The 72,089-nt window shown below is 48.4% G+C and overlaps 2 protein-coding genes and 1 long non-coding RNA gene across 3 annotated transcripts; 1 reads left to right on the forward strand and 2 right to left on the reverse strand.

The window, feature by feature from the left end:
* The first annotated feature begins 1,002 nt into the window (after positions 1-1,002).
* Positions 1,003-18,567, forward strand: LOC130386653 (chloride intracellular channel protein 4). The gene is made up of 6 exons (XM_056595675.1): positions 1,003-1,398; positions 7,781-7,890; positions 8,275-8,400; positions 16,230-16,336; positions 16,593-16,774; positions 18,355-18,567. Exons 1-6 carry the CDS (start codon positions 1,336-1,338, stop codon positions 18,514-18,516), a joined length of 750 nt encoding a protein of 249 aa, XP_056451650.1. The 5' UTR covers positions 1,003-1,335; the 3' UTR covers positions 18,517-18,567.
* Positions 18,568-27,965: 9,398 nt separating this feature from the next.
* On the reverse strand, positions 27,966-35,157 carry LOC130386333 (polymeric immunoglobulin receptor-like). The gene is made up of 7 exons (XM_056595186.1): positions 35,094-35,157; positions 34,369-34,513; positions 33,931-34,076; positions 32,706-32,812; positions 31,869-31,945; positions 30,557-30,685; positions 27,966-28,709 (listed from the first exon to the last, which is right to left on the reverse strand). The coding sequence occupies exons 1-7, from the start codon at positions 35,151-35,153 to the stop codon at positions 28,591-28,593; spliced, it is 783 nt and encodes a 260-aa protein (XP_056451161.1). The 5' UTR covers positions 35,154-35,157; the 3' UTR covers positions 27,966-28,590.
* Positions 35,158-35,230: 73 nt separating this feature from the next.
* LOC130385154 (uncharacterized) lies at positions 35,231-36,111 on the reverse strand. The gene is made up of 3 exons (XR_008895971.1): positions 35,937-36,111; positions 35,654-35,763; positions 35,231-35,317 (listed from the first exon to the last, which is right to left on the reverse strand). It is a non-coding gene; the product is annotated as an uncharacterized LOC130385154 (long non-coding RNA).
* Between the last annotated feature and the right edge of the window lie 35,978 nt (positions 36,112-72,089).

Here is a 72,089-nt window from a genome sequence, read left to right on the forward strand (position 1 = left end):
GGTATTCACAACACTTCTGTAGGCCGACATATACGGGAGGCAAAATGCCAAATGAGGTATAGGAAATTAGGACTCTCTCTATAGAGAAAGACAGACGGGGGGGGGGGAGAGAGAGAGAGAGAGAGAGAGAGAGAGAGAGAGAGAGAGAGAGAGAGAGAGAGAGAGAGAGAGAGCGAGAGCGAGAGAGAAGTACTATACCTAGGTACGACATACATAAGTGCTTACATTAAGTGCTAGGACGTACAACATACAGTAAGTAGGAGGGGTGGTTAAACAACTCGATGTCAATATGCACAGCAATTCAATTCCACTAAAGCAGCCCTCACTTTAAGCGGTCAATGCCTGGAATTGAACGGAAAATCTCCTTGAAGTCAACTCCCAGTAGGCGGGGGAATCAAAGGGACTTAATCCTGCAGATTTTGACATTTTTGTTAGGTTTACACACACACACACACACACACACACACAAAAACACACACGTATGACATACACAAGCCCACACCATCACCATCAAACACACATACACATGCGAGCATACATTCGCACACACGCATGCACATAGGAATACACAAACTCACACACCATCACCCACAAACGCATACACAAATGTGAGCATACCCACAACCACTCACACATCCTTTCACCCTTTCAAAAATAACAGTAAGGAATTCTCTTCTGTGGGGGAGAGAAACCATCTCTGCGTCCTTGTCTCTACAGTACAGTGTCATTGTGTCCCACGTTTTAGTGTGTGTTTGCAAGTGTCTGCATGTGTGTTCGTGTGTGTTTGCATGTGTATGTGTGTGTGTGTGCGTGCGAGTGTGTGAGTGTGTTTGTGTTTGTGTGTGTGTGCGTAGGCTGACCCATTCCTCTGTTGCCCACACGTCTCAGACCAGCTGTGATTCAGTCCCTCACTGTCCTCATCCTCACACTCCACTTGTAACAAAAGGGGATTCATTTCAATAAACTCTCTCTCGCTCTCTCTCTCTATCTCTCTCTCTCTCTCTCTCTCTCTCTCTCTCTCTCTCTCTCTCTCTCTCTCTCTCTCTCTCTCTCTCTCCCCCTCTCTCTCTCTCTCTCTCCCTCTCCCTCTCTCTCTGTCTCTCTCTCTCTCATTTTGAAAGTCAAGTACTTTAGAGGAGAATTACCGATTACAACAATTCAGAATTTTTTCGAACTTCATTTACAGATGCACGCAAACCCACTAACACACATAAACACACACACACACACACACACACACACACAGACACAGACACAGACACACACACACACACACACACACACACACACACACACACACACACACACACACACACACACACACACACACACACCATGTCCTGGTTTGAGATTGCCACGAAAAAGTTGGGTTTTCCTGCTATTGTACTGTATGTTAAGGTAAGTTTTAGATTTAGATTTCAATTGTATTTTGTGAGTGTGTGTGTGTGTGCTTTGATGTGTTAGTACGTTAAATATACAGTATGTGTGTGTGTGTGTGTCTGAATGTTTAATAACTGAGTTTGTGAGTTTAATATGTGTGTGTGCAGGTGTGTGCATGTGTATGTGTGAAAGTTTAATATCAGTTGCTGTTTAATCTGTTTGTGCATGCATGTGTGTGTTTCTGTGTTTGAATGTGTGTGTGTATATGTGGACGTATATGTGCATGTGTGTGTGTTCTTGTGTGAATTTCTTTGCATCTGTATAACGTGTGTGTGTGTTTGTTTGACGTGTGTGTTTACCATGTGTGTGTGTTTACTCTATGTTTGTGTATGTATGTACCATGTGTGTTTATGTTTACCCTGTGTGCAGGGCTCTCAAGTTTTGAACTGAATTTAGAGTGAGATTTTGTCTGCGGGGGGGGAGGGGGATATGAACATGTGACTGCATACAAATGTGTCCAGAGACATGGTGACTAATGTATGATAGAAAGCATTATTGGCCCTTAACACATATTCAGAAACAACACTGCCTCAAAAGGCTATTGGCCTAAGCAACACCAGTAGAGGCATATACTTTTCCCTGAAATTTTAAACGTTGCAAACGTGCAAAAATATATATTTATGTGCCATTCGGTCCAATGCTTAAAATATATCTGTGGCATTCAGTAGGCCAACGCTGTGGTAAAGTGTGTAAAGTATGACCAAGTGTTTCTTTCTGTTCAATATATAGAACTTTATCAATCCCCTGTAGGAGAAATTTGTTGATGTTTGTCCCTATAAAACAATAATGGTAAAAAAAGGAAATACAAAACATGACGGTAACTCTAAAGTCAAACCGTCCAATCTGAAGGCTCTACTAAGCCTCTCCCCCTACCAGTGGCGTAGCTTAGTTGTGATAGGCCTCGGGGCAAGATCGCGCTGGGCCCCAACCCCCCCCCCACACACACACAAACACAAACACACACACACAAACGCGAATGCATCCACTCCCCTCTAGGGCCTAAGCCAACAGCGGCCACAACGAGAGAACGCAAAATCATCATCAGAACCATCGACAGAGACTTAGCATCCCTAGATCACACGTCAAAATCACGGAAACATTATTAGGACCACGTACACTGTATTTGCAACACACTGCCTACTATTAAAAACAAAACATAAATACTCCATTCAGCTGACCACACAACAACATTTCCCAAACAGCACAACTATGGCCTAATCAAAATGGCCAATGGTAACATACTCCTACATGGCACAGCGGCCATAACCAATAATAAAATAACAACTGCTCTTACCCGTTCAGAAGTTAACTCTGCGTGCCTTCTGTTCAGCGAACTTGTTGATAAAAGAGGTGAAATCCAATTTCCTTGCTCTTTCATTCTCGATGGAGAGTATGGCCAATACACTCAATCGCTACTGTGCAATGGCGCTCCTTAGGGAAGTCTTTATCAATTTGAGCTTGGAAAATTACCGCTCTGCCGTGGCTACTGTCACTGGTATGGTGAGGTACAGGAAAAACGCTGTGCAAACATTTCGAATTGCGCGCCAGGTCTTTCTTCTCTTTACGTTTTTTAGTACCACTTTTTAGCTTGCAAAACATTGCAATGGTATGGCTTAGCTTTTAACAATACTCACTCACTATTCCCCATATAGTGTTCATGATATAGTGCACTATATAGGGAACGAACAAACGAGCATTCGGACACTATGCTGAACATTTTTAAACGTCATGTGCGTCAGTAAATACGCCGGGTATTTGTGTGACGCAGACAGATGCGCCCACATCATGTAAACAATCCGGGTACTCACGAGGAAAGCTGGAGGTTGGACTGATGTTGAATGTTACATTTCCCTGTTCAAGTTTTTTTTAATTAATTTTGAATGTTACATTTTCTTTGTTAGATTCCAAATAAATTTCATTTCTAAACGAAGACAGAGACTCCATCATTAAATGTATTCGTTTTCGCAGTTAATCAGCTTCTTCTTCTCCTTCGGAAAAACACGGCCGCATTGCATTGTGGTATACGGGAGTATCATGTAGGGTACGTCGTATGTACCATAGACGGTATGTACACTCAAAACATCACAGTGATTGGTCGAACAGATTTCCCAGCAGGCCCTATTCTTTTGTAAATGTTGAAAATAAAAGAAAATAAATGAAATTGCCTAAGTGCGATTGTATATACTTTTTTATTCCTGGCCAAAATATCACTACTGTAACCAAATTACATACATTAAGGCAGAGGAAGATAATTATATAAGCCACCCTGACTGTGATGTTATGAGAGAAGAGAGTCTATATAATGCGGTCAGTTCCTTTTTACAATCACATGAAGACATCTTATGCTGCTTTCACATCGCCAGCACGGCGACCGTCAGGCGGCCGCTCGGGGGCCCGACAGGGGCTAGGCGGGGCCCATGCGGCCGGGCCCCCCTGGACCCCCAGGGCCCCGGGGCCCCGCCCCGGAAGCCCCGGCCCAAGCTACGCCCCTGCCCCCTACTCACTTCCAATAATACAATGCGAACAGAACTGAGTAGGGGAGGGTGTAGCCTAACTAGTTTGTGAACGACCCAGAGAAACGCAATGCAAATTCAATGTGAACATGTATGAGGCTTTGTAATAAAATCCAGGACGATTTTGAAATTCCGCCCGGAGACATTGTTTTTAAAGTGTCTCAAAAAGAGGGCATGTCCGAGCAAAAGAGGACGTACGGGGCACCCATTTGTTTCTTACTTGCTCCACTGTTAAATAGCGGCGCAAATTGGTGGGCGCTATACTGGTAATTTCTCTGCGTAAGAAATAGGAAGTGTGGCGTGTGAGTGTGTGCATGGGTTGAATTGCGTGCGTCTCACGCCGAATGCGTGAGACTTGAGAGCCATGCTGTGTGTGTGTGTTTGCCCTGTTTGTGTGTATGTGTGTGTTCACTGTGTGTGTGTGTGTTTACCCTGTGTTTGACTTTGTGCATATGTGTGTGTTTAACATGTTTGCGGGTGTGTTTAACATGTGTGTGTGTTTAACATCTGTGTGTGTGTATGCGTGTGTGTGTGTAACATGTGTGCGTTTACCATATTGTGGCGACCCTGCGCAAGGGATGTCTCCGTTGCTACCGTGAGCCACGGTAGAGTCCAGGTGATTGTCTCTCTGGCCGGGCCAGTCTTGTCCCTAGAGTGGAAGGTCGCTCCCATTGGGAGCGCTGTTCCAGCGGTGCGTTCCGCGTGGGTGTACGTCGTCGGGGTTCCCTTGGGACCGCTGGGGATAGGTCCGCTAGATCCACTCGTCTTCATGTCCGTATCGGGTCCTGGAAGGTTCCCTGCTCCGCTCGGGCTCCCAGTTCTCCCCCTAAGAGAACATGTCACAGCCTTTTGAAGGGGTACCGGGTCTTGCTTGTCCTCCGCAGCAGGTGTTCTCCATTGCGCCGATTAGGGTGACGCAATGGACGCTCTCTGGCTTTGACTGGTGGATATCGGCTGTACATGCCATCCACCACCTCTTCCCTGGGCCGCCTGGCCCGAGGTGTTGGGGCCGGGTTGCCACACCCCACCACCGCTGGTTGAAGCCTCGGGTTGTCTCTGACTGACCAGAGACAGGCATCTCGGCGGGACAGAGCGTTGGCGTTGGCATGTTCCCTGCCCGGCCTGTGGTCTACCTGGAACCTGAAATCCTGGAGGGCCAGGAACCAACTCGTCACCCGCGCGTTCGACTCCTTCGCGCTGGCCATCCACTTGAGTGGCGCGTGGTCGGTGACGAGCATGAATACCCGGCCCAGGAGATAGTACCTCAGCTTGACAAGGGCCCACTTGACCATGTTAACCGGTCTGGCAGGGCCTTCCGGGTCAGGTTATTTAGGGGACTGGCCAGAGTGGCGAAGCTGGGGATAAACCTCTAGTAGTACCCTACCAGACTAAGAAATTATTTCACCAGTTTTTTGGAGGTAGGGCGGGGCATTCTTGCAACCTCCTCCCGGATCGCGTTCCTACGGGCTTCCTGGACCCGGTAGAGGGGGACGGGCACGGTGACGCCTGGCGCCATCTTAATGTCGTGTTGGGCGACCGTGGTCCTCCCGGGCACTTCTGAGAAGACATCCTGGTGCTGTAGGATGACTTCCTCGAGGACTTGCTTCTGGGTCGGGCTGAGGTCTTCTCCCACGGGAACCACTGGTATTTCGCGTCGGGCGGCCAGAACCAGGGTTGCCGGTGCCGATGGGTTAGCTCCAGTCCACCACTGCTTCAGCAGGTTGCCGTGGTGAGTTGGGTGGGTTTGCGTCTCCCGGGCTGCCGTACTCTGTAGTTCACCTCCCCCACCCTGTCGACTACTTGTAGGGCCCCTGCCACTTGGCCAAGAACTTGCACTCTGCCGTAGGTATGAGGACCAGGACCAGGTCGCCGGGCTGAAATATGCGCAGCTGGGCTCCCCGGTTGTTGACCCAGGCTTGAGCTTGCTGGGCCTGTCGGAGATGGTCCGGGCGATGGGCCAGAAGTGTGCCATGCGGTCCCTTCAACTGCTCCACGTGGTCCACCATAGTGCGATGAGGGGATGGCCGACTCTCCCGAAGGTCTTCTCCCGTACAGCAGCTCGCAGGGGGAGAAACCCGTGGAGGCTTGGGGCACTTCACGGACTGCGCACAGGACGTGGGGCAAGAGCTGGTCCCAATTTTTCCCGTCGGTGTCCATGAACTTCTTGAGCATTTGTTTAAGTGTCTTGTTAAAACGTTCCACGAGCCCGTCTGTCTGGGGGTGGTACACAGATGTCCGGAGCTACTTTACCTGGAGGAGGCTAAGCAGTTCTTTGATCACCCGTGACATAAAACAGGATCCCTGGTCTGGGAGTACCTCCCTGGCTATCCATGCTCGAATGAACAGGAGCATCAGCTCCATAGCGACCACCTTGGCAGTGGCGGCGCGGAGTAGTAGGGCATACCTATGTCCCCGGCTGGTCTTCGGGAGAGGCCCGACAATGTCCAGAGCTAACCGGTCGAACGGTACTTCAATTATGGGCATGGGGATCAAAGGGTTCCGAATCGAGGGTCTCGGGGCAGTATGCTGGCAGAAGGGGCAGGTCTGACAGTATTGGACAACGTCTCTTATCACCCCGGCAATGGATTCGGTCCTCGTCGGTCCCGGTGTGTCTCACTGGGCCGCGATGGGTTCCGGACACTAAGACTCAGCTTTTGAGCCACCTGCCAGTTCTCCAATTGCCGGACCAGCTCGTCTACCGTGTCGGGGTGGTTGGTGGCGAGGGTTCTCCGGGTGTCTGGCGGGAGCTGATGGACGGTATTGTATATTAACACCCTGTCCAGGAGGCTGGGTCCTTCGCCGTCTGCGAGCCATCTCCGGATCAGCCTCCCGTACTGGGAGATTTGAGTCTGCACGGCGCCTCGGATGTCAAATCACCATTCGTGGAAGCGCTGGGCCCTGGCGGCGAGGCTATGTCCATAGTATGCCAATATTGCCTGTATCAACGCCGGGTACTGACTGGCGCGCTCCGGCGCCAGGTCCTGGCTTGCCTGCTGTGCGGGTCCGGTGAGGAAGGGGGACAGGATGTGGGCCCACTGGTCCTCGGGCCAGCTCTCCCGACTTGCTGTCCTCTGGAAGACCTCCAAGTAGGCCTCCACGTCGTCTTCCGGACCGAGTTTGGTGAGGCGGCTGGTCGGCGCGGAGGTCGGGATTCACAAACTGCCTGTTGAGTGAGGCATAGCACCACCTCCCGGAGAAGGACGAGGCTCTCGGCGGTGTCCCTCTGGGTGGCGGCGGCCAGGGCTTGGTCCTGTTACTGGCGCTGGGCGGCGGCGGCTCCATCCGGGTTCTGCATTGGCGGGTGGGTTGGTAAACCTGAGTAGTCCGTAGCGTGGTCAGGTTGCCTGCATTCTCCACCATATGTGGCGACCCTGCCCCAGGAATGTCTCAGTTGCTCAGGAATCACCAAACGCCCAGGTCCGTTCAAAGCCAAAACAAGGCATTTATTCGAGGAATAACAGAAACCGCGTGGGTTGGTGCCCAAAGTGAGATAAACGAAAAATAATACTAATGACTCCATGAGCCACGGTAGAGTCCAGGTGATTGTCTCGTCCCTGTACATGCCATCCACCACCTCTCCCCTGGGCCGCCTGTTGGGGACGGGTTGCCACACTATGTAAAACGTGTGTGTGTGTGTTTACCATGGGTGTGTGTTGGAAAGCGTGTGTGTGCGTGTGTGTGAGTGTTTACCATGTGCGTGTGTGTGTGTTTTTAAAATTTGTGTGTGTTTACCATTTGTGTGTGTGTTTATTGTGTGTGTGTATGTGTTTACCATGTCTGAGTGTTTAACCTGTGTCTGTGTGTTTCCCATGTGTGTGTATCCCCAGGCGGGCAGCGACGGAGAGAGCCTGGGTAACTGCCCCTTCTCCCAGCGGCTCTTCATGATCCTGTGGCTGAAGGGGGTGGTCTTCAACGTGACCACCGTGGACCTGAAGAGGTAGAGAGAGGGGGGCGAGAGAGAGGGGGGCGAGAGAGAGAGGGGAGAGAAGAGAGAGGGAGAGAGGGGGGCGAGAGAGAGGGGAGCGAGAGAGAGAGGGGAGAGAAGAGAGGGGAGAGAGGGGGGAGAGAGAGAGGGGAGAGAAGAGAGAGGGAGAGAGGGGGGAGAGAGAGACAGAGACACAGAGACACAGACAGAGACAGAGAGATATAGAGGGAGAGAGAGAGAGAGAGAGAGAGAGAGAGAGAGAGCGAGAGACCACCGTGGACCTGAAACGGTTGGGGAGGGGGGGAAAGAGACTCATGCTTGGCCCTGCCCTGTGTGTGCTCGGTGTATGTGTGTGTGTGTGATGGTCACGCCTCTCTCTGATTGGCTGTTACCTAGGAAACCGGCCGACCTGCAGGCCCTGGCGCCGGGCACCAACCCGCCGTTCGTGACCTTCAACGGGGAGCTGAAGGTCGACGTCAACCTCATCGAGGAGTTCCTGGAGGAGAAGCTCACCCCCCCACGGTGACACACACACACCCTACACACACACACACACACACACACACACACACACACACACACAACACACACACACACACACACACACACACACACACACACAAGTACACACACACTAATACAAACACATACACACACACAGACACTAATACAAACACAGAGATGCACACACACACGCACACACACTAATACACACACACACACAGGATGGAGAAGTTCCTGGAGGAGAAGCTCACCCCGCCACGGGGGGATGGAGTGCACACACACAAATGAAGCACACACACACATGCATGCAGCTCACACACACACACACACACACACACACACACACACACACACACACACACACACACACACACACACACACACACACACACACACACACCACACACACACACACAAACATACACACACACACACACACACATATGCAGCTCATACACGCACATGAAGTGCACACACACACACACACACACACGCATGCAGCGCACACATATACTGTATACACACATATACTCATATACTACACACACTCATAAACACACACAACAGAGAGAAACGCTGACGTTTCACTCAGCGGACCCCTTTTAAATTTTTTGTAATGCCAGTAAAACGGCATCGAATACCGTGTTGACTATGGTATAAAACTAATGACCACTCTTAAAGATGTTCAAAACGGCTTCTAACGGCTAATTACGCACACACCAGAGAGGTATTCCATCAAAGTCGTTAACGAAAGCGGCGCTTAGTTGATTAAGCCTGGTTAGAACTAACGCTAACTTCCACTTGAGGCTAAAGCCATTCCATCAACCCATTCAACCTTACCTTGCTCAGGTTAGTTCAAGCCAGGCTTATGTTATCGTGGATTAAGCGTTCTCACAAGAACCAGCCCAGATCTGTTAATGTCGAATCATGGATCAATGTCCGAAAAGGCCCGCGCGGGATCTTTTCCTGTGGCGAACAGAAGCTGCTTGTGGAGGTCTATGAGGAGTACAAGCATATAATAACTCAAAAAGGGAACACTGTAAACATAAATAAATACAGGGAGGCTATCTGGAAAAAGAAATCGCCAATCTGTTGAATGCATAAGTAGTATTAAGCGTAACATAACGTAACGTATCGTAGATATAGAGAATCTTTGTTTTGTTTTTTTGCTATGTGCTTTGGTCAACTGTTGTTGAAACTCACCTGAATGGAATTTATTTGGCAGCAATTTCCCATGCAGCAGTTTCTTTGTCATTGTGACAAAGGCTTCACTATCAGTAATATTAATATTAACATTAACTTTACCATGGGTTTTTGCAAGTTATATTTGGGTTCTATGGATATTGTAAGACATATTTATTATATAAAAGTCAATGGGTCTTCAACACTCTGCTGCTGTGAAGCTCCGATCAGAACGGCTAGCGGAATCATAATCAGCGTTATGAGTGACAACTGGGTCTGTCCAATGATGTTAACAGGCTTGTTAAGGCCAGGGCTAAATGGACCAGGAACTATCGCCATTTGGTTGGCACTTTGCACTACTTTTGTGTTTATTTAAGTCTCAGACTCACACACAAACTCAGCCAGACATACACATACACACAGACACACGCAATAACACTGACACACGGACCTACAGAGACATACAAACACACTCATATGCATGCAAACACACACACACACACACACACAGACACACATGCACACACACACACACCAACTCACTTGCAACACACGATAACAAACACACATACTGTGACAACCAGCTCCCCACCAGGGGGATCCGGGGGCTAGTCGTGGAGGGCGTGTACCGCCGCCATCCACTAGCCGGCGGCAGAGAGCTCCACATTCCTCACCCTCATCAGCCAGATGGGGAACACCTGGCCGGAGGGAGGAAACGAGCGGGCGGACATCTTAAAAGGCAGCCGAGGACTCATTCCGGGTTCGAGGAAGAAAGACCAACCAGGAGGAGACAATAGACTCACCACAGACTACGAGGCTCACGGAGACCCTAGTTCAGTATTGTATCTCTTGTTCAGTCACTTTATTTGTGAATAAACGCAGACTGCGGCTTAAACCATGTCCAGTGCGTGGTACTTGCCGTGAGAACAGACACTTTTCCGAACCGGGTTGCCACAATACACACACACACACAAACACACACAAAAACACATGCACAAACAAACTCACATACACACATACGCACACACAGACACACACACATACAGATAGACACACACGCACAGACACGCTCACACACCTGCACATACAGACAAGCACTTTCCTACTCAGACACACACACACACACACACACACACACACACACTGGTATTGTGGCATTCCCCCGGTGCCACGCCCCCTGTTCGGGAGAGTCGAGGCCGGGATATACCGGTGGCCAACAGCCGGCGACAAATCCCAACCTCCCGAGAGCCGCAATCGGGGAAACGAGGAGCACCTGGGCAGGAGGCACCCAGGTGTTAAAAGGAGGCCACCAAACGACAGATCGAGGAGAGTCGAGTGGAAGAGAGGACGACGCAGAGGATCGGGACAATGCATAGTGAGCCGCACGGCGGACACGTGGACGACGACTCGAGCAACCCCCGTCTTTGAAGTGCAGCGTGCGCTTGTGTGTTTATTGGAAACGTTTGTAATAAACCGCCGCTTGAGGCTTTGGACCCTCACACCCTGCCTGGTCCTTACTTGAGCCCCTCTACCGAACCGAGTTGCCACATATGGTGGAGAATGCAGGCAACTCGGTCCACGTACGGCTCCCGGTAAGGACCCCCCCCCCCGCGTTTTGGCAGTGGCTCTTCGTTTTTGGATTTTTTTTTGTTTTTTCCGGTGCGGTTCCTCCGTTCGCGGAGGTGAATACCCGCGGACGTAGATGCAGAACCCCGGGACAGCCGCGGGACCAGCCGGCCCGAGAGGATCGGACCCCAGCCTGGCCCTGCTGACGGAGGCGGTGCTCCGCCTGACCCAGCAGGCCGCCCGCGACCAGCCGACCACCGCCCGACGAGTCGGCTCACAAAGCTAGGAACCGACGACGATGTCGAGGCCTACCTAGAGACATTTGAGCAGGTGGCAACCCGGGAGGGGTGGCCAGAGGCCCAGTGGGCCTATATAGTGGCCCCGTTTTTAACCGGGCCCGCCCAGCAGGCGAGTCAGGACCTCAACCCCGGGGACGCGGGCCGGTACACCGCACTCAAGGCGGCCGTCTTGGCCTACTATGGACATAGCCTTGCTGCGAAGGCCCTCAATTTCCACGAGTGGACGTTCGACGTCCGAGGACCCGTACGGACCCAGGTGGCCCACCAATGTCGGCTAGCCCGGAGGTGGCTGGTAGACGGTGCGGGACCCAGCCCCGTGGATCGGGTCGTGGTGGACAACACCGTGCGACAGCTGCCCCCCGACGCCCGGAGGGTGCTGGCCCACCACCACCCTGAGACCGTGGACGACCTCGTGCGCCAGCTGGAGAACTGGCAGGTGGCCCAGCGGCTGGCGGCGGGCCCGAGACCCAACCCCCGGGCATCCCGGAGAGAGACTCCAACACCGCCGTCGAGGACCCGGCCGTCCACCCCGCCCCGAGAACGAGGGGAACCCGAGACCCGGCGCTGCTACCACTGCGGACAACGGGGACACCTGGTCCGGGACTGTCCCGACCGACAGGACGTCCCCATGCCCTCCGCGTGCACCGCCCCGAGAGACCGCCCCACCTGTATGCTGGCGACCTGCTGGACACAGGGCGACAAGGACTCCCCCACCGTCCCCATCAAGGTGATGCAACAGGACACCCATGCCCTGCTGGACACGGGGAGTGCCGTGACCCTGGTGAGGGCCGACCTAGCCGGGGGCAGACCGGGAACCCCGATGCAGGTCCCCTGCGTACACGGCGACACCCGGACGTACGAAACCTGCCACGTGGTAGTACGCACACCACAGGGGGTCTTCGTCGCCCGGGCCGGGATAGTACCGACCCTTCCGGTGCCGTTCCTGATCGGCCGGGACTGCCCCATCTTCACCCGCTTTTGGAGCCCCATGAGGGGGAACCGAGGGGGACGGGAGCTGCACCGTCCGGCCGGCCGAAGCGGACGCCCGGCCCAGCGAGGGGCAAGGCGCCCGCCGACGCGAGAGTCCGGGTCGGAGTCCGGACCCGCCCCGACGACCGCCGCCGACCCCGGACCAGCACTGGGAGCGACCCGCCGACCGACCGCCGCGCGGACCGAGACGGACGACGAGCCGGGTTCCGGAGGAGAGGGTCTGTCGGCGCCGGGAAGCCCGCCCCGATCTACCGGGAGCCAGGCACGCCCGGGACCGGGAGACGGAGCAGGGCCCAGCTCCGACACCGTTACCGCCCTCCGAGAGGGGAACACCCCCGGGGAGCCCGAGAGCTCCCCCCTAACTGAGCTGTCGGACTTCGCCCAGGGCCGGGGGGGAGAACTCGGCCCGACCGGGACAGTTCGCTACGGCCCAGCATCGGGACGATGCCCTGCGGCACGCGTGGGGACACGTGGTCGCCCACGACGGTCAGGTGAGGGACTCAGTGAGCCACCTGACCCACCCCCACTTCTGCACTCAGCGGGGGTTGCTGTACAGGGTCGACGTACGCGAGGGGGAGGTAGTACAACAACTAGTGGTACCGCGGCCGTACGTGTCTAAGGTTTTGTTCATGGCCCACACACATTTGCTCGGCGCACATCTGGGCATGGACAAAACGCGAGAGCGGGTGGTGGCGCGGTTCTATTGGCCCGGGGTACGTAGAGACGTAGCGCGTTACTGCCAGGAGTGTCCCGACTGCCAGCGCGTAGCCCCGCGGGCAGTGGAGCGGAGTCCGCTCATACCGATGCCCATTATTGAGACCCCCTTCGAGAGAATAGCGCTGGACATTGTAGGACCCCTCCCCAGGACGAGCCGGGGTCATCGATATCTCCTCGTCATATTAGATTATGCGACCCGATACCCCGAGGCCCTCCCGCTGCGTGCGGCGACTAGCAAGGCGGTAGCCCGAGAGCTAGTGCTACTCTTTAGCCGGGTGGGGCTCCCAAAGGAGATCCTCACCGATCAAGGCTTGTGTTTCATGTCCCGCGTGGTCAAGGAGCTACTAAAACTGTTACAGGTCTCCCAGCTCCGGACCTCGGTGTATCACCCGCAGACGGACGGGCTAGTCGAGCGGTTCAACCAGACCATCAAACGGATGCTCAAGAAGAGCATCGAGGCGGACGGGAAGAACTGGGACCAGTTACTCCCCCACGTCCTCTTCGCCATTCGTGAGGTGCCCCAGGCTTCCACGGGGTTCTCGCCCTTCGAACTCCTTTATGGGAGGAGGCCCCGTGGAATACTGGACCTGGCGAAGGAGGCGTGGGAGAGTCATCCCTCTACACACAGGACCACCGTCGAACATGTGGAGCTCGTCAGGGACCGAATGGCCAAGGTCTGGCCCATAGTCCGAGACCACCTCGCCCGTGCTCAACAGGCCCAAGCGCGCGTGTATAACAGGGGGGCGCGCGTGCGGAACTTCCGACCGGGAGACCGGGTCTTAGTGCTGGTTCCAACCAGCGAGTGCAAGTTTCTCGCGAAATGGCAGGGCCCGTACGAGGTGGTAGAGGCCGTGGGGCCCGTCAACTATAAGGTGAGGCAACCCGGGAGACGCAAGCCCACCCAGGTTTATCATGTGAATCTGTTAAAACAGTGGCGGGGTGAGGACGACCCTCCCCTACGGGCCCCCATGGCCTTGATGGCTCGGCCCGCGATCCCTGACGTCCCGATGGGGACCGACCTCAGCCCCGCCCAGAGGACAAGAACTAGGGGAGCTGGTGCTGCAGAACCGGGACGTGTTCTCGGACGTACCGGGGCGGACCTCGGTGATCTCCCATGAGATCCGGACCGCTCCGGGGGTGACAGTCCGGATCCCGCCCTACCGGGTGCCCGAGTCCCGGCGCAACGCCATCCGAGCCGAGGTAGAGCGGATCCTGAAACTGGGGGTGATTGAGGAATCCCGTAGCGCCTGGGCTAGCCCTATCGTGCTGGTGCCCAAATCGGACGGGACCCACAGGTTCTGTAATGACTTTCGCCGGCTAAATGAAGTATCTGACTTTGACTCCTACCCCATGCCTAGAGTGGACGCACTGGCAGGTCCACGCTGGACCTAACCAAGGGGTACTGGCAGGTCCCCCTGGCACCGTCGTCCCGGGAGAAGACGGCCTTCGCGACGCCAGGGGGCCTGTTCCAGTACACCGTCCTGCCCTTTGGTGTCCACGGGGCCCCCGCTACGTTCCAGCGGATGATGGACCAGGTCCTAAGGCCGCACAGCAGTTACGCAGCAGCATATATCGATGATATAATCATCCACAGCGCCAGTTGGGACGAACACGTCAAGCACGTGCGGGCCGTGCTCAACGGCCTACGGGCGGCCGGGCTGACCGCCAACCCTGCAAAGTGCCGGTTGGGGCGGGAGGAGACGGCCTATTTGGGGTACCGGGTGGGGAGGGGGAACGTGCGACCCCAGGAGGACAAGGTGGCGGCTATCCGGGAGTGGCCCCAACCCCAGACCAAGAAGCAGGTGAGATCGTTCCTGGGGCTGGTGGGGTATTACCAGCGTTTTATCCCGGGGTATGCCTAGCCTGCCCCCTGAACGACCTCACCCGGAAGGCCCTCCCGGATAGGGTCCACTGGACTGAGGCAGCGTCGAGGGCCTTCGAGGACCTACGGGGGGCCTTATGTAAGGAGCCGTTACTGGTCACCCCTGACTTTAACCTCCCTTTCACCCTACAAACAGACGCGTCCGAGGTGGGACTAGGTGGGGTCCTGTCCCAGGTCCGGAACGGAGAGGAGCATCCGGTGACCTATCTCAGCCGGAAGCTCCTCCCCCACGAGCGGAACTACATTACAGTAGAGAAGGAGGCGTTGGCCATTAAGTGGGCCGTCACCAAACTAACCTACTATCTTTTAGGACACCAGTTCGTCCTGGTGACGGACCACGCCCCACTGAAGTGGATGGCCACCGCCAAGGACACGAATGCTCGGGTAACAAGGTGGTTCCTGTCCCTCCAGCCCTTCTCCTTCACCGTGGAGCATAGGCCGGGGCGGGAACACACCAACGCTGACGCTCTTTCCCGCCGAGATGCGTGCGGGGGCTGGGCCCCACGCACGGAGGGGCATAAGCAAAGGGGGGGAGTGTGTGGCATTCCCCCGGTGCCACGCCCCCTGTTCGGGAGAGTCGAGGCCGGGATATACCGCCGGTGGCCAACAGCCGGCGACAAATCCCAACCTCCCGAGAGCCGCAATCGGGGAAACGAGGAGCACCTGGGCAGGAGGCACCCAGGTGTTAAAAGGAGGCCACCAAACGACAGATCGAGGAGAGTCGAGTGGAAGAGAGGACGACGCAGAGGATCGGGACAACGCATAGTGAGCCGCACGGCGGACACGTGGACGACGACTCGAGCAACCCCCCGTCTTTGAAGTGCAGCGTGCGCTTGTGTGTTTATTGGAAACGTTTGTAATAAACCGCCGCTTGAGGCTTTGGACCCTCACACCCTGCCTGGTCCTTACTTTGAGCCCTCTACCGAACCGAGTTGCCACAGTATACATATTCACAAACACACATGTACACGCAAAAACACAAACACACACACACACACACACACACACACACACACACACACACACACACACACACACACACACACACACACACATAAATACACACACACAGTGAAGTGCCGGGACGTACAACATACAGTAAGTAGGAGGGGTGGGAGGGGGGGGCTATTAAGAGTCCAAGTGAACAGAGGTGAGTCTTGAGTCTATTGCAAACAACATGTGTGTGAGCATGCGTGTGTGTGTGCGTGTAGGTACCCCCGGCTGGCCCCCCGCCACAAGGAGTCTCACACCGCCGGCATCGACGTCTTCGCCAAGTTTTCTGCCTACATCAAGAACCCCCGCAAGGACACCAATGAAGGTGTGTGTGCGTGTGTCTGTGTGTGTGCGTCTGTGTGTGTCTATCTGTGTGTGTGAGCGAGTGAGTCTGTTGGTGTGTGTGTGTGTGAGTGAGTGTTTGTTGGGGTTACAGTAAAGTACAATACAGACAGATGAGTCAGATCTCTCTCTTGCTCTCTCTCCCTCCCTCCCTCTCTCCCTCCCTCTCCCTTCCCCCTCCCCTCTCCCCATCCTCCCTCCCTCCCTCCCTCCTCCCCCTCCCCCTCTCCCTCCCCCAGCTTTGGAGAAGGCCCTCCTCCGTTCCTTGCGGCGTCTCGATGACTTCCTGCGAACGCCGCTGTCGGAGGAGATTGACGCCGACGCTGCCGGCGACCTCCCCGAGTCCCGCCGCCGCTTCCTGGACGGCCCCGAGCTGACCCTGGCCGACTGCAACCTGCTGCCCAAGCTGCACATCCTCAAGGTGAGGGACTAGCCTAGCCTAGCCTAGCTTAGTCTTAGAGCCTTAGCATGCACAACCTGAGATGCGCTCCTAGCCAAGCATAGCTAACCTAGTCCTAGACACTGAGCGCGTTACACGCGTTACAGGCGTAGAAAATCTGCATTTTTGAATAGGGAACCATTGGTTTAGGCGCGTAGATGCGTTACACGCGCTAAAGCAGCGCATTAGGAGCATTAGACGCGTTTTACGCATCTATATAACACGCCCAACACACCTACGTAGAGTTAAAAAAAAAGGTACATTTTTAAGCTCCTACGCGTGACGCTTAGCCGCGATAGCCAATCAGCGTTGAGCTTGACCCGTCGTCACTGGCAGAGAGACGGAGGACAGGCGCTCCGCAGTGCTCCACAGCTGATATGGAGCGCCTGTAGTTGGTGTCCTGATGGGAGATCCTGGAACCAACCCGGGCTAGCAGGACATCGAACATGGCCCCAGTCAACCGAAAATACCGCTGGAACTGGCCGTCATCCAGGCGGAGTTCCTGTAGGAGGTGGTGAAACTCACCCGGCTGTGAGCGCCTACGGAGGATGTCATGCACCAAACACGACGGCGTTTGGGTTTCCTACTCTCCTCGAACTCCCACAACAAATACAGCGCAGCGATGGTGGTGATCTCAGCCGTGTTTGAGGAGCAAAAGAAAAGTAGCGGGGGAAAATAAGTTTTGGGCAGGCTCATCTAGCTGCGTAGGAGCGTAAGGCGCGTTAGGCGCGTTGAACCATTTTTTATGACATACAATGATCAAGCGGCAGGTTAGGCGCGTTACGTGCGTAATCCTACTCGCGTAACGCGTTCAGTGTGGCCGTACCTTAAAGCCCAGTTCAGACCAAAGATTCACCTTGCAACGAGACGGTTTTAGAACGTCGCAGGGGCGGTGTGAACGGGTCGTTGCAAGGAGTTGCAAGGAGTCGCCAGAGATTGAACATGTCAAATCGCAAGGTCCAGTTTTAGAACGCGGCGATTTAACTATTTCTCTTCAGCCAATCACAGCACAGAACAACTTGTACGTCGCGGTCTTACTCCGTCCCGGTACCGTACTGTCCACTCCAGCATAAAAATATCCGATGGAAACATCCGATATCCGGAGAATGACAAAACACAGTAACTCTAGCCTACTCTCAAGCAAAATAAAAATAAAACTAATTGCAAACCTAACTAATCGCAAACCTAACTAATCTAACCTAACCTATGCAAATAATGCTGTTGCGGCTCTCAGCTGTGCCAGAGCATTCACAGTTGCTAGGGAAACCTACTAGCGTCGCAGCCCGTTGCAGCGCGTTGCAGCCAGTGTGAACGGGCCAGTTTTAGAACGTCGCAGCCCGTCTCGTCGCAAGGAGTTGCGAGTTGCAAGCCGTTGCAAGGTGAATCTTTGGTCTGAACTGGGCTTTAGCCTGCATATCCTGAGATGTGCTCCTAGCCTAGCCTAACCTTAGCCTAGAAATTTTTTTCAAAGTTACAGGGGGCATGCTAAAGCAAACGTGCTAAAGCAGATTTATATCCGAAAATAACATGGCTGTCTTTACCTCTACCCCCCGGACCTGCAGGTGGTGGCCCGGAAGTACCGCTCGCTGGAGATCCCCGCCGACATGACGGGCGTGTGGCGTTACCTTGACAACGCCTCCCAGCGCACAGAGTTCACCTCCACCTGCCCCGCAGAGAGGGAGGTGGAGATCGCTTACCTGGACGTAGCGAAGCGCATCCAATAGAGGGAGGGAGGGGGGAGAGAGAGAGGGAGAGAGGGGGGAGAGAGAGAGGGAGAGGGAGAGAGGGAGGTGGAGATCGCATACCTGGACGTAGCCAAACACATCAACTAGAGGGGGGAGAGAGGGGGAGAGAGAGGGAGGGAGAGAGAGAAGGAGGGGAAGAGGAGGGAGAGATGGAGAGAGGGGGGGGGAGGAGGGGGAGATGGAGAGAAAGAGAGGGAAAGGGAGAGAGAGAGGGAGGGAAGGAGAGGGGAGCGAGAGGGAGGAGGGGGGAGAAAGAGAGTGGGGGGTTTTGTGTATATATACACATCTATGTATCTATAAATAGCTATATCTATATCTATATATAGATTATACATATATATATGTCCATCTATATATATATATATATATATATATATATATATATATATACATATATATGTCTATATCTATATATATTCATATGGTTTGCTACACTTAGTGTTCACGATAAGTGTTTATTTTTCTTCTGGCCTTAATGTCGTCTCTGAGAAGGATTCTTTAATTAAAACTGATTTCAAAACATAAATCAATGACCTTTTGTTTCTGTGTGTGAACTGCTTCATACTGTGTGTGTGTGTGTTCGATAAGCATCGGTACGTAGCATCATTAGCACACACACACACGCACACGCCCACACAGACACAGACAAACACACACCACAAACACATACATACAACAAACACACACACACACTTACAGACCACACACACACACACACCACACAACACATCCACACACACACACACACAACACACAAGCATAATACACACAGATACTGAGACACACACATGCACACGCAAACGCACACACACACACACACACACACTAACAAGCGCACACACAACGCACCCACATACAACAAATGCACACACACCACACACATACACCACACACAACACACACACACATCAAAAAACACAAAGTCTTAAGGATGTGCAAACACAACGCCACACACACACAATAGATGGCCAGCGTTTGACAGCGACCCCCCGTCTCCCCCCTCTCCCCTCCCTCCCACTCTCCCCAACCCTCATCTAGAGTTTACAACATCAGACTGAACGGAACCAAAGAGCAAACACTGTGACAGAGCCGGTCGCCACGGTAACGCCCGGAGAGAGGAATTTCCCGCTCACTAGTTGAAGATTAATAACGGTCATTAAAAACAAACGTTTCTATTGGTCGTAATTACATAATGGTTGTGTTCGAGAAAGACACACACAGACACAGGGAGACACAGAGACGCACACTTCGACATATTTCAACAATTTCGACCTCTGGGTTGATTTATAACTGTTATAATCTGTTGTTTTTTTGTTTGTTTTTACGTTGATTTATCTATTGTCGAGCTGTTACATTTTGATGTTGAGAACGCCCACAGACACACAGACACACAAAGACGAACAATTTCACGTATTTCACTGATTCGACAGCTGGGTGATTTCTAACTTTTTTTTGTTTATTTTAAGTTATGTGTTCTTTAGTTGGGTTGTTGACTTGAGGTCGAGAATGCACACAGGCACACAGACACACAGACGCACAAATATATCGACAGTTCCACATATTTCACAGACTCGACAGCGGGGTGATTTATAACAGTTTTTTTTAACTTTTATTTATGGGTTAGGGTGATTTCTAACTTTTTTTTGTTTGTTTTAAGTTATTTGTCTTTTAGTTGGGTTGTTAAAGTCAAAGTCGAGAACGCACACGGACACACAGACACACTGACACACAAATATATAGACAGTTCCACATATTTCACAGACTCGACAGTGGGGTGATTTACAACTGGATTGTTTTTTTGATTTACGCCGATTTATTTATTGTCAGGTTGTTGAAGTCGAGAATGTTTTCTCAGATTGAAAGCTGGGGGGATTAAGAAAAATTTTTTGGGGGGGTTTTACGTTGATTAATTTATTTTCGGGTTGAAGTTGAGTGTCTAACGTCTTTCGCAAGACAGGCCGCATTGTAATTTACATTTGTTTTTGATTCATGGGTAAAAGGCTGGAAAAAGAAGCAACCATTTTTTATCTGTTATGCATCAGTTGAAACATATTTAATATATTTAATTGCCTAATTGCCATATATTCAGAAGGAACATTCGAAGTGAGTCGTCGTAGAAAAATACAATCAAATCTTTATTGATCAGTAAAAGTTTCTGTTCATGCCAATGCTAGGCTACATCTTTATTGTTCAATGTATATAATATATTATATAATTCTTCAAATCAGGCAGGTGCCTTCGTAGAGCGAGGGGGGAGGAGAGGAGGAGGGGGGGACAGGGGAAGGGGGAGAGAGAGGGAGGGAGGAGAGGGAAGGGGGAGAGGGAGAGAGAGAGGGAGAGAGAGAGAAGGAGGGAGAAGGGAGGGGGAGAGAGAGAGAGAGAGGGACGGAGCGAGAGGGGGAGAGGGAGGAGGGGAAGAAGGAGGGAGGGAGGGAGGGGAGAGAGAGGGAGGGGGAGAGGGCGGACAGGGGGGAGGGAGGGGGGAGAGGGATGATGGGGAGGAGAGGGGTGAGCAGAGAATGGGGGGTGAATGTGGTATTCATGCATTCATCCTGTGTGCACATCGTTGTCAAAGGGGGAGGATGGGGGCGGGTCAAGGCAATGGTCTCCATAGCAACACAAGTTCAGGGACAGTGTTCAGTGTGTGTGGAGGTCAGGTCAGTTCTGGGAGCAGTACTTCCAGAAGCAGACTGCAGAGAGAAGGAGAAAAAGATACAAATCAGCTGATGGGTTGATACCTAAAATTAAATACATTTGTATGACTTCTGCAATTTTTACATCTCACCTCTTTTGTTTGACTTTTTGGGGGGCGGGTTGGATTTCTTTGAGCTTCGACCCGTCATGCTGGGGATGACGTTGTCTGTGCTGGCTCTGGGTGCAGTACCCACCGTCTCCATAGGGGCTGTGGTGAGCTTTAACACTGCCTCAGGGGCTGGTACCTACACGAAAAAAAATCGAAATTTAATCTTCTATGGAATTTGATATCATTTTTGCCATCCAATAAAGAAAACATTTTATAACTTAAAAAAAACCATTTCCGATGTTTCAAAAAAGTCTACGTTACCAACCACTTTATTCTTCTTTGCCGAAGTTCTGCCATTGGCTGTAAATAAACGAGTTTTAGTCAGTGTTTCCTCCTTTGAAAACCAACATCTCCGAATTTTTTTTGGTCGAATCAGAACTTCCCGCTAAAAAATCATAAACATCTCAATCTCTTCGCTAAACACATCCCTCCCACAGAGACATCCTTTACATTTACATTCAGGGCATTTATCAGATGCTATTATCCAAAGAGACTTACAATAAGTTAATTTGTCTTTAGAAAGAGAAACAACAATATATCTCTGTGGGTAGAGTAAGGATGTTCATAGAAGCAAGTGCCAAGCACTACAATCACTATTGTATTCTCCGTCTACAACAGAGATAGCTAGGATAAAATGGTACACAAATAAGTACTATAACTTAGTACAACGTACAATTAGTGCATAAATTAAGTGCCAGGACGAAAGACATACAATAAGTGCGCACATTAAGTGCCAGGACGTACAATATACAACAAGTATGAGGAGAGGGACTTCATCTCCTTTACCTCGCGGCATGAAGGCGATCCGTCTGCTCAGTGTTCCATTAATAGTCCTGTACAGCTCGTCCAGCCTGGAGATCATCCTAAGTATCTGGATCGATTTATCTGGACTGCTCATCTCCCTGCTGCTCCTCGGCGCTCTGACCAGCCCGCCCCTAGCCGTAGCCATAACCTTAGCATTAGCCATAGCGATAGCATTAGCCATAGCATTAGCCTTAGCCTTAGCGATAGCGTTAGCCGTAGCCTCAGCGGTAGCCGTAGCCATAGCGTTAGCACTGGCTGTTGGCATGGCGGCTAGCAGCCAGGTTCTCAGACGTCCACTCAGATAGTTTGGAGACCAGTCCATTGTCTCTTGTTCGGCTGCGAAGTTCGGTGAATTCTGTGATCTCTCCGGTGCATGAAAGAAACTGAGGAAACCTGTAGACACAACAATAAAACGTCATTACGATCAGTTTAGTTGTGGGAAATGTTTAACGAAAAACGATATCGATGCGAGATAGTGTTGCTTCTAAAAAGAGGCATCTTTAAATAAAATAAATAAAATATGTATATTAATAAATTAATTCGGTAAACATTCAGGCCTTAGACAAATACAAACATAAAAGAATAAAGGATTACTTCTGAGGGATGAATGGATGATGGTTGGATCCACGAGCAGATGGATGGATGAGTGATCAAGAGTGGCGTTACCATGACAACGAAGCAGATGATGAGGAGGACAAGGGATGAAACAGAAGGAGGAAAAAGTAGCTTTTGAAGAATTCAACTGAATGTACGTACATTGTCCGTGCGTAAAGGATCAAATAAAGACCGAAACAGCAAAGCTTTCATTTGTATGTGTCTATCCATTTACATTTAGGGGATTTTACCGATTCTCTTATCCAAAGCGACTTAGAACCATTCATACACACATTCACCCACCGACGGCGGAGTCGACCCCTCAGGGCGACAGCAAGGTGGTCAGCAGCAGTGAGGGTGAGGCGTCTCGCTCAGGGACACCTACACACAAGGGATCCAACTAGGAACCTTCAGGTTCCCAGCCGACCCGCTCTACCTCCTGAGCTACTGCCGCCCCCCCTTCTGTGGTCCTGACCTCCAGACCGATCGACTCCCTCACACACCAACTCCGCCGTCGGTGTGTGGATGTGTGTGTGAACCGTTGTGAGTCTTTTTGGATAAAAGCGTATGTCAATCACCCTAAATGTAAATCTAAATTGAAATGCATACTCGGCAATCTTCCCATGTGATTATATTTCATGCTTCGATTTTGTTGTTGTGTAAGCCTACGTTATGTAACACAAACGTTTGACGTGCATTCCTTCGTCATCGTGTCTGATATTGTTGCTAAGTGATCGCAGACGGAGAGGCTGAGGCGTCAGATGCTTGAGAGAGACAGAGAGAGAGAGAGAGAGAGATGACGTCTGAAGTTCTGTTTTGGGCACCACAACAAAGGGGCTTAGTGGTGTCTCTGTTTGAACAGAACCCCAACACACACACACACACACACACACACACACACACACACACACACACACACACACACACACACACACACACACACACACACACACACACACACACACACACACACACACACACACAGGAGGGGACCGTTTCCAGAAGGCACTGAATACGTATTGTCTATAAATACGCAAACAATTTAGATTTCTAATTTAAATTACAAATACGACACACACATATCCCAAATTACCCATAAGATGTCTCTCCCTTACCACGGTCAATCAAATATTGTGTGAAATGGACACGCAACGTCTCCGATTAAACACAAACATTCTAATCGAAGTTAAGTGTAGTTTTAGCCTTAATGCTAGCAAATTTTTACCAAAAATTACTGTGAGTTCTCCAATCGTTGTGTATAGTATGCATTTCATTCATCAATATCAACTACTATTAATGGATTCATTTACATTAACATTCAGGGTGTTTAGCAGACGTTTTTATTCAAAGCGACTTACAATAAGTCCATTTGTCAGAAGAAAGAGAAACAACAATATATCGCTGTCGCTACAATAAGGATGTTAATAGAACCAAGTGCCAAGCACTAACAATCACTAGGTTAACCCATTCCCCGTAGACAACAATCAGTCGGAGATAAACGCAATTTCGACTCCTCTGTATGTCTGGCACATATTTTGAAATTGAAAAGAAGTTGACTTTTACTTTGACAACTCGACCTGGGATTCAAAGACATTAAAACACCTTGAGTTGAATCATGGGGTGAGTGTTACCTCTCTCTGCTGGTGCTGCTTCCGATCCGTCATTGAGAAGAACGGCCGCTAGAGAGACGGCCATCATCACCGCCATGAAGCTGAAGGTTGCCATGTGGGAGACTGATGGAACTCTACTGATCACGGTTTGGTTTATTCGCTGAAGATTCGTCGGACGTGTTTGGACGCGAGCCGGTTGTGAATTCAGCTCTTTCCGAAGTTTTTTCCGGTAGAAGAATTAGCCGAGTTTCTCTAATGGCGTTCGCAGAGGCGTTACGTGATGAAAATTCGTAACTTTCGTAATGTCTCAAAAGTTTGTCAACCGGAAGAGCGATGCAAAATATCCCGAAAACCTTTCGCAGACAAAAAATGTGTCGTTCGTTTTTCTGTTGTTTTTTTCCTTTTCCACGTCAAAAAACTGTTGTCTTTGTTCCTTCTTTTTTTCGTTCTACTTCGTTTATTCGTTTCAGTTGTGCAGCGTTTCGTGCGGTATAGATGCACCTCTTTGCAGAAGGCTTGTCGAGCAGACTCGATATTTTCCCGCGGTTCCTGCCGCGTGTTTCTGACCCAAACCGAAAATTCGACCCCTTTATAAACCCACAGCCGTCGGCGGCGGCGACGGACAGCTCGCTCGGAGCCAACCGGAGCTTCCGACGCAGGTCCTGGCCCCGCCTCCTAAGGCTCTCAGTCATTGCGGTGACATTTGGGCAGTTTGGGGCATGAGGCCTATTGTGTCTCTGCGGTGTGTGCGTCCAACTATTTTGTGAATGCGCTCTGAGTGTGTGCGTTTGGAAAGTACTTTAACGCGTATGGGTGTACGTGCGTGTGTTTGTGTATGGGGGTTTGCACTGTGTGTGTGTTTGTGTGTGTGGGGTTTGCACTGTGTGTGTGTGCTGTCCTGCTGTACAAGCAGTGATAAGGCTCTTCTTAATATGTTTGCACAAGGGCCACAGAGAGAAAGGCCCTCTGACGCAGGAGACAACGCACACACTGTTACTGGGACGCACCGGGACGCACACAAACACACACACACATACAGGCAACACACACACACACACACACACACAAACACACACACACACACACACAGTCACAACTGGGACGCACACACACACACACACACACAACGTCACAATTGGGACGCACACACACAACGACAACACACAAACACACACACATGCAGTTACAAGTAAAAAGACCCAAAACTTTCTCTGCAAGCTTGTCTACATAACACACCCCACAGTCCTGGGGTGACACACAACTGCGACACACACACACACACACACGAACACAGTTACAACGCACACACACAAACACATGCAGTTACAAATAAAAACACACAAAACTTTCTCTGCAAGCTTTTCACACAGCACAGCACACAGTCCTAGGGTCACACACAACTGTGACACACACACACACACACACACACACACACACACACACACACACAGTTACAACTGCAACACAATCTGTCACAGACACATACCAAAAAAACAGACAATAACGACCACATGCAATTAAAAATAAAAACACAAAAATTGCTTTGCTATATTCTCCACATAACACACCACACAGTCCTAGGGTCAACCCATATACAAACACACACACACACACACACACACACACACACACACACACACACACACACACACACACACACACACACACACACACACACACACACACACACACACACACACACACAAGTTACAACATCAACTCACGCAATCTGCCACTCACACACAAACATTCAACAAGTGCAGGTTATTCTTTGCACTTAAACGTCTCCATACCCACACACACACACACACACACACACACACACACACACACACACACACACACACACACACACACACACACACACACACACACACACACACACACACACACACACACAGCGCCTGTGATGCACATCAAAGGCTGGTGACGTGTGGAGCGGCCATGATGGAATCACCAAAAGGACAAGAGGTCCGGTTTGCGGGTGAGGGGGGGGGGGGGGGGGGGGAAGAGGAGAGGAATGATGAGAGGAGGGGAATGATGTCATGGGCGCATGTTCAAGCACAAACACACACACAGAAAACAAGCCAAATTATTTATATTTGTCGGCAATGACTGAGTGACGTATGTGTGTGTGTGTCCCTCCCTCCCTCCGCCTACTTCCTGTGATTCATCTCTAAACTCTCCACTCCATTCATCGATTGTCTCCCTCCTTCGTCTTCTATTCATCTCCCTCTCTCTCCCTCCCTCTCCCTCCATCCTTTCTCCTTCCCTCCCTCCCTTCTCTCTCCTCCTCCATCTCCATCTCCCATCCATCTTAGAATCTTTTAGACGATTCCGTTTGATCCGATTGACGTCAATGTGACGTTTCTCTGGTCCAGTTCTTGTTTCGAAAAGTTTGATTCAATTGAGGGGAGAATCAGGGACAACGGCCATATTTGTTGTCCTAAGATAAAGGAAAACCATATTTGCAGTCCTAAGATAAAGATCAGACATATTTGTATTTGTTGTAATGCTGTGAACAAGGACAGCCATATGTGTAGTCCTCAGACAGAAACGCTGTTAATACTAATTATGAGCCACACCATACCAGAGCACGGGTATTAGACTTATCATATGCTGGGTGCACACTAGACGTTTTTTTTTCTAATTTAAACAACTGTGTTCCATTGTTATAACCCCCCAAAAATGATTGAGAACAACCAAGCTGGCTTTAATTTTCGAAATTATTTTTTGGAGCAGTGCCGCATTTGTCCAGCAGAGGGCAGTGTTGGCTAGAGAGGTCTGTTCCTGAACATGATAGGTTTTTGGGACACACACACACACACACACACACACACACACACACACACACACACACACACACACACACACACACACACACACACACACACACACACACACACACACACACACACACACACACACACACACACACACACATAACCTGTGTCAATATGATCAATTCAAATCGAATCCATTATTTGTATGTAAACCTTTATTGAAAACAGCTGTTGAATTCCTTTATCTAGTCTTCCTTGAACCCGTTATAAATTGCATTACAACTTCTGCAAAATATTAAAAACACAAAAAAGCTCAAATCAGCAGCCAAGTGGATCCCTCAACTTTTCGGCAGCGACGGATCCGTCATCCAATCAGATCACGAATGCAAATGTAAGCACTGTGACACTACTCGGGCTCACGCCTCGTGCCCATTGCACCGTCAGTCAAAGGACTGGGAAGGCGTGGCTGACGGATGGGGCAGGTTTCCAGGGTCGTCAGAACCCGAGTAGTGTCACAGTGCTTAAATTTGCATACGTGTTCTGATTGGATGACGAATCCGTCGCTGCTGAAAAAGTTGAACATTTTTCAACTTTTTGACGGCGCCTTCAGCGCACGGATCCACAATGCATTGCGCGTCCGTCCCCATTCAAAGTCAATGGGGATCAGTCAACGGACGGAGGTAGTGGGCACGAGGCGTGACAACCCTGGAAAGCTCCCCCATCCGTCAGCCACGCCTTCCGACGTCCTTTGACTGACGGTGCAGTGGGCACTCTCTCTCTCTCTCTCTCCCTCCCTCCCTCCCTCCTTCCCTCCCTCCCTCCCTCATTCGGATATTCTGAGCTTGGAGTGGTCATGTATACTGTACCAGTTGCTATATATAAAAGCTGTATGCTATAATGGGAGGTAAAGAGCATCTGAGGTTGTCTGTCATCACATCGTGTTCCTTTGACACAATAAGTTTGCATAATTACTGAATAATGATAATAACAGTTTCATGAAAATGTTAGCAGATGAACATTTTCATTTTCATTGGCAATCTCTAAAGATGTTCCTTCATTAAAACAAAAACGCATAAAAAAAAGGCATTTTTTTTTTTTAGTTTAAAGACGTTTAGAAGTTGAGAATAATATTTTATAAATAAAATGTATTTATTTTCTGGTCATGAAATAAAATATTTACCGAAATCCACTCTTAGTGCTTTGGGTCCCTCGGGTTCTGCTTTCCAGATAAATTATAAAACTATTTTTTTATTACTCGATAAAACACTACGGAAATTCCAAAGATTGCACATAACTGATTCGCGCAATAAATATTTGTAAAAAGAAAACACAATGTTTTGTGAATGAGCTTCCCATAGAAAAGATCTCAAACATTTTTTGCACATCTTTTCTCTGAATGGTCAAATCGTTGCGGCTCTAACTTCCGATTTCGGATACTGATCGAAGGCGCGCTCTATGGTCAGATTATGTACCGGGCTCTTAGGATGCAAAGTGTGACGGCAGTGATGGCCAGAACACTGGTCATGATGGTGATTCGAACCCAGGGCACATCATCCCCATGGCTGTGGTCCTGCCCACCTAGGGAGAGAGAGAGGAGGGGTTGGTGAGAAATCTAATACTGAAAAGTATAAAATCTTTATTGATATTAATATCTATCTATCTATCTATCTATCTATCTATCTATCTATCTATCTATCTATCTATCTATCTATCTATCTATCTATCTATCTATCTCTAAATCTATATTAATATATCTTTATCTATTTATATCTCTAAATCGATATTAAAGGTCCAATGGCATGGTACCTTATGGATGCTTTAATATAGATATTAGTAGGCCCCTAAAACAGTACTTGAAGACGTTCCCGAAATTCAGCACTGGTGCTGAACTACAGCCACTACGAGGAAGTCGTACATTTCCCAAACGCGCCATTTCGGTGTCTGTAGCTTTAATGCAAATTAGGAGAGCTCCTCATTCAGATTCCTGGAGCTCTGTATCTAAATAATATCATGCTATACATAGATATCTATATCATATAATATATATATATATATATTATCACGGCCAAAAGCTGTGTGCGCCTTCAGACGATATCATGAATCTCAAACGACTGTGTCGGGTTCTCCAACAGGTTCTTCCACTTCCACATCAATCTGAAGTAGACTGAACCACGACATGGAGGAGAAAGGGATTGTCTTCTGTTATTGTCTCCCACCGGAGCCCCGCTACCCGCTGATAACAAAGAGGTGTACAACACTTGCGTTACAGTGTGTGTATTCACACACACACATGTGACGCTCGCACGGTCGTAGCTCATTGGGCAAAGCAGATATGGGGGGATACGATTTCCCCGTATGATGACATACAAGGAAGAATTCCAAATCGGCGCATCTGAGCATTGTTTTTTCAAAGGCAGAGCAGGATACCTAATGCTCGTTTTACACCTAACACCATTTCTAGCTAATGGGGGACCCTAGGCATGCTAGGGGAACTCATCTATCTAATATCGAGCTACGCGACGTAGCCTATCGTAGGAATACTAATATAGACTCACTAACCAGACTTTAGACAAATAATCTAAAGTCTGATAGAAAATATACTATTTTACTTACTGTTTCTAATTATTTACTGCTAACGAATACTTTATGAGGTAAACCTTTCTCATACTGGGTGGCCCCTCCCTTTGCCACAAAAATTTAGCAAGCCATCTATGCAACCAAGTTAACCCAAGTTATTTCCTCCCTTCTTGAAATCTAAAAAGTGAAAACCTCTCTCTCTCTCTCTCTCTCTCTCTCTCTCTCTCTCTCTCTCTCTCTCTCTCTCTCTCTCTCTCTCTCTCGCGTAAGATTGGGGCTGTGTTTGGAATGAGCAGGTTTCAACATCCTTACAGTTGAGTGATTGTGATTGTGATTGTGGAATTAATTTTTCTGGGGAAACAATTTAATTGGTTCTGGGCGGTCGCAACTTCTCGGTTGTGTTGTGGGCAGGGGAAAGGCATGTATCTCAGCCTCTGATCTTTGACATCTGGGTCTGATAGAATCATATAGTATGAGTGGCATGTGGCTCTGGAAGTAGAGCGGGTTGACTTGTAACTGGAAAGTTGCAAGTTCGATCTCCAGCTCCTCCTAACTGAGTCTCGAGGTGTCACTGCTCCTGACGAACTGGCATCCAAAGCGACTTATAACCATCATTCCATCATTCACGCACCGATGGCGGAGTCGACCCCTCAGGGAGACAGCTAGCTCGTCAGGAGCAGTCAGGGTGAGTCGTCTCGCTCAGGGAAACCTCAACACTCCGGGGAGGAGCCGGGGATCCAACCAGGTCCAGTTACCAGTCAACCCACTGTGTCACCGCTGCCCGTAAAGCACTTTGTGACCACGATTTTGTGTTCTGAAGCGGGGTCGGTTTGAGGTGAGCAGCTCACCGAGGGTGTCATCGGAGAGGAGTAGGGGGCTCTCCAGCAGGGTGGGGTCCGAGGGGGTCGGCACCTCCTCCTCCTCATCCTGTGGCGTAGAAGGCTCCGTCGATGGAGTCGCCTCGGGGCCCATCTCCTCTGGGAAGAATTGTTAAGAATGTCAACACGGAACACAAACTATCAAAGAATAGTTCATAATAAGACGGAAAATGACAGACGAGGAGAGCATGTGAAAGGTTTCACAAAAGCTTTTCCCTATGAAGATATTATTTCAGAAGAAAAACTGAGCTCCTGTGACTAGGGATGCACCGATGTATCGGACGAACATCGGTAAAGGGTTAGCCACATGTGTGCGCAGGCTTTTTTTTTTCTGTCGTATCACTCGGCAAGCGTCCTCGGTTGCTAAGCAACGTCAAGGTCATTGTCGGACTATTTCTCAGCTGATTAACACTACGAATGCTTGTAACAAATAAATTGTAAAAAGACACACTGTGAAGTAATTTTTTTGGCCATAGTTTCCATATGCTAAAGATGTGTCTAGTTCACCGTCGTGCAGGCTGTGTTCAGTAAAATAAATAGCAATCTGTTTTCGGCGCATCTGCCTAAGCCCACGTTGAAATAATTTTGATGTTGAATGTTGATGCCGCAGTTGTTGAAATAAACAGATTGATTACATACAAATCATAAATCCTCTCCCTGTGTCATTGTGTGTGTGTGTATACGAGGTGCGTGTCTGCGTGCGTGGGTGGGGGGTTAGGGTTTGTTTCCCTGGCACAAAAGGGGAAATAAATAACAATAAAAAAACATCGGTATCGACATCGGCTATGACCAAGATGTTATTTTAAACATCGGTATCGGCCCAAAATTTCACAATCGGTGCATCCCTACCTGTGACCGTGGAATTCGTTGTTGTGTATCGATATGAGAGGCCACAGAGATTTGTTTTTTTAGGAGTTGACAAACTTGTAGAATTGTTGTTTTGCTGTCCCACAAACAACACAAGTTAAACCATATGGAGTTCTAGGCTCACAAATCCTATCCCATAAATCACACGTTTCACAACACGTTTGCTCATATTTTTTCCTCAGTGGCAGCAGGAAATAGGGTGCGCACTTGCTCTCTCTCTCTCTCTCTCTCTCTCTCTCTCTCTCTCTCTCTCTCTCTCTCTCTCTCTCTCTCTCTCTCTCTCTCTCTCTCTCTCTCTCTCTCTCTCTCTCTCTCTCACAAAAGAGAGACCAGAGATTCTGATCTAAAATGAGACTTTAACCTGCTTAAATTCAGGTTAAATAAATAAAAATATAACCAGGACAGAAATTATTACCGTCGTCCAAGTGCTCCGATCCCAAAACGGTCAATTTCACGATTTCTGGAGACCCTCGCCTCGGCTCTGGAGAGGGCCTGGGGGGTGGGGGAGGCGAAACAAATCAACCACAGACCAGCAAAAGTCATCAAAGTCACAACTCGTATCTGTTTTGGCACCACAGTGGTGGAACGAGCACCCTGCCGACGACTGGACCGAAGAGTCACTCACCAGCCGCCGCAGAAGACTCCAGACTCACCTGTTCAGAGTTCCCCTCCAACCCCTCCCACTTCTTGTATGTTTGTACGTCCTGGCACGTAATGTAATGTACACACTTATTGTATGTTTGTACATCCTGGCACTTCATGTACACACTTATTTTATGTTTGTACGTCTTGGCACTTAATGTACACATTTATTGTATGTTTGTACATCCTGCCACTTAATGTACACACTTAGGGTATGTTGTACGTCCTGCCACTTAATGTACACACTTTGGGTATGTTGTACGTCTACATCAGTACAAAAACAGATGATTAAAATACATATTTTTGTAATTTGCACAGCATTTTTGCACTTCAATCAACCTTGGCTGGTACCACTACATATTAGTATTTTCACTATGTAATTTACTTTATCTTGTATTGTCGCCACTACGTGGCTTTTCAGGAACCAAGGCTAGGAATTTTACTGAACTTGATTACAGTAATGTATTAAAGTAATTCTGATTCTGATTTTATCAAAATCAATCTTTCCCGCTACGCCCATTTTTTCATTTAATCTCAGGTTTGGCTGCTCCCTATTGGCCCACATTGATGTCCACCCGGCCCTGTTAGGCCGGTCAGACCCAGGCCTCACCGTGATTGGAAGAAGCAGTGGTAGACCCCCCTGTCGGTGATCAGTACCTGGCTGATGATCAGACCCACATGGTTACCGTCCGTCTCCACGTGGAAACGATCTTCATCCTGTACCCGACAAAAACAAAAAGAGAGGTCGTCCTTAGCGATGGTCGCTACATGTTAAGGTCGCCAAATGCTATGGTCGGTACACGCTACATGCAACGGTTGCTACATGCTACGGTCACTACATGCTAGGGTCGTTACATAGTAGGGTCGCTACATGCTATGATCGCTACATGGTTCGGTCGCTACATGCTATGGTCGCTACATGAAATGGTCGCCACATGCTACAGTCGATGCATGCTAGTCACTACATTCGCTACATGCTACGTTCGTTACGGTCACTACTTGCTACGGTCGCTTCTCTGACGATATGAAATGTCAATAATAATAATGAAGAAAAAAATTAAAATATTTGACCCATGCAGCTTTGAGTTATGAACCGGTTAGCTAGTTTCACCCTATAAACCACCAACAGTCCCTAGCAACCACCCATTGCCCCTAGCAAACACCCAGAGTCCCTAGCTACCACCAAGATTCCCTAGCAACCACCCAGTATCCCTAGCAACCACCCATTGTCCCTAGCAACCACCAAGGCTCACTAGCAACCCCCCAGGATCCCTAGCAACCACCCATATTCCTAAGCAACCACACAGAGTTCATAGCAACCACCCCAGGATACCTAGCATCACAATGGCAACCATCCAGAACACCCTAGCAACGTCCTAACAACCACCCAGAGGAACACTTAAAGAACATCATAGCAACACCAGAGCAACCACCCAGAAGAACAGTCGAGTAGCCATTAAGAACACTATAGTAACACCCTAGCAACGTCCTAACAACCACCCAAAGGGACACTTAAAGAACACCATAGCAACATCCGAGCAACCACCCAGAAGAACAGTCGTGTAACCATAACGAACATCCTGGCAACACCCTAGCAACATCCTAACAACCACACAGAGGGACACTTAAAGAACACCATGGCAGCACCCTAACAACGTCCTAGCAACCACCCAGAGGAACACTTAAAGAACACTATAGCAACACCCTAGCAACACCCTAGTAACGTCCTTGCAATGTCCTTGCAAGGACGTGGGTCAACACGCTTGCCTCTGTCACTCCGACTAGGAGCAGACTCTTGTTCCAAACCCCCTCGTACCATCGGACCCCCGCCCTACCTCATGGTCGTGCGGCACCGGGACCCCGTCCTTCTCCCACCAGAAGCGGAGGTCCTGTGAGCGCTCCGCCTCTGGGGCCTCACAGCTCAGGTAGGTGGAGTCCCCGAGCCACGCGTTCACCCACAGGGTCTGCCCCTCAGGGGGCTCTGGGGGGAAGGGGAGAGAGAGGAGGGTAGAATGATGAAGACCCCCCCCCTGCCCTCCTCCCTGGGGTTTATGTTGCCACAACGCCCAACCCCCTGTCTGTCTGTCTGTCTGTCTGGCTGTTTGAGTGTGTGTGTCTGTGCTAGAGTGTCTCTCTCTCTCTCCCTCCCCCCATCCTTCCCCCTCTTCCCCCCCCTCCCTCCCTCTCTCACCCACGCTCAGCCACACATTGGTCAGGGTCTCTCTCCCTCCGTCTCCCTCTCTTTCTCCCTCCCCCCTCCCTCCCTGACTCACCCACACTCAGCCACACATTGGCCAGGGTCCTTCTCCCCGGTACGATGCACTCGTACATGTTGACATCGGCGTGCCGCACCCCCTCCAGAACCAGCGACCAATCACCCGTCAGGACGCTGTCCTCAGACGCCAGGTGAACACGCCCCTGGAGGGCAGAGAGGCACCAGAGAACGGATGGGTTGGAAACTGCAAGTTAAGTTCCCCTCTATAAGGGACACCCAGTGGTGATTCAGGGTGCTGGCCTGCCCTCCCACTAGGAATAGAGTCCCAGGGAGCAGGGAGGCCTTCTCCCTTTGACTAACCACATCCTTCCCATGGCCGAGTGTGTGACGCTGTTTGCCGTGTCTTTTGAATTGCCTTCAATGTACGTTTCTTTTCATTTATTTGATATTGTTTGTTCTAGAAATGATGTGACGGTTAAATGGCCAATTTATTTACTTTGTTACATTATGTTATGAGGCACTTAAAAGTCTAAGTATTTCATTTGATTGAAAGGCCATAGTTTGTTAAGAGAGATATTATAATTTATCTCTTTCTTTGTCTGTCTAGAACCATGACCATCACTATGACCAAACCCGCTTTGCTTGTAAAATGAAGTGACAAGTAAACAAATCCTATAGTTTCCTGGTGGTTTGTGGCTCCAGAACTACAGAAAAAAGGAACCACAGAAAAAGGAACTAAAAAAAGAAAGAGGTACTAACACTAACACAAACACAAAACCGTACCTCATACTGGGAGCCCTCCACCATGGCCCCGTCCTTGAAGGCGACCACGTCCTTCCCCATGGCCTCCCAGACGAACAGCCCCCCCTCATCCTCCTCCTCTCCCCCGGGCCCCCCTAGGCCCCCGCCGGCCCCCAGCCCCAGAAAGGAGGAGCCGTTGCAGGGGAAGATCGCCATGGCCCCCAACTCCACTTCCAGGGTCACCATCTCCGTGCTGGGGGGTGCGGCTGACAGACAGACAGACAGACAGACAGACAGACAGACAGACAGACAGACAGACAGACAGACAGACAGACAGACAGACAGGCACACACACGCACACACACACACACACACACACACACACACACACACACACACACACACACACACACACACACACACACACACAAGTTCAAGTTAGTCAAATGCAAAACATAACAGGCAAAGCAGTCATAGCCGTCAATGACATGTTTGTATCCCAAGCCCTCCTAAACAATGCAAGGACAGACCCTCTTGGATCAAACAACAAGATCCACTCGTGGTATTATTGCTTTGGAGGAGGACATTAAGGAAGCACTCACCCCGGCAGAGCACTCCGAGGAACAGAACCACCAGCATCACGCTACTGGATTGCATTGTTCAGTCGCACTTTTCTGCTTTTTCGGACCAAATACGCACACAATCACGTACCCTACACCATGGACCCCCCCAAAAACATAATTATTATTGCAGAAGAATTATACTTGTGTAGAAAGTGAACCGGATATGCGCGCCGCGCCGTTCCAGAAATCGAGTCTTGCGTAAAAGTTCCATGCGTAAAAGTATAAGCGATTCAAATAAAACCAACCAAAAGCCGGAACCTACTAAAATCGCGGGATTGCCACGACGGGAGAAAAAAAACGAAACAGCAAGGAGGGGGAGCGCTAGGTGGTGACGCGTGAACGCGCAAAACGTGCAAACACCTTCTGTGCCATGCACCTCCGGTCCAATATTGGATCGCGTTACCAAACCCATACGTTCAACATGCACGGTGTAGGGAAGGAACCCCCCACACCCCCCTTCCTAATGTGCTGCGTCAGCGCGCGGAGCGCACGGGACACCGAGGAGGGGCGCGGCCGCGGGACGTCTCGCGTGTCCATACCGAGGTGTCCTACGCGAAAGTGAGATTGACACCTTATTTATATCCACAGTGCGCCATAAAACCCTGGATTTGGTGGAGGATGTTTAATAAAATGGACCTATTGGGGTTTTGGTTTTACGCGCGTACGTTTTGCCTTCAATACAGTTCTTGCGTGCGGTCTGATTTGTATTATTATTCTATTTTATTGTTACAGGGATTCAGCTTGAAATCAATTATATTTTTTTGCTCACGTGAGCCATAATTCACTCCTATTTTCTACTCTGGACCATAGGGGAGTCCAAACCCAACAGCAGACAGTTGGGTTCTTGGAGTGAGATTCAGGAAGTGAGATAGTTCTGTTTTAATGACCGAGTTTTGACATTTATATGCACCCGCATTTCAAGCATGAAGGGAGTGGCAGGGAGTTTTCGGATAAAAGAGAGCGAGGTTGGAGTGAAGGAAGAGAGCGAGAGCGAAAGCGAGAGAGTGAGAGAGTGATTGGATCTGAGAGAGAGATAGCTTGGATCTGAGAGAGAGCGAGCAAGCTAGTCTTTCCGAAACACTAGAAGGTACTTGGGGGGGGGGGGGGGGGGGGGGGACTTCTCTAACCCTCTCTTAGTCCGAGTAGTACAGCCCACCTCTGCCTATTGAAGGTAAGAGCCGTTCTCTGTAAAGGGTTAGCTGCAGGGGTGGACTGGGACAAAAATTCAGCCCTGGCATTTTCTGTCCAGACCAGCCCACTACATTATCAGCACTAGGGGTGGGACGAGACGAACGGGAAGAACCCTGTATGTACTTTATTAAAACAATTTAATCAAGTACATACATCCGAATAATAGTACAGCACTGCTAATAGCAGTTGTTGCCTTTTTTTGTTTTTGTTTGTCTCTTGTGCTGCTGACAAGAAAGGCGTGAAACCTGAACAGGAAGTTAACAGACATCCTGTGGTCGCTGCATCTCCATCCCCCATATCTACGTAGCTACAAAACGCTTGTTAAATATCACACTTGATCCAACGCTAATTTCTCTCTTGCAGTTTTTAGTCTGTGAATGTGAAAATCTTTTTGTGTAAGCCCAGCATTAGTTAAAACCCGACCAAAATATCCTGACAAATAATCTAAATAGAAACATATTACAGACAGTAGCAGCATTAGAGCTGAAACGCATTTGTTTCAACTGTGACTCAGTAATTGTGAAACCATAAATAGAGAATTTAATTTTTTTTATCTGTAGCTGCGAGAAAAAGTCTAAGACATGAATTACTTACTCGTGGGAGTCACGGACTCCCACGACTCCGGCCCATGCCATGAGGTCCAGCCCACCCTGGTTTCTGTTTTGATTGACAGCACTGCCAGGGCTCTCTGAGCCTGTCAGCCCATGATTGATTGACAATGACAAACATAGACCAATAATCTGTGTCGATGCTGGCCACACACTGCTAGCCCTCTGTTGCCCATTGGCCGGCCCAATTGGAGGGAATTTAGAGAGAGAGAAAAAAACAAAACATAGCGGACCGGACCGGCCCACATTGGGTCAACGGCCCACCGGGACGATGCCCGGTATGCCAGATGGCCAGTCCACCCCTGGTTAGCTGCACTCTGATTGGTCAACGAGCAACAGGTGTGCAGCCTCCCCCAGCCCCAGAGTTAAATCAGACTCACCCGGGGATTCCACCGGACGCGTTACGGCAACGTTACGGCTGCGGCACGTCTTGGCCGCGACTTTGCCCTGCTTGCATTTCCACCGGGCGCGTTACGGCAGCGCAACGCTGCCTTGCGAGCTAGCCGTATTCACGCGAGATCACGAGATCCCGCGATAATCCTCAACCTAATGTACTCACCTTCCACTCCCAAAACGACTGCAATTAAATGCCAGGCTTTGTCCTTTCTGACATTGTTCTTATAAAAAGGATGATTTGAGACCCTTTGATTGATTGACTGCTGACCTGGTGCCACCGGTCATGACGTAATAATGTTTTATTTATTGTGTTTTATTTCAGAGACTCCGTGCACAGCCCCGCCTTCCCCAGTGAACCAAGAAACCCCGCGTCGTGACGAACGGGGGATTTGACCCCCTCGGTTTTACACAGGAAACTTGAGACAAGAAGGTGAAATCGTCGGGCGTGCCAAGCTGCGACCGAACCGGCTCGGCAGTGTAGAAAGACCTATAGCCAGGGTTCGAGTTAGGTGGGAGGCAGTGGGAGCTGAGCTCCCATAAAGAGAGGTCTGGCTCCCATGAAAGCAGTAAACTCAAATATCTTTGGGGGTCTCGGAAAATACAGCCGCATAATATTGTAATTACAAATAAAGCTATTTTCCTAAGCCCAGACAGGGCGACCGGACACCGACGCGAAACGGAGGTGCTTCGACCTGAAGGGGCTTATTTTCGATTACGAGCGGCTACTTGCCAAACGATAAAATAGCCTAACTTCACAAGGTGTCTTTTTACAATTTATTTGTAACCATGCGTAGTGTTGATTAGCAGAGAAATGGTTAGCCAAAGACGTTGACATCGCTTAGCAACCAAAGAAGCTGGCGTTGTTGTGAAGGGCCCATGCAAGTGAACGGAGCGTTCCACCACGGCATTGAGAAGAGCCGTGTCATAATAGCCAATACCTCCTATATCCCCCCCCCCCCCTCCCCTGTCAAAATTCAGCGCAATAGAATCATAACTCGAACCCTGCCTATAGCCTACTTCATCCTTCCCAACAATATGGGCAGGATCTAGACCAAGCTCTCCTAATCGGGTCAGCAATAGCCGTGTTTGAATGATAATGAATGAATGGAACGTTGCATTTTTTATGTCAACAAATATTCTATACTAGAGATCTAGAGAAAAAAAAAACAAAAAAAAAAAAAACACAATTATATATTTTTTCCCTCCTGGTGCATATTTTTGCGCCCCTTCTATATCTCCAACCAATATTTTGACATTAAAAAAAAAAAATCTAACATTAGGGTAAAATGAGCCAAAAATCGAAAACGGAAGGGGAACCTACCTCCTTGGTTTCGTCAGAACATGCTAGTACTATAAGGCGTTTGGTTAGAGTGTTTTCAAGAATCGAGAATCAAGAACGAAATCAAGAAAATTAAGAGGCAAAAGCCATCCGGGGCGCAATTTTTTCCTCCGTGGATTTTATTCTTGAATTAATGTTTGTTCATCGTTGCGATCGTTGTTGTGTTTATGTGAAAGAAATGCAGTTACAGGGCAAAACAGTTTTTCAAGGTTGCAATTCAGTTTTCGTGGGGAATTAACAAACTTTTTTTTTTTATTTATTTTATTTTTTTTTGCGGAGGGGGGGGGGGGGCGCCAGGAGTGAAGCTCTCCTAGAGCGCCAAATGTGCTGGGGCCGCCCCTGCCTGTTTCAGCCCCGTGTCAGTGGACAGTTACATCAATCCTACGATCATCGTGAGTGCAGTGAAAGCGCGTTCACGTAAAGTTTCGGGAAAACTTTACGTTTCGGGAAACGCTCCAAAGAAATTATCGATGGTTCGAAAGATCCATCGGGAGAATGATCTTACGAGCGAAGATCGTTATCCATCGGGAAACCCGAACGCATCCCGAACGCATCTTTAGCCTAAGTAGATCCTGAAGTGCGTCGTACGAGCATCGTTCAGTTTTCACACCGTTTCCCGAAAGCATCGTTGGTAACGAACGTCGTGAAAACGCTAACGAGGACTCAACTCGTAGGATGCTGAGAGCATCGTTAGCCTACTATAGCCTCAGTGGCGTCACCAGCGGACATTCCGTGTATTGGATGCGTTCTATTAAAACACATCCAATAACGGAATTCCCAGCTGGCGCAATTTCGCAACCAAAAACAGTGGTTACCGCCGATATAATACTCATAGACTGTTAGATTTAAACAGCAAAGATAGAGACATGTTAGAAGTCAACAACAACATAATTTATTGCAGCAATTTAAAATTCCAAAAATACATACGCATCCGAAATGTAGGCCTACCGATCAATCGCCACGTAACAAGGCATATAATACAATCAAATGATTCCATTGCTCTTGTGTGGGAGGTCGCTTTCGAGCTGAACTTGCTTTCTCCCTCTGATTTTAATTCAACCATCGTGGTTAAACGGTCCTCATATTGATCAATGACAGAAGACATAGGCTACTAGACATGCATCATGCTGAGACCAGCGGGTGTCGGAGAATTTCTGCAGGCGTTTTTTGTTGCGATTGTTTGCATTAAGCACTGTAGGCGCTTCGGTAATGCTGTGATGAAGTTCACTATTTATTGGACCCTGTCTAGACAGTAACGAACATCTCTGACCATAGTTAATCGTGTTTGTAGTCTACACTCAGAAGTGAACTCATTATTGAATGCGGGTGTCTTCATTCATAAAAAAATTTAAACATTCAGGGGTATGCAATAATACAAATTATTCTAAAGAGGTCAGAGACTCCGTGTGCAGCCCCGCCTTCCCCAGTTAACCAAGAAAGCCCGCGCTGTGACGAATGGGGGATTTGACACAGGAAACTTGAGATAAGAAGGTGAAATCGCTGGGCGTTCCAAGCTTCGACCAAACCGGTCAATTGTGTTTTAATATATTTAGCATTCATATCATTGCAAACTATTCTTTTCGTGGGCTACTCTGCTGTTGGCCTTGATGGGGAGATATTTTAACCCTTTTTAACCCTATTTCCTGCATCATTCCGGCGTCTCCCCCTCCTACATAGCCCGTTTCAGCACCGTGTCAGTGGACAGTTAATCCTACGAACGTCGAGAGTGCAGTGAACGTGCGATCATGTCAAAAGGAGTTTCGGGAAACGCTCCAAAGAAATTCACGATGGTTCGAAAGATCCATCTTCAGAATGATCGTACGAGCGAAGATCCATCGTTATCGGGAAACGAGGCCCAGGTGAGGAGCCACAATATGGTACTAAAGTGTGACTATGGTCACGTATTTATGACTCTCCCAAATTAAAAAAATCTACCTTTATGAATTTTAACCATCAGTCTGTAATATATATTAACAGGTACACAACATTGCATGTAGTCATTAAGATTTTAATGTGGAAACTTTTTTATTTTTTATGGTTTTAATCAATTAATCACAAAATGTCCTTACCGCAACATTGAAATAACCAGGGCCCCGTTTCCCGATAACGATGGATCTTCGCTCGTACGATCATTCTCCCGATGGATCTTTCGAACCATCGTTAATTTCTTTGGAGCATTTCCCGAAACTCCTCTTAACGTGAACGCATTCGCTGCACTCACGACGATCGTAGGATTGTACCTGTCCATTGATATGGTGCTGAAACGGGATATAACGAGAAAAATCAAGAGAAAAAACATTTGATCAAGGTGGTGTTTACACTCATGTCTTTGAGCCTCTCAAAGAGTATGTGAATTTGCACTGTATTAAAAGCTGAGCTGAAATCAACAAATACAATTCTAGCATAAGCTTTTGTGTTCTCAAGGTGCCTGGAAATAAAGTGCAAGGTGCAAAGGATTGCATCATCTGTCATTACTTCTAAAGGCCTGCTTTTTCCTATTTATACAGTCTTATAACATTTATATAGAATCTTGTTATTTCTTGTGTCACATTTTACAAATTGTTCAAAAAAAACAAATTGTTGACAAAGAAAACAGGAGCTCCGGGTGTGCGCTGCAGCTGTTCGTGTGCGCACTCTGCTATGCACGCAGCCGCTGGGTGGAACATAAACAGCGGCTATGATGATGTTTCCAAACTCCCTAGGCAGGTAGTGAGGTCTCATGGATAAACACAGCAGTTCTGCATGATGGTTTCTTTCACCGCAAACTGCTTACACCACTTGTCACTCACGTACGCGCTGACTCCACCCCCTTTTCTCTTCCCGGATGCATCAGAGCGGTCTGCTCGCACAAGACGCCTTGTTCACAGTACATGCATCCGTCGGCGGATGGCCGAGGGCGTGTCTGACGTACAGGAGACTAGTCTCTGTAGACGCATACTGCAGCCAATCAAATCGCTTCCTGCTACAAAGCCGATGTGTGGATATAAATACAAAAGAGGACACAAACAACAGGAGACTAAAAACAAGTCTATCATTACACATTTCTTTAAAAAAATATAACCGGCAGATTTTTCCTGCTTCCCAGCTAAAGCGTTTACGTCGCCGCTACGAAGCGGTTACGTAATTTTATGACCAAACATACGTTGCCGCCATGTAAGTTTTAACGTTGCCGATATTGCGGATGATAGACGCGATCACGTTGCCGCAACATATCTTGGCGACGTTGCTCGTCCGTAACTGCCACTTCCTCTCGACGTCGTGGCAACCAAAATACATACTGGCGAGTGGCGACATTTATGCAACCTTCTTCAAAAAGGTTGCCATAACGTTACAAGGACGTTAGGGCGGATCTGCATGGTCTAGTCCTCATCTGCCCTTTATAGAAAAAATCTAGTCTGAAATCTACAAGCCACATTCATATTTTACCTACATTTTGGCTGGTGGCTGTTGCTAATGTTGGCCTTTTTAAAAGACAAGACAGTTGTACACTTACAAATATAAATTTATGATATTTTTATTTAAAATCATTTTGAATTTAATTTTGGGGATCTTCTTCCACCTGCCGTTCCACCCGACTCTGTGAAGAACAAATAAAAGAGAACATGTGTGTGCATTTATTTTCATTTTACATTCAGTCAAATGTCATTGTACATTTAGTCAAAACTGTTATGCCGAGGTTACGCTAGACTCGAGCGTGAGCACGTTCTAGATAGCAGCCCAAGTGGCTATGAAAGCTATGCATGACTATTTTGCGGGTTGTTTTACTTTAGCTCATCTACCAAACATACATTTCCTGTGGCTGTGTCCCTGCGCGCATGGGAGTATTTTAAAAGTTATTAAGTCAATTAGGTCGAATTCAGGGGCCGTATTCACAAAGGATCTTAGGGCTAAAAGTAGGTCCTAACTGGCGAATTTAGGAGTAACTCCTAAAAATAATGGGCGTGTCACTCTTAAATTTAGGACTCCTAACTTTTTTCACTAAGAGCAATTCACAAAGTATTTTAGGACTAAAGGTAGCACCTAAGTCTAGGAGAGCTTAAAAGTCCTCAGGAGGACTCCTAACTCAGTAAGACCTATTCACAAAGAATCTTAAAATGCCTGCGAGACGAAATGTTAGGGTATTCAACTTATTGTGGAGTTAATGCGCGATGCAATAACATCCCAGACTAACAGGAATAATCCGATTAGTCCCGAAATAAAATGTTTGGCCACACTATGTTATTTAGCAACAGGGGAAATGCAACTTTGCAATGCCGACGATTTAAAAATATCGCAACCATCAGTCAGCCGTGCCATAAACTTTCCTTTGGACATTCAACAATTACAAAGGATCAAAGCCTTCATGGCACTTATGGCAGGTAGGTATGCCCGGTGTGGTCGGTGCTATTGACGGGACGCACATAAAAATAATTGCGCCATCAAAAGACGAGGACGTGTTCGTCAATAGGAAGAAATTTGAAGTTTTTGATGCAAATTTTAACATAGCCTACTGGATGTTTATGCAAAGTGGCCTGGGGCCGTATTCACAAAGCATTTTATCTTACTGTTTTACGCATAGAGCCAATACGATGTGTTTTACGCATAGGACTAAGCGTAATCTGCGTAATCACTTACATGTTATACTTTAATGTTGTGGAGAGAGGAATTGGGCAGATGAAACGTCGGTTTCATGTCCTCCACGGCGACATACGCCTCACCCCAGAGAGGGCAAGCACAGTAATCACTGTATGTGCCATTCTACACAACCTCTGCAAGCGGAGGAACATTCCACAGCCAGACGATGATGATGATGATGATGATGATGATGATGATGGTGGCGATCAACATGACAAGGAATTTGGCTGTGTGGTACCGAGTGGACAGGCATTTAGGGATCACTTTGAAAACACATTTTAGGTTGGCACAAATTAGTCAACACTTAGGTAGTTCAAAACATTTATTTTCTTTTAAATTTTACGTACTTTAATTGTTTGCTTTCTCTCTCTCTTGAAAGTGCAGGCTACAACGTCATTATCGTGGTCTGCACAAAATTGTCATCATGCGTGTATTCTGCTAACTGCACTTTAACTACTTAATAGGAATTCATTTCTAGCCTAGGCTATTTCCTTGTTTTTCGGTGATTCAGTGGGCTCGTCTGAACAACCAATCACCGAACTGACCGCTTCTAAACTCGTGCACGAGAATTGATGTAATCCATAGCAACGGCGCGTCACTCTTAGTTCAGTCTTTATGATTTATCCTTAGTAAGAGTAGGTCTCAGCGGCTTTGTGAATAACTTTTCAGAAAAAACTCCTACGTAAAATGTTTTAGCGTGAGTTAGGAGCACTCCTAGCGGTAAGATAAAATGCTTTGTGAATACGGCCCCAGTTGTTTATTGTGCTCACCATTGGTCTTTTACATACTTATTTTGTGTGTTGTGTATTAATGTCATCTCATTGAAGACCAATTTTCTGCTGCTTTTAGTGTGCTCTTTACACAGACCGTCTGAGGTTTGTGTGTGTGAGAGATAGATGAGAGGTTCCTTGTATACCACATAGTCAATAATTAGGTTGTTAAAGGTGTTCAAACTTGATCACATGAGCTATTTGTTTAACTCTTCACTTTATTTGTTTCCAACCATTTGACTTTTTTAAAATGGTGTGCATGTTTACATTGTTTGCTCCGTTCAGACTGTTCAAATCCATTCACCTTATTTAAGACATTTAACATTTGTTTAAATTTTAAACTGTGCATGGCTTTATTAAAAAACATTTCGACCTCACTTTGCACTACAGCACTTTTCTGTGGGAAATGCATTTTCTAGTTCTTATGTGTTATTTAATTTGAACTTTTTTGCATTTGGATAGTTGATCAACGTATCAGTAGCGTCATCATGCGCATGCGCAGAGCCACTAAGTAGCAAAATCTGATAGAAAGCAGAGATTGGCAGAACATGTTTTCGTCAACTAGCTGTAGAACGTGTAGTTGTCGGTAGACCTATTTGGGATTTAGTTAAGCGAACCAAACGAAAATAGTTAATGTAATGTTAATTTCATCTGCCAAAAAAATTATTCCTATTCAAGATTCAAGATGCTTTATTTATCCCGAGGGAAATTACTGTGCAAAAGTTACAATACAAAGGTGGGAAAATAATACAGGGTTAGAGTCAAAATAGATAAAATAGATTGAAATAAAACAAGTACAAACTAAATAAGTGAAAAGGAGCGATTGGATAAAGTGGTATTAGTGGTAAAGTGATAAATAAATATTATAGCAGCAATTGTTGGCAGCATAAATTAACTAAAGTGATGAAGTGAAAAAAAAAAAAGTGACATTGGTCTCAGGGCATAGTGTCTCCACGGTCCCTTCTGCAGCCGGAGGTAGATGCGTTAAACAGTCTGATGGCCACAGGAAGAAAATACTTCCTCTGGCGTTCTGTGTTACACCGGGGGAGGATGAGTCTGTTGCTGAAGGTGCTTCTGCTCGAGGTCAGCACCTGGTGGAGAGGGTGAGCATTGTTGTCCAGGATACTTTGCAGTATACATAGCATCCTCCTCACAGACACCACCACCAAAGAGTCCAGCTGGACCCCCAGGATAGAGCCAGCCTTCATGATGATCCTACTGATCTTCCTGGCGTCTGCTGCCCTCAGCCTGCTGCCCCAGCATACAACAGCAAAAAAAGATGGCACTGGCTATCATCGACTGGTAGAACATCCTCAGCATGATGTTACATACATTGAATGACCGGAGCTTCCTCAAGAAATAGAGTAGACTCTGGCCCTTCTTGTAAACAGCCTCAGTGTTTTTGGCCCAGTCCAGTTTGTTATCCAGGTATACTCCAAGGTATTTGTAATCCTGGACATCCACAGTCACACCGTTGATGGAGATGGATGTAGGGGCAGATTTCCTCCTGCGTAAATCCACCACCAGCTCCTTAGTCTTGGTGGAGTTGATAAGCAGATGGTTAGTTGCACACCACTCGATAAAGGAGTCCACAACGCTCCTGTACTCCTCCTCCTTCCCCTCACTAACACAGCCAACAATTGCAGAGTCGTCCGCAAACTTCTGCAGGTGGCAGGACTCAGAGAGGAACTGAAAGTGAGGTGTACAGGGTGAACAGAAAGGGGGAAAGAACAGTTCCCTGAGGAGCCCCAGTGCTGCTGAACACAGTATCAGACACACCGTCCTGCAGTTTGACATACTGAGGTCGACCTGTCAAATAGTCCATAATCCAGGAAACCAGGGGAGGGTCCACCTGCATCGCCGTCAGCTTACTCCCCAGCAGAGCAGGCCGGATGGTGTTGAACGCACTGGAGAAGTCCAAGAACAGGATTCTCACAGTGCTTCCCGGTCTGTCCAGGTGGGCGCAGGCACGGTGGAGCAAGAAGATGATGGCGTCCACCACTCCTAGTGTCTGGAGTCCCGCGACGACGGTGTGGATGACGTCACTCGCGTGCACCGCGTTTGCAGTCTGAGGAAGGTAAACAACCAGGAATATTACATGTGAGAACTCCCTCGGCAGATAATATGGCCGCAGACTCACGGCAAGCAGTTCAATGTCCGGGCTGCACACCCGCTCCTTCACCGTGGCGTGACCAGGATGACACCACTTGTTGTTAATAAGAATAGCAAGTCCGCCACCTTTCCTCTTGCCACTCTCTCAGTGATTCCTGTCCGCCCAAACAGTCTGAAAGCCGTCCACAGTAACATTAACGTCCGGGTTAGGGTTAAAGTTATTCTTCCAAAGGCTCAGAGGGTATGAATTCCTATTTTGAAAAAGGAAAAGAGAAAGAGGACTCTGTCGTTGTCCTAAACCCCATGGTGAAGGAGTATGAGCCTACATGCAGGCCTGTGCAACAAATTCACTGGGCACAATCATCATTACCACCTGACAAACCAACATCAATGGACGTGAGGCCAAAACAACCAGTGCAATTGTTAGGAAACATCATAGCAACATCACAGCATGCACAGTGCCAGCCTACAGTTGCTCAGTCAAACGATGAACCAAGACAATATGGTAGTCATCAAAATCTTCCTGACGACATAATTAATATCATGAGCAGACAAAATGAAATTACTGCTGCTCTTTGTCTATACCACAGCATTACTTGTCTATACCACCGAGAGATATTCCTACCTTTGAAGGACACCCTCTCACATACAGGTCATTCATAAAGGCATTCGAGCAAGGAGTGGAAGGAAAGGCAAGCAAAGCTGATTGTCTATACCAGGGGTCTTCAATTAAAATTGAACAAGGTCCAGTTACTAAAAATTCCTTCAAAGAAAGGTCTGAACCTACCACGTCCTAATAGCCTTCTTTTGTCAAATACAATCAACACGGCAAGGATGGGACTCTGTTGACCTCAACTGAGGAGGTCGTCGGACGTTGGAAGGAACACTTTGAGGAACTCCTGAATCCGAATAACACGCCCTCTATGTTGGAGGCAGAGCTCGAGGTTGATGGTGTTTCGTCGTCAATTTCCCTGGTGGAGGTCACTGAGGTAGTCAAACATCTCCGCAGTGGCAAAGCCCCAGGGATTGATGAGATCCAGCCAGAAATGCTAAAGGCTCTGGGTGTTGAGGGGCTGTCATGGTTGACACGCCTATTCAACATCGCGTGGGAGTCGGGTACAGTGCCAAAGGAGTGGCAAACCGGGGTGGTGGTTCCCCTGTTCAAAAAGGGGGACCAGCGAGTGTGTGCCAATTACCGGGGTATCACAATTCTCAGCAGTGGCGTAGCTTAGTTGTGATAGGCCTCGGGGCAAGATCGCGCTGGGCCCCACCCCCCTCCCCCCGACCCCCCCCCCCACACACACACACAAACACAAACACACACAAACACACACACACACACAAACGCGAATGCATCCACTCCCCTATAGGGCCTAAGCCAACAGCGGCCACAACGAGAGAACGCAAAATCATCATCAGAACCATGGACAGAGACTTAGCATCCCTAGATCACACGTAAAAATCACGGAAACATTATTAGGACCACGTACACTGTATTTGCAACACACTGCCTACTATCAAAAACAAAACATAAATACTCCATTCAGCTGACCACACAACAACATTTCCCAAACAGCACAACTATGGCCTAATCAAAATGGCCAATGGTAACATACTCCTACATGGCACAGCGGCCATAACCAATAATAAAATAACAACTGCTCTTACCCGTTCAGAAGTTAACTCTGCGTGCCTTCTGTTCAGCGAACTTGTTGATAAAAGAGGTGAAATCCAATTTCCTTGCTCTTTCATTCTCGATGGAGAGTATGGCCAATACACTCAATCGCTACTGTGCAATGGCGCTCCTTAGGGAAGTCTTTATCAATTTGAGCTTGGAAAATTACCGCTCTGCCGTGGCTACTGTCACTGGTATGGTGAGGTACAGGAAAAACGCTGTGCAAACATTTCGAATTGCGCGCCAGGTCTTTCTTCTCTTTACGTTTTTTAGTACCACTTTTTAGCTTGCAAAACATTGCAATGGTATGGCTTAGCTTTTAACAATACTCACTCACTATTCCCCATATAGTGTTCATGATATAGTGCACTATATAGGGAACGAACAAACGAGCATTCGGACACTATGCTGAACATTTTTAAACGTCATGTGCGTCAGTAAATACGCCGGGTATTTGTGTGACGCAGACAGATGCGCCCACATCATGTAAACAATCCGGGTACTCACGAGGAAAGCTGGAGGTTGGACTGATGTTGAATGTTACATTTCCCTGTTCAAGTTTTTTTAAATTAATTTTGAATGTTACATTTTCTTTGTTAGATTCCAAATAAATTTCATTTCTAAACGAAGACAGAGACTCCATCATTAAATGTATTCGTTTTCGCAGTTAATCAGCTTCTTCTTCTCCTTCGGAAAAACACGGCCGCATTGCATTGTGGTATACGGGAGTATCATGTAGGGTACGTCGTATGTACCATAGACGGTATGTACACTCAAAACATCACAGTGATTGGTCGAACAGATTTCCCAGCAGGCCCTATTCTTTTGTAAATGTTGAAAATAAAAGAAAATAAATGAAATTGCCTAAGTGCGATTGTATATACTTTTTTATTCCTGGCCAAAATATCACTACTGTAACCAAATTACATACATTAAGGCAGAGGAAGATAAATTATATAAGCCACCCTGACTGTGATGTTATGAGAGAAGAGAGTCTATATAATGCGGTCAGTTCCTTTTTACAATCACTTGAAGACATCTTATGCTGCTTTCACACCGCCGCCAGCACGGCGACCGTCAGGCGGCCGCGGCCGCGCGGGGGCCCGACAGGGGCTAGGCGGGGCCCACGCGGCCGGGCCCCCCTGGACCCCCAGGGCCCCGGGGTCCCGCCCCGGAAGCCCCGGCCCAAGCTACGCCCCTGCTTCTCAGCCTCCCTGGTAAAGTCTACTCCAAGGTGCTGGAAAGGAGGGTTCAGCCGATCGTCGAACCTCAGATTGAAGAGGAACAATGCGGTTTTCGCCCCGGACGTGGAACTATGGACCAGCTCTTCACTCTCGCAAGGATCCTGGAGGGGGCCTGGGAGTATGCCCATCCGGTCTACATGTGTTTTGTGGATCTGGAGAAGGCGTATGACCGGGTCCCCCGGGAGAAACTGTGGGAGGTGCTGCAGGAGTATGGGGTGAGGGGGTCTATCCTCAGGGCCATCCAATCCCTGTACTTCCAAAGCGAGAGCTGTGTTCGCGTCCTCGGCAGCCAGTCAGTTTCGTTCTCAGTGGGTGCTGGTCTCCGCCAGGGCTGCGCCTTGTCACCAATCCTGTTTGTGATATACATGGATAGGATATCGAGGCGTAGTCGTGGTGGGGAGGGGTTGCAGTTCGGTGGTCTGAGGATCTCGTCACTGCTTTTTGCAGATGATGTGGTCCTCATGGGATCATCGGCCTGTGACCTTCAGCACTCACTGGATCGGCTGGCGGCCGAGTGTGAAGCGGCTGGGATGAGGATCAGCACCGCTAAATCTGAGGCCATGACTCTTAGCAGGAAACCGATGAATTGCTTACTCCGGGTAGGAAATGAGTCCTTAGCCCAAGTGAAGGAGTTCAAGTACCTCGGGGTCTTGTTCGCGAGTGAGGGTACTATGGAGAGCGTGAGATTGGCCGGAGAATCGGAGCAGCGGGGGCGGTATTGCGTTCGCTGTACCGCACCGTTGTAACGAAAAGAGAGCTGAGCCGCAAGGCAAAGCTCTCGATCTACCGGTCGATCTTCGTTCCTATCCTCACCTATGGTCATGAGGGCTGGGTGATGACCGAAAGGACGAGATCGCGGGTACAAGCGGCCGAGATGAGTTTTCTCAGAAGGGTGGCTGGCGTCTCCCTTAGGGATAGGGTGAGAAGCTCAGCCATCTGTGAGGAACTCGGATTAGAGCCGCTGCTCCTTTATTTAGAAAGGAGTCAGCTGAGGTGGTTCGGGCATCTGGTAAGGATTCCCACTGGGCGCCTTCCTTGGGAGGTGTTTCAGGCACGTCCAGTGGGGAGGAGACCTCGGCGAAGACCCAGGACTAGGTGGAGAGATTATATCTCAACACTGGCCTGGGAACGCCTCGGGATCCCCCCGTCAGAGTTGGTCAATGTGGCCCGGGAAAGGGAAGTCTGGGGCCCCCTGCTTGAGCTGCTCCCCCCGCGACCCGACCCCGGATAAGCGGACGAAAATGAGAAGATGAGAATCAACACGGCATATTACCTTATCATTTCAGATGTATTATTTTCATTTTCCAAATAGCTTACTTTTAACCTTGAAAAACTAGTAAGACAAAGTAACGCATATTAACATTTCAAGTTAACAAAACAGGTACATTAGGCCTGCAATTCAAACGAACATAAAAAGTGCATAAGGCCTACACGTCAAGTAAGCAAAACAGGTACACCAGACCTACATTTCAAATAAAAACAAAAAGAGCATTAGGCCTTCACTTCAAGTAAGCAAAACAGCGTCTCAAGTGGTGTTAGACCCAACAGGTCCTCACAGATCTCTTTCTTGTCTTGATGAAACAATCGCACATAATCCAAAAGCTGGGCATTATCCGTTACATCTGAAGACTCATCAATGGCTAAGGATGGGGCACTCTGAACAGCCGCATGAAGCTGTGACAGTGCGTCATCTGGTAACATTTCCGATTTTCTGGTTGTCGTTGCAGCTCACATTGGGATTTGCTTTATTTTTTCACACAATTCATCCCTTTGTTTACCTTCAAGTAACGTCTCGGCAGCGGCGTTCAAGCACTCCTTCACAACAGTCGTGTCACTGAAAGTTTTTTTATGTTGCCCCAAAATCCATGCCATCTTAAGTGAGCATTCATTTGCACGTTGCTGGCCTGTAAATGAGTGTGTGAAGACACGCGTAGACCTCTCATACTGAGCTCTCAGCTCGGATATTTTCCACGCGCTTACTTCTGACTTCTGGGGATGCTTTTCCTCGAAGGATCTGTGTTTGGATTCGTAATGCCGCTTAATATTCCCGCTTTTTATCAGCGCCACGGTTTCAACACATAAAAGACACAACAATGAACAAGTATTGGTCAGTCCATTCATCTTTAAAAAGTCTGTTTTCGGGGTCAACTTTCCTTATTTTCGAGCAAGCCATTTTCTCATTCCAAATCGCTCTTCCGGTAAAAAAAAATTTGATTGGCTATTTTTTGAGTGACGCTATTACGCACATGCCGTGACAGACGGAGGGAGGGGGGGGGAGTTCGGTGTGTGCATGATCTTCGCTCTGTGAAGATCATTGCTTTTTGCTGTTTTTATGCTGTACAGACTATTCTGCCTTTGAATTTGTATTTCAGTGAGAAATTATTTTACTAACATAATCATGCTTTGTATAGTGAAATCTAAAAAAAAAAATTTTTTTTTATTATTATTATTTTAAATTGGTCATGGGTCCGGATAGGACCGTCACTTGGTCCGGACCCGGACCGCGGTCCGCCGTTTGGAGATGCCTGGTCTATACTATCTGCAGCAATATACGAGAGGACAGCCGCGAGAGTTGGTGCGTAGCTGCCAGCATATGGATCCTGAGAGTGGCTATGGAGTGGCTAAGGGTCTTCTACAAGAACATTTTGGCAACCACTATACGATTGCAACTACTTATATGGAGAAAGCTTTGTTCTGGCAATCAATTAAACCTGAAGATGTGGATGCACTCCAAGCCTATTCATTGTTTTTGCGTGGTTGCTACAATGCTATCGAGGACCTCCAGTACTTACAAGAACTTGATAGGCCAGTTAACATGAGGGCCATTATTTCCAAACTACCATTTAAAATGAGAGATCAGTGGAGAGCCAGAGCTCATGATGCAATGGAAAGAACAAATGACAGAGCACACATCAAAGACCTAGTGTCGTTTGTTGAACGCCATGTTAGAATTCTGTCAGACCCATTGTTTGGTAACATACAGGACCCCGGTTTTGGAGCTGCAGGGCCAAAGACTTTCACCATGTTTATTGTTGGGAAAAATAACCTGCTGAGTACATCACATGTACATTATAAATATAGCTAACTCCTACCCTAGCCTGATGAGCACATCACATGGACACATTATAATATAGTCAACTCTTGCTCTAACCCAACAACACAAACATGATAATATATAGTCAGGTCAAGGCCGGAGCTGAAGGCCCCATCTCCCAGGCAGGCAGATGGTGGACACTCAGACAATGCACCAGTATCATCTCCAGAACGGGAGAGCCACATTAATTATCACACAGGAGACATTTTGAGAGCTCTTCCCCGTTAGGAGGAACCAAGAGATACCTCTGCCCACACCAGGGGCCTGAGAGCCACATTAAATTATCACACACGAGACATTTCAGGGGGGCACTCCCCGTTTTAATTTATGACACCGGAGACACAAGGAACTCTCCCCTGTTACGAAGCTCTCTCAGGGCCTGGGAGCCAAAACACACAGAACCACACACACCTCAAACGCACACACCTCATCGAGAGGAGGATACAGCATAAAAACTGTACCACACAGGGACTCTTCACCCTCTTCTTCTGAAGCAGACCTTCCACGGAGGCGAAGCTCTGGACGAACCATCAGCGCTGATTAGGGACTTAGACATATTCGATTTCTCACGCTTTATGACTCTGTATAACCGTTGCCACTTTACTTAATAAATCCAAGGTCCTCGTGCCGACAGACTTTATTACCTCTCCGTCTCATTTTATCTGATCCAGTAACTAGACAGACCGTTTTTTCCCTTCAATTTGGTGACCTCCGACGTGATTTTTTCTGAATTGAACACGCAACTGGGAAACGAGAGACGGAGAGCGGCACGACCTCGAGACCCCGGAGCACCGGACCGATTCCTGCAGTCTCACCTCGCGCGCGCCCAACAAAAGGTAGGCAGAACCTGTTGATAAAATCCAAACTCTGCATAGTTATATAGGAACCACATTAGGAGGTGAGACTGTGAGAGCGGTTCGCTACGGGATATCTCGTGGGGACGAATAGGACTGTATCCCAGCATTTCCCCATAAACCCGATTGACCCTGAACGCGTGACACATCGAATATCGGCTCGTTGCATGGTGAAAGAATACCCTCGAGACCATAGGGCCTATAAGAATCGGTCATAGTGATACAAGACTACCGATGGCCGAATAATGGATGCCTGGGCCAAGAATGGAACCCGGAGGGATGCCTGGGCCGCGGGTGGAACCCAGAGGGAATGAGAAGAAAAAACTAGGGCCTATAATAATCGGTCATAGTGATACAAGACTACCGATGGCCTAGTAATAAATGCCTGGGCCAAGAATGGAACCCGGAGGGATGCCTGGGCCGCGGGTGGAACCCAGAGGGAATGAGAAGAAAGAGAAGGGCCTATAAGAATCGGTCATAGTGATACAAGACTACCGATGGCCAAGTAATGAATGTGTATTAAATAATTCTATGTGGTAAGAAGGTTAGAGTCCTTTATCAGGGTTAGATTCCCTTTGCAGAGGAAACAGTATGCCTGGGGCACGAGTGACACACAGAGAGACAGTGTGTGTGTGTGTGTGTGTGTAAGAGGCCCAGAGAGAGAGTGACGGAGTGGCTGTGTGTGTGTGTGTGTGTAAGAGGCCCAGAGAGAGAGAAAGAAAGAGGACGAGCGTATTTGTGAGCCGGTTAAAGATAGAAATAAATCAATTAATGATAACCCGGCTATGTGTGCAACGCTTGCTTGCTTTGTTATGCTCAACGCTATTTTGCCGTGTCTGCTGATTGTAGGTGCGGGACACAGAATGAGAAGTCTGTTGATATGTTTCTGTGTGCGTCTGTGAGAAAGAGGGAATCTGTGAGTGAATCAGTGGGTGTGTATGCGTGGTCCGCTCTATCTTCGCCCGTTAAAACGGGTAAAGGAAAGAATAGATAGATTGATAATAATGAATAATGTCTCTCTGACGTATTGCGTCGGTCTATGGCTTAACCTGCGGAAATAGATAAATTGACAAATGATAAATAACCTTTTTTACGGTGTTGCTTCCATTTACTGTTGGACCCGTTAAAACTAGACCTAGATAAGTTGACAAGGATAAGTGATATCTCTTTTACTGTGTTTCTTTGAATTACTGCTGGACCTGTCGCATAGATAAACTGCGATACTAAACAACATCTCTTTGCCGCGTTGGTTGATGGTTTAGTCTGTTGAAGCAGATTAATCAATAAGGACAGATAACGATTATTGGCTATAAGGAATATCTGGATGTATTGAATAACGTCTCTAGGCCCTGTTGTTGTTTTTTGCTTCCCCCGCGCGTGTAAGCAAGAGGTGATGTTTCTGTGTGTGTAAGAGGCTGTGGGAGACAGAACGAGAGGTCTGTCGATACGTTTCTGTGTGTGCGTTTAGAGGAGACAGAATGAGAAAGGTCTGTTTAGGTGTGGGTGTGTGTAGGTGTGTGTGTGAGAGGGAGCGAGAGAGATAGCAAGGAGAGCTAAAGTCGGAGGACGATCGAGAGGGACCATTTTCCCTCTAGACAGTTGGAGGTAGTGATAGAGTGCGTGTTTTTCTAACAATGAACGGTTGTTTCAGGACCACGAGAAGGGGCTCTGTATGGTTTTCAGGCCCAGAGTGTAATCCCCTTTCCCATATGTGTAGTCCTCCCATTTGAGGTCCCCGTCCACCATATTTGAAGTCCTCTACTCCACCTCATGTTGTAGTTCCCCTCCCTAGAATTGTATGGAAGTTAGAACCTGTGAGAGTGTTTTGGTTCGGCCTGACGAGGCCTGTACCAATTTCGGTGGTTAGCTTCGTAGTTTTGTGTACATAGAAATTTGGAAAGGTGGAGCAGTATTAAGTTATATATAATAAAGTGAAAAGTTATTTGTGAATGAAGGGACAGAAGGATCTTTTTGTGTGCGAGAGATAGTTATTAGGCCTTGTTCCATGATGGAGAGTTGAGGATGTTGCATTCCAGGCTTATCTGTTAACGGTCCTAGCTACTGCTTGACCCTAAGGGGAGTGAGGAAGGGTGAGAGAGAGAGAACACATTTCCCCCCCCCATTTGTCGACCTACACCATTCAGGCAGTACAGAGAGACGCACTAACACACAGTACAGAGAAAGAAAATAGAGAGTGTGTTCAACTGAAAGCGTGTGGTGGCCATACGCCATAAAATACCACATATCCAAGGAATGCAGGTAGAGCTCTGTTGAGTTTTCAGGCTTTGATAAATTTGTAGTTCCCTGTCTGCCATGTTTGAAGTTCTTTGTAGTCTCTGTCCATAGGTTTCACCTGAACAACCCCTCTGCTGGCCGAGAAAAGGAACTACCCATGGTTTCTCTCACACCCAGCCCCCAGAGCTCGCTCGCTTTCAAGGCGTTATGGCCGCACCCAACGTGGGAGGGAGACACGCAGAGAGAGAGAGAAGCCACATTCCACACTTATCTGTTGTCTTGCACCAAACAGCACCCCGTACTGAGGAGGGAGAGAGAGCGTGTTCTCCCGAAGGAGAGAGAGAGAAACAGGGAGACACGCAGCGGATATTCACATTATGGCTAATTTGTTTTAGTTTTAGTTTTGTTTTTTGTCTTCCTAGGACAACAGTTATCATTCATGATGATGAACATCGAAGTTCATGAGGAGGTTATAAGGACAATAACGTTGATACTTTAATAGGACAACAGTGATGCTAATCTAATGCAATTGGACTAAAGAAGGTGTTTCTATTAACTAAGTGATTCATATTATTTTCACACAGGAAAGAATAATTGAATAAATATGGATATGATAAAGATGAGGATAATAATTAAAAAAATATATATATACATATACATAAAGTAAAAACGTAATCTTGATAAACTGTACAAGTAGGACTACACCTATTAAAATATGGGGTGTATCTCTTTGGTCAAGGATGACAGGTGGATTGATGCCACATCTGCTGGGAAGGGATCCTACATGCTATGTTGTCAATTTGGATTCGGAAGTAGTGGGTTTACCTTTCAAATGCCACTACTGCTGCTGCAACACTTTAATAATTTTAACTCTGATAAATGACTTTTTGTTTTATAGTTTCCCTGAGGAGTATTCATTACGCACACACATTTGGCTGCATAGGGCAGTTGGGGCTGAAGACTCTGTCTCCATCCCTCCACTTTGCGATCTATACCACCATATGGGTGGGGATTGATTGTATCCCAGGTATGGCATCCTGCAGCGAGCCAGTATGGAAGGCTGGTTAGCCAACGACGGGTAAGATCCCACCTTGACACCCGGGACGACCTAAGGCAGGCACAGTCACGATTACTTGGCAGAGTCGCTGTGGGCACTGGCTTACTTGATCATGAAGTCACGAGCTGCAACAATCATAGGAAGTGCCGGGTGGGGTGTAGGGTGGAGGAGGAACAGGAGTCAGATATGTCAGCTCTTGCAGCAGAGGCGGTCTTGGAACGGGGCATGTCGCGTTTTATTTTATTTTATTTTACCTTTGTGGTATAGAAGGCCACTAACGCATGTACGTTTTTTCGGTTTAGTGCATGACTTTGGAACAGCGTGGTTTCAGGCGGCTGATGGTAAACCCACCCATATTGGGCTTTGGATTTGGACATACTGGTTTCGATTTCCCTTCCCAAAAGATTGGTTTCAGTTTGCTGATGCTTAAGGTTAGACGTTTCGACGTTGGTTGCACCAACGGCGTTCTTAGATTGGCTTATCATTTAATGCGCATGGTTTTGACCATTGCGCAAGGGGGGAGGTATTGAGGAGAATTAAAAAAAAAAATATATATATATATAATAATAATAATAATAATTAGAAAACAAGGTTTTTCTTCACCATACTTGCAAACAATGATTGACATCCAGCTAAAATGAGTGTGAAATATATTAAAAAAAAAACAAAAAAAAACACAGTGTTCCACAGATGGGTAGAAGCAGTCCCATCAAAAGACCAAAGTGCGGCTACAGTAATCAAGTTTCGGACTAGAGAAGGCATGACAAGGTTTGGAATTCCGTCAGAAATAAGTTCAGACAAAACGTTTATTCAGAGAACACTCAAACAAGTGATTCAACATTTGCATGTCAAATAAAGACTAGATTACGCCCCAATCCTCAACCACAAGGTATGGTGGAAAGAGTGAATGGGACGCTCAAGACAAAGAATTAACAACATTTGGGCAAGCACTAAATTGAATTGATGCACTACCACTGACACTAATGAGTTATCGCATGAAAACTAACAGAAAGACGCATCTAACCCCGCATGAAATGCTTAAGGGTCGACCCATGCCTTCACTTAACATTCGAGGGTGCCAAAAGGGACTTCCATTAGAGTAATTAGAAATAGGATTAAGGAAAATATGTTTGAACATCTAACTGTTGTACATAAGTTTGTACTTCCAGCAAGAGAAACACAAAGTTCCAGGGCCAGAGGAGGAGCCAGATGCTGACACGCCCGGAGCCGACCAACTACCCAAGGATGATGCAATCAGATTTCGGCAGGGTTTGAATCAGTCCTGTTTTGGTGGTCCACTATTAACAAAAATGTTGATTGGATAAATAATATATACTATAATCAGCAACGTTTTGTCAATTTTTCCACGGATAAGGTCAAGGGACTATATAGATATAGATATGCTATTTGCAGAGCAAGGAGGGGTGTGTGGGATGATAAAGACGACATGTTGTACTTTTATCCCCAATAACACAGCACCGGATGGGTCGGTGGCCAGGGTGCTGGCAGGGTTACAGTCCCTCAGATTAGATTTGGCAGAGAGCTCCGGCATTAATGACCCCTTCACAGGATGGATGGAGAGCCCAATGAGCGATGGGCGCTACAGGTGCAGCAGGTGCCATCCAAGCTTACCTGGGGATCGAGAGTTTGGACGAGGGACCACCAGAGGGGCCCGACCTGATCCGGCTGGAGAACATGGAACAGACCCCTGCCCCACTGTCCAAGAGCCCCCACGCAATGCAGCGCACCAATACATGAAGATCATCCGGCCCCGGCGTCCTGTTTCCACCACCGTATGCTGAAACCCCACCACCCCCCCCCGCCTGTGACGTGCTAGTAACCTCTCCAGGTGGGCTGCCCCATTCCCGTCCCCGCCAACGGCACCACCCCCCTCCCACCTGATGCACCCACGTCGCCCGGACCAGGGATCTGCGTTCCGGTACCAGGGGTTGCGGCCCGTTCCCTTAAGGCTTGAGGGCGCCCCTGGCTGTATTCGCTTCTGTACGCTGTTTTTAGCCGCTCCCATATCTAGGCCCGCGTCTACGCAACCGACGCCGGGAACGCAAATGTTGTTGTTTATATCGCTGTCCCACTAGATGGAGCTCGGGGATACACACGGGCGAGATTCCAGGGGCCTTGATTGCCCGTTTATCAGATGAGGTCCTGAGCGCAGTTGAATAAAAGGGTCTAATGCTCAGGTGGCGCCTTGCGACCACCTGCCCGTGATGACGCTCAGGACCATTCCGTGGTTTCTTAGTTGTTCCCGTGCCCCGGGCCTACCCTGGATACCCCATGCGTGTGATTGCTTATTGTTACACGACCAGTTAACTCCTCCTCACATCCTTAGTGTGTGGTCATCTAGGGATGGGTTGAGGGGGATTGCCATTCGTTGTGTACCTCATATCTTTCTGATATTATTATTGTTATTTAGGGACACGTTTCATGGTTGCATTTCTTTCCTGTGATTATTATTGTGTAGTGTCTGTGTGATTGTTGCATTTTTGTTATTGTTTACTGTTAGTCTTATTGTTGCTTTTTGCTGATACTGTTATTGTTCGGAGTTTGTTTTATTGTTGCAATTCGTTGTTATTATTATGGTTTGGTGTTGGTTTTGTTGTGTGGCCAGCTTTGTTGTTGGTTGTTGTTTTTTTGGTATCGTTTGATATTTGTTTTAGTATTGTTGTATGCTTGTTGTATTTTTTTATTTTTTTATTTTTTTTTCTCTTTTTTGTGTATTATCTGCGGCCAGTATTGTTGGTATTGTCTGCTCGCGATGTAAGGCCGGGGTGGATGCCACCCCCTAGGTGGGGTGTGTATGGCATACCCATGTCTGAAGCATGGGTAGCGTTTCTCCCACGTGGTTCCCCATACACCCGGTCCAGCGAGTTGTTTTAGTCCCATGCTCATGGTTGTTTGTTTTTATGGTCATTTGCCTTCTTTCTGTTATTTCTAATGGTGTTATGATGGTAGTCCCGTGCTGGAGTCCTATCCCTCGTACCCCAAATGAGTAAAAGTCGTCTTGCGACGACTTGAGGGGGATATGTTGGGAAAAATAACCTGCTGAGTACATCACATGTACATTATAAATATAGCTAACTCCTACCCTAGCCTGATGAGCACATCACATGGACACATTATAATATAGTCAACTCTTGCTCTAACCCAACAACACAAACATGATAATATATAGTCAGGTCAAGGCCGGAGCTGAAGGCCCCATCTCCCAGGCAGGCAGATGGTGGACACTCAGACAATGCACCAGTATCATCTCCAGAACGGGAGAGCCACATTAATTATCACACAGGAGACATTTTGAGAGCTCTTCCCCGTTAGGAGGAACCAAGAGATACCTCTGCCCACACCAGGGGCCTGAGAGCCACATTAAATTATCACACACGAGACATTTCAGGGGGGCACTCCCCGTTTTAATTTATGACACCGGAGACACAAGGAACTCTCCCCTGTTACGAAGCTCTCTCAGGGCCTGGGAGCCAAAACACACAGAACCACACACACCTCAAACGCACACACCTCATCGAGAGGAGGATACAGCATAAAAACTGTACCACACAGGGACTCTTCACCCTCTTCTTCTGAAGCAGACCTTCCACGGAGGCGAAGCTCTGGACGAACCATCAGCGCTGATTAGGGACTTAGACATATTCGATTTCTCACGCTTTATGACTCTGTATAACCGTTGCCACTTTACTTAATAAATCCAAGGTCCTCGTGCCGACAGACTTTATTACCTCTCCGTCTCATTTTATCTGATCCAGTAACTAGACAGACCGTTTTTCCCTTCATTACCTCACAGCCTAGGAACAGAGTTAAGGAAAGTATTGTTGCCACCACAGTAGCTTCTACAAACGTCACTGAAAGAATTAAAGAACAAACAAAAATGCTGAAAGCTGGATGCCTCTGCTGTTCTCGTGGGCATTCATTGGAAGAGTGTAAGGAGCTCATTGGAAAAGGACACAAAGACAAAATCAAATTTTGCGTGAAAAAGGAGTTTGTTTCGCATGTTTATGCGTGGGTCACATGAGCCGTGACTGCAAGAGCCGCATGATATGCAAGATCTGTGGTCAAACTCACCCTACCTTGTTTCATATAAAAAGGCAACCAGCTCTGGACCAGCAAGAGGAACCTTCCAATGCCTTAGTTACAAGATGTGGACATAAAGGGCCCGGTAGGGACAAGTGCGCTTTGTCTATCCTTCCTGTAAGGGTGAAAGCTTCAAAGGGAAATAACATCATAACAACATACTCCTTTCTGGATCCCGGCAGCTCAGGTACCTTATGTTCGGAAAATCGAATGAAGACACTGAATGCTGCGGGCAACAAAATCAGCTTCCTGCTTAGCGGGGTTGGAGGTTGCTGGGCTTGACAGCAGTGATTTCTATGCACTTCCAGATGTTCTCACACAGGAGAAGATGCCAGTGACTGCCGATGACATAGTGACACAGGAAGATCTGTCTCAGTGGCCATACCTAGAAAAGGTACACATCCCAAAGCATCAAGGCAAATGTTGATCTACTGATTAGAACTAATGCTCCAAGGTTATTGGAACCATGGCAGGTCGTCAACAGCTGTGGGAATGGCCCATATGCTATTAGAACTGTGCTAGGATGGTCAGTAAATGGTCCACTAAATGGAAACTGTGGCACCATGGAGGAAAAATGTACCTCTGCTACGGTTAACAGGATTGCTGTGCATAAACTGGAGGAAATGCTGGCTGCTCAGTACAACCATGACTTCAACGACAAGAATCTGGAGGACGAACAAATGTCAAGAGAAGAAATTAGGTTCTTGGGAATTGTCAGCCATTCAGCAAAGCTGGTTGACGGGCATTACAGCCTGAAAAGGCCTTTTAGGAAAGAGTAGTTCATGCTCCCAAATAATTTGTTGGTGGCCAAGCAAAGGAATTTGGGACTCAAGAGAAGGTTTGAGAAGGATGAGCAGTTTCATCAGGAGTATGCAAGCTTCCTCACTGACGTTATTGACAGAGGTTATGCAGAGAAAATACCTCAGCACCAGTTGCGTTGTGAAGAAGGAAAGGTGTGGTATATCCCCCATCATGGCGTCTACCATCCTAGAAAAAAACAAACCTGCGAGTGGTGTTTGCATTTAAAGGAAGATCATTGAACAACAAGCTCTTCCAGGGTCCCAAACTTACAAGCGGTCTGCTCGGAGTGCTCACTCGGTTCAGACAGGAGCCTGTAGCTTTTTCATGGGAGATATCCAACAGATGTTTTATCAGGTAAATGTTGCAGAAACAACAAACTTCCTTCCTTTCTTGTGGTGGCCTGAGGGTGACCTGAGCCAAGAATTTGCAGAGCACAGGAGGACGGTCCACCTGTTGCGGGCGGTTTCATCAACCAGCTGCGCTTGTTACGCACTCAGGAAGACGGCAGAAGACAATCAGGCGTCATTCCCTGCTGAGGTGATTAAGACAGTCAGGCAAAACTTCTATGTCTATGATTGCTTAAAAAGCACATCCTCAGAAGAAGAAGCCATTCAGGCAATTAAAGATATCACAGCTCTCTGTCAAAAGGGATGATTCCATCTGACTAAGTGGGTCAGTAACAGCAGAACGGTGCTGTGGACAGTGCCAGAGGAACACAGAGCAAAAGACTTAAAGGCATTGGACTTGGATAGAGACAATCTTCCCTTGGAGAAAGCCCTTAGTCTCCAGTGGTGCATCGAGAGGGACTCCTTTCAGTTCAGGACGCTGGTGAAAAATGGTCCTGACACTAGACGTGGCATGCTATCCATGCTTAGTTCAGTGTACAATCCTTTGGGGTATATTGCACCAGTCACATTGCCTGGCAAAATCTTGTTGCAGAAGCTGTGCAGGAGAAACTCTGGATGGGATGACAGCTTACCTGGTGACATACTGCAGCAGTGGACTAAGTGGCTGAAAGAGCTTAGCATGTCAAGTTTCACCAAATGGCAGACGAAAACCCAATAGCACGACACGGGAAACCGTTCGGGTGAAGAAATAGTGTTTATTCCTAGGGGCAGGCAACAGGGAAGGTCCAAAGTCCAAGCAGGCAGGTCAATCCGGTAGGAGCAGGCAAAAGGAAGGTCCAAAGTCCAAAAGGGCAGGTCGATACACAGGCAGGCAGGTTCAGGATCAGGATCAGAAGACGCGGGAGAGCTAGGTTTACACACTAGACAATCTGGCAGGGAATGTTTGGGAGGAGAGGAGTGATATAGGGGGAGCACAGGTGACGGTGGTTGGTTAATTAGGAGAGATCAGGGTGGCAGGCAGGTGAATGGGAACAGCAGGTAATGCAGATCAGGGGGGAGTGGCAGAGTCTGAAATGACGTGTTAGTGTGGCAAAACAGGGAACAGACAAATGAAAAACTACAGCCTTGCTGAAGTTGTGACAGAACCCTCCCCTCTAGGGACGGCTCCTGACGTCCCACCGGGCTGGTCAGGATGGTCCCTATGGAAAGCTGAGAGGAGGTCAGGGTCCAAGATGTTACGAGCCGGGACCCATGAGCACTCCTCAGGGCCATAACCCTCCCAATCGACGAGGTATTGGAAACCCCTCCCCCGCCGTCGCGACTTGATGAGGCGATGGACAGAGTAAGCAGGACCCCCATCAATGATCCGGGGGGGTGGTGGGGGTCTGGAGGAGGGCTGGAACCGGCTCTCCTTAACGGGTTTGACCTTGGAGACGTGGAAGGTGGGATGAATCCACATAGAGCGAGGAAGGCGGAGACGGACTGCAGCAGGGTTGATGACCTCAGTGATGGAGAACGGGCCCACAAACCTTGGGGCCAACTTCCTAGACTCCACCCGGAGTGGGAGGTCACGTGTGGACAGCCAAACCTTCTGACCAGGAGTGTAGCATGGTGCAGGGATCCGACGGCGGTTGGAATCTCTGGTACCGGTTGGACGAACGCAGGAGAGCAGAACGGGCCCGCAACCAGGTGCGCCGACAGCGCTGGATGAACGCCTGGACAGACGGGACACTGGCCTCTCGCTTCTGCTCAGGGAACAGTGGAGGTTGATATCCCCGAGAGCACTGGAAAGGAGAAAGCCCTGTTGCAGAGCTTGGAAGTGTATTGTGAGCATATTCCACCCACAAAAGCTGTTTGGACCAGGAGGATGGTGTCTGGGATGCGATACAACGCAAGGCAGTCTCCATCTCCTGGTTCATCCGTTCAGTCTGTCCGTTGGATTGAGGATGGAAACCAGAGGAAAGGCTGACCGTGGCCCCCAACAGTTGGCAAAAGTCTGTCCAAAAACAAGAAGTGAACTGTGGCCCCCGATCTGAGACAATGTCACAGGGGAGGCTGTGCAGACGGAAAACATGATGCAACATAAGTTCAGCAGTTTCTTTGGCAGAAGGTAATTTGGGCAATGGAACAAACTGAGCAGATTTAGAAAATCTGTCCACAATCGTCAGAATGGTGGTATTACCCTCTGAGGGAGGCAGTCCGGTGACGAAGTCGAGTGAAATGTGGGACCATGGACGATGAGGAATAGGCAGTGGCTGAAGAAGACCAGAAGGGGCATGGCGAGCAGTCTTGTGCTGAGAGCAAATCTGGCAAGCAGCGATAAACTCCTTGGTGTCCTCTTCGATGGAAGTCCACCAGAAACGTTGCTTCAGCAGAGCTAGGGTGCGTCTAACCCCCGGGTGACAGGCAAGGCGAGAAGAGTGTCCCCACTGGAGGACCTGAGAGCGGAGACTCACAGGCACATACAGGCGATTATCAGGGCAAGCACTGGGGATCGGTTGGTCGGCCTGAGACCGTTTTACCTTGTCCACAATATCCCAGGTAACTGCGCCGATGACCACCTTAGTGGGGAGGATCCTCTCATGTTGTGTGGGACTGTTGTCGGACTGGAAATGACGGGACAGGGAGTCTGGTTTGACATACCTGGGCGATAAGACAGGGTGAAGTCAAAGCGATTAAAGAACAACGCCCATCTGACCTGACGGGAGTTCAACCATTTGGCCGACCGGATGTACTCGAGGTTCTTGTGGTCTGTCCATACAACAAACAGATGTTTTGCCCCCTCCAGCCAGTGCCTCCACTCCACGAGAGCCAGCTTGACAGCCAATAACTCCCGGTTTCCGACGTCGTAATTTCTTTCTGCTGGGGACAATTTGTGGGAGAAAAAGGCACACGGATGTAACTTTTGGTCCTCTGCTGACCGCTGAGACAGGACTGCCCCCACCCCGGAGTCTGACGCATCCACTTCCACAACAAACTGGCAGTCTAGATCTGGAAGGATGAGAATGGGAGCAGAAGAGAACCGTGACTTTAACTCACTGAACCTTTCTTCTGCAGCAGGGGACCATTGGAAGGCTACCTTCTGGGAGGTGAGGGCTGTCAGTGGAGCTGCCACAGAACTATAGTTGCGGATAAACCTACGGTAGAAATTGGCAAACCCGAGGAACTGTTGAAGCTTCTTCCGAGAGGTGGGAACCGGCCAATCCGCCACTGCTTTAACCTTGGCGGGATCCATGTGAATACGTCCGACTGAAATGATGTATCCCAGGAACGACACATCAGTGGCATGGAACTCAGACTTCTCCACCTTCACAAACAGTTGGTTCTCAAGGAGTCTCTGGAGAACACTACGGACATGCTGCACATGTTCCTGTTCAGACTTTGAGAAGATTAAGATATCATCAATATATACGAACACAAATACGTTGAGAAAATCCCGGAGCACATCATTCACTAAGGCTTGGAATATTGCTGGAGCATTGGTAAGTCCGAAAGGCATAACCAGGTACTCATAGTGGCCTCTAGGGGTGTTGAACGCCGTTTTCCACTCATCCCCCTCCCGAATGCGAACAAGGTGATAGGCATTCCTGAGATCAAGCTTGGTAAACACATAAGACCCTTGCAGCAGTTCAAATGCAGAAGAGATGAGTGGGAGGGGGTACCTGTTCTTAATGGTGACATCATTCAGACCGCGGTAATCGATGCAGGGTCGGAGGGATTTGTCCTTCTTATCCACAAAGAAAAATCCAGCTCCCGCAGGAGATGAAGAGGGACGGATGATGCCTGCTGCCAGTGAGTTGTTAATGTATTCGTCCATGACCTTGGTTTCAGGGGCTGACAGAGAGAAGAGTCTTCCCCTTGGTGGTGATGAGCCAGGGAGGATGTCAATGGCACAATCATATGGGCGGTGTGGGGGAAGCGAGGTGGCCCGTACCTTGTTAAATACCTCCTTTAAGTCCAAGTACTCGGATGGTACGCCTGAGAGATCTGAGAGCTCATTAGAGGAAGAGGTGTTGAAGGCAGGTAACAAAGCAGATTTCAGGCAGACCGCATGGCAATGTTCACTCCATTGTAGAATGGAACCAGTCCTCCAGTCAATATGTGGGTTATGTTTTACTAACCAGGGAAACCCCAGGATGACTGGCTGCTGAGGAGCTTCTCTCAGGTGAAAGGTAATTGACTCAGTGTGGTTACCTGAAATGCCCAGACGAAGAGGAACAGTGCGGTGGGTAACTGTTACGACCCCTACTCGTTCAGGGGGGAAAAAAGGAAGTAACACACACAACCCGGTGGATTGGGTTGTAAGTATAGTATTTATTATAACCCAACAAAGGAATAGAGTGCAACAATCGTCAGAAATGGGCCGCTAGGTGCTGTCAAAGCAAAGAAACAAATATAACAAAAAGAGAACTCCTTAAAATAAAATGGAGCTACCTGTCTAATAACTAAAATATGAATGGTCCTAAAACAAACCCTAACTGGCTACACTAGCATAACGAAAACGGAAATACAAATGATCAGCACCCCCTAAACCTAGTGTGGCTAAACAGTGACGAACCTAAATGAGTGCAAATGAACAACATCAGTACAGAGGGATTCTTCTTACCCTGGCCCAAATCTGGGAACACACAAACGTAACCTCTAGCTCTCAAATGAATGCGACTACGCGCCTAGATTCCCTACAGGTGTCTGCCTCGCTTGCAAGGCGCATCAGGCTTTTATACGCCTCCACGGCGCCGTCGCTCTCTGGTTGGTTCCGGGGACGGAAGGACCCGCCCACTTGAGCTGCTTTGGGGAAAAACAGGAGGGGTAGTGCATGCAGAGGGAGGGGAGACAATGCGGTCGGCTCACGGCTGTAACATTCCCTCCCTTAAAATGGCGGTCACCGCCTATCCAAATACATTTTCTAGCATCAGCGGCTACAGAGGGGGACCAGTTGCGCATCAGGAGATCCTCCTCCACGTAATAGGCTCTCTGCCCGTCAGTTGCGTTGCTTTTACTCACTCCCTTTGAAAAACACCTTTTCAATGACCGGTCAGCCTTTTGCGCCTCACTTAGGCGAGCTCGACCCATTGGGAGAGACGGACGGTCACCGACCGGTGCGTCAGGACCCCCAGGCCCCGCAGCACTGTCATTACGGGTGTCAGCCACAGCACCTTTTTCATTACGATCTGTAACTCAAGTTGAAATGGGCTGCGATTTGGACGAGATCATCCTTCCTACAGCTACTGAAGCTTTCATAAGACGGGTCGGCCAAAAACCCACGCAAATCAAACCCCGTCGCCATACACGCAACCAATAATCAAATAACCGTACCCACTACGCCAAGGGAGATATAACAACTACACAATCCCGGGAACCCTTTAACGGGTAAAAGATCCCGGACGAGCCCCCACATATGTTACGACCCCTACTCGTTCAGGGGGGGAAAAAAGGAAGTAACACACACAACCCGGTGGATTGGGTTGTAAGTATAGTATTTATTATAACCCAACAAAGGAATAGAGTGCAACAATCGTCAGAAATGGGCCGCTAGGTGCTGTCAAAGCAAAGAAACAAATATAACCAAAAGAGAACTCCTTAAAATAAAATGGAGCTACCTGTCTAATAACTAAAATACGAATGGTCCTAAAACAAACCCTAACTGGCTACACTAGCATAACGAAAACGGAAATACAAATGGTCAGCACCCCCTAAACCTAGTGTGGCTAAACAGTGACAAACCTAAATGAGTGCAAATGAACAACATCAGTACAGAGGGATTCTTCTTACCCTGGCCCAAATCTGGGAACACACAAACGTAACCTCTAGCTCTCAAACGAATGCGACTACGCGCCTAGATTCCCTACAGGTGTCTGCCTCGCTTGCAAGGCGCATCAGGCTTTTATACGCCTCCACGGCGCCGTCGCTCTCTGGTTGGTTCCGGGGACGGAAGGACCCGCCCACTTGAGCTGCTTTGGGGAAAAACAGGAGGGGTAGCGCATGCAGAGGGAGGGGAGACAATGCGGTCGGCTCACGGCCGTAACAGTAACTGTGCAGAGGAGGCGCCCATCCAGAGCAGTAGCTTCGATAGGCTTGACCAATGGTTCCTGGTTAATACCCAGCTGCATGGCAAGACCATGATCCAAAAGGTTGGTGTCGGCCCCGGAGTCAATGAGGACAGAGACTGTGTGTGATTGTCCATTACAGTTGAGCTGGGCGTGAAGTAGTGCACGAGAGAGCGTTTCAGAGTTCAGAATACGGCTCACCAGCGCCCTCTGGATTCCTGGTGAGCCCTGTCTTTTACTGGACAGGAAGACACGTAATGACCTCCCTGCCCGCAGTACATGCAGCAGTTCTCCCTTTGGCGCCGCTGTCGTTCAGCAGCTGACAGCCTGGTCCGGCCAAGTTGCATGGGCTCAACCGGGTCTCTAGGGGCACCGACGGGAGGTGACGCTGGAGGACGTGGAAAGCTCCGGGGAGTACTGGTCAGCGCTCTCTCTCATCCCCTTTCCTGGAGACGTCCATCGATGCGGATGGCCGTGGCAACGAGCGCATCTAAATCTGTCGGAGGGTCCCGAGCCGCCAGTTCATCCTTGATATCATCAGAAAGGCCGTTGTAAAAAGCGTCAGTCAGAGAGTCACTCTCTGCAGCAAGTGTCCGGAACTCAATGGAATAATCAGTCACTCTCCGGCTCCCCTGAACCAGGTTTAACAGTCCACGAGCAGCCTCTCGGCCAGGGGTAGCATGGTCGAACACCTTCCGAATACCCTCAGAGAAGGCCGTCACAGAAGAACAGAAAACCGACTGCTTCTCCCACTCGCCGGTGCCCCAGTCCAGAGCCGGTCCCGTATGCTGGGTGATCATGAAAGCCACTCTTGACCTCTCAGTGGGATATGTGAGAGGCTGAAGTTCAAAAGTCAACCTGCACAAAGTCAAGAAAGAGCGGCAGGTACCTGGAGCTCCAGAAAAGCGCTCCAGAGCATTTAGGCGGGGTTCCGGACCCGGGGCAATGGGAGGCGAAACCGCTGGCGGTCGACTGGCCTGCATGAGCTGCTGGAGCTGACCGCTCAGAGTTTCCAAATGTTGGTTGTGGCGTGCAGAAGCCTCCCGGAAAGCCACCTCCATAGCGGTGAATGCCTCTCATGCTGGTGTAGAGCAGCAGCTTGAGCTGCTATTTCCTGATTCACCTTCTCCATGTCGGCTGGGTTCATTTTTGGCCAGATTGTACTGTCAGGTTTCACCAAATGGCAGACGAAAACCCAATAGCACGACACGGGAAACCGTTCAGGTGAAGAAATAGTATTTATTCCTAGGGGCAGGCAACAGGGAAGGTCCAAGCAGGCAGGTCAATCCGGTAGGAGCAGGCAAAAGGAAGGTCCAAAGTCCAAAAGGGCAGGTCGATACACAGGCAGGCAGGTTCAGGATCAGGATCAGAAGACGCGGGAGAGCTAGGTTTACACACTAGACAATCTGGCAGGGAATGTTTGGGAGGAGAGGAGTGATATAGGGGGAGCACAGGTGACGGTGGTTGGTTAATTAGGAGAGATCAGGGTGGCAGGCAGGTGAATGGGAACAGCAGGTAATGCAGAGCAGGGGGGAGTGGCAGAGTCTGAAATGACATGTGTTAGTGTGGCAAAACAGGGAACAGACAAATGAAAAACTACAGCCTTGCTGAAGTTGTGACATAGCAGGTTGTCAGAATTTAATATCAGAAGCCAACAGAGTTTGGACAGCCTACACTTGCCCAGCTGCATCACTACTCCGATTTAAGTGAAGGAGGATACGGCATCGTTAGCTACGTAAGGTTGGAGAATAAAGGAACGAGGATCACGTGGCATTACTGCTTGGCAAAGCACGGGTAACACCAATAAAGCCGATCACCATTCCACGTTTGGAGCTTACTGCCGCAGTTCTTGCTGCTCATGTGGATAGATTTTTGAGAGCGGAGCTGCAGCTGCAGCTGGAAGACTCGTGCTTCTGGACGGATAGTACTTCAGTACTGAAGTACATAAGGAATGAGGACCGGCGCTTTCATACCTTTGTAGCAAACACGGTGACAACTATTAGAGATGCTACAAAGGTGTCACAGTGGAAGTATGTGAACACAAAAGACAACCCAGCTGACGACGCATCCAGAGGTATGAAAGTCGAAGATCTACTGACTCGCAGCAGGTGGATTGAAGGGCCCAACTTTCTTTGGAAGCCAGAAAGGTATTGGCCAGAAAATATCATAGAAATCAGCATCCCACTGGACGACCCTGAAGTTAAGAAAGACTTCACGTGAATGCTGTTATCACCAAGGAATCAACGAATGCGACTGACCAACTAATTACATACTTCTCAGACTGTAGAAAGCTCAAGGTTGCAGTTGCCTGGTTCCAGAAGGTGCAAAATACCCTCTTGAAATTAAGCCGAAGGAGAAAGGAGCTGCAGGCCTCTGATGCAAACAACCAACCTGCTCATGTACAGTTGGAGATGAGGAAGGCAAGAGGTGCAGTTTGGGACCAGAGCAAAACGTCGGAGGATCTTGTGGAGGCAGAGATTGTGATTGTTCGCTTCGCTCAGCAGCAGCGGTTTAAGGCGGAAATTGAATAGTCAAGCATCCACTCATCCTCACTAAAGACCAGCATATTTCGACTCTTATTCTCAGGTATATCCACCAGCAACTGGGTCATAGTGGTAGAAACCACACACTATCCAAACTCAGGAGGAAATACTGGATCACAAAGGCTGCTTCAGCAATAAGAAAGGTCATAAATGATTGTTGGACGTGCAGACTCCACGCTGCAAGAGCAGGTGAACAAAAAATGGCAGACCTGCCTTTAGAAAGGACTTTGCCTGACCTACTCCTAAAGTGTTGGTGTAGACTTTTTTTGGACCTATCAAGGTGAAGAGAGGAAAAAGCCTCTGTAAACGCTACGGGGTGATTTTTACCTGTTTGGCAAGTAGAGCTGTGCACCTGGAGGTTGCAAACTCGCTGGATACTGATGCGTGCATTAATGCTTTGCGGCGCTTCATAAGTAGAAGAGGCCAAGTTTCTCATATGCTATCCGACAATGGTACCAATTTCGTTAGAGCAAATAGAGAACTGAAGGAGGCTCACGCTGCAATTAATCATGACCAGATTCAAAGATCTCTCATTCCATCAGGAGTGGACTGGAAATTCAATCCTCCAGGGGCATCTAATTTTGGCGGAATTTGGGAGCGCATGATTCGTACAATAAGGCGTGTTCTCAAATCTGTATTGCACCAGCAGCAATTGGACGACGGCGGCCTCCACACGGTTCTCTGTGAAGGCCAGGCCAAAGTAAATGACCGGCCCATCCCCCAGCTGTCCGAGGATCCCAATGATCTTGAACCTCTCACACCAAACCATATCCTCCTCCTGAAAGGAAAACCTGCATTACCACTTGGGCTGTTTGTGAAACAAGACCTGTATGCAAAGAGAAGGTGGAGACAGGTTCAGTATATATCAGATCTGTTCTGGACACGTGGGTTCAAGAGCACCTCCCTCTGCTGCAAGAACGGCACAAATGGAACAGAGAAAAAAGAAATGTTGTGCCAGGAGACATTGTCATATTAATGGATTCGGCTGCCCCTCGTGGCTCTTGGCTGCTCGGACGAGTAGTCGAGACCTTTCCCGACAAAAACGAGTTTGTACGGTCCGTTCGTCTTAAAACTAAGTTTAACACTGTGGTAAGACCAGTGACCAAATTGTGTCTTTTAAACGCAGCTCAAGATATCTGCAGTATCTAAGATAATGCAGTAATGCATGATGGGTATTAATGGCTCTTTGTTTGTTTTGGTTTAATTGTTAACTCCATCTGTCACTTACATTTAGGGGCCGGAGTGTAAGAGCCATTTTCCTGTTTTCCATTTATGTTGTAATGTCTGTGTTGACCACTGAGTGGTGCTGCCGTATTGCGGGTACAGGTATAAAGGGGACGTCATTTGGGTTACCTCTGTTGTTTGACCCCGGAAGGGCATACGGTTT

The sequence above is a fragment of the Gadus chalcogrammus genome, chromosome 7 (genome assembly GCF_026213295.1).
Source record: "Gadus chalcogrammus isolate NIFS_2021 chromosome 7, NIFS_Gcha_1.0, whole genome shotgun sequence".
In the NCBI taxonomy this organism is placed as follows: domain Eukaryota; kingdom Metazoa; phylum Chordata; class Actinopteri; order Gadiformes; family Gadidae; genus Gadus; species Gadus chalcogrammus.

Bases quoted from the DNA above. Each gene is read 5' to 3' on its own strand.
- LOC130386653 (XM_056595675.1), top strand. From the start codon at position 1,336: ATGTCCTGGTTTGAGATTGCCACGAAAAAGTTGGGTTTTCCTGCTATT. The intron at 8,401-16,229 runs GTGACACACACA...GTGTGCGTGTAG, and splicing joins GAGAAGCTCACCCCCCCACG to GTACCCCCGGCTGGCCCCCC. The intron at 16,775-18,354 runs GTGAGGGACTAG...CCGGACCTGCAG, and splicing joins CCAAGCTGCACATCCTCAAG to GTGGTGGCCCGGAAGTACCG.
- LOC130386333 (XM_056595186.1), bottom strand. From the start codon at position 35,153: ATGGGGAAGGACGTGGTCGCCTTCAAGGACGGGGCCATGGTGGAGGGC. The intron at 31,946-32,705 runs GTGAGGCCTGGG...CCCACCCCCCAG, and splicing joins CACTGCTTCTTCCAATCACG to GCCCTCTCCAGAGCCGAGGC. The intron at 28,710-30,556 runs GTGAGCTGCTCA...CTCTCTCCCTAG, and splicing joins CCTCTCCGATGACACCCTCG to GTGGGCAGGACCACAGCCAT.